The 65620-nt window shown below is 43.3% G+C and overlaps 3 protein-coding genes and 2 non-coding genes across 8 annotated transcripts; 1 reads left to right on the top strand and 4 right to left on the bottom strand.

Annotated features, from left to right (window-relative positions):
* Positions 1-4962: 4962 nt before the first annotated feature.
* On the bottom strand, positions 4963-9637 carry RPSA (ribosomal protein SA). 2 transcript variants are annotated; one of them, XM_058833502.1, is made up of 7 exons: positions 9567-9637; positions 9151-9318; positions 8027-8145; positions 6553-6798; positions 5587-5715; positions 5202-5370; positions 4963-5104 (listed from the first exon to the last, which is right to left on the bottom strand). In XM_058833502.1, the coding sequence occupies exons 2-7, from the start codon at positions 9281-9283 to the stop codon at positions 5010-5012; spliced, it is 891 nt and encodes a 296-aa protein (XP_058689485.1). In that variant the 5' UTR covers positions 9284-9318; positions 9567-9637; the 3' UTR covers positions 4963-5009. The 2 variants fall into 2 exon arrangements, with proteins under 2 accessions (XP_058689485.1, XP_058689484.1); XM_058833501.1 differs by having other exon boundaries at positions 4963-5370.
* LOC131576801 (small nucleolar RNA SNORA62/SNORA6 family) lies at positions 6233-6391 on the bottom strand. The gene has a single exon (XR_009277079.1). It is a non-coding gene; the product is annotated as a small nucleolar RNA SNORA62/SNORA6 family (small nucleolar RNA).
* LOC131576800 (small nucleolar RNA SNORA62/SNORA6 family) lies at positions 7309-7466 on the bottom strand. The gene has a single exon (XR_009277078.1). It is a non-coding gene; the product is annotated as a small nucleolar RNA SNORA62/SNORA6 family (small nucleolar RNA).
* Positions 9638-12639: 3002 nt separating the features above from the next.
* SLC25A38 (solute carrier family 25 member 38) lies at positions 12640-23546 on the bottom strand. 3 transcript variants are annotated; one of them, XM_058833497.1, is made up of 7 exons: positions 23391-23546; positions 21325-21446; positions 20648-20732; positions 19957-20136; positions 19346-19514; positions 18570-18736; positions 12640-17666 (listed from the first exon to the last, which is right to left on the bottom strand). In XM_058833497.1, exons 1-7 carry the CDS (start codon positions 23463-23465, stop codon positions 17544-17546), a joined length of 921 nt encoding a protein of 306 aa, XP_058689480.1. In that variant the 5' UTR covers positions 23466-23546; the 3' UTR covers positions 12640-17543. The 3 variants fall into 3 exon arrangements, with proteins under 3 accessions (XP_058689480.1, XP_058689481.1, XP_058689483.1); XM_058833498.1 differs by lacking the exon at positions 23391-23546 and adding an exon at positions 22427-22596; XM_058833500.1 differs by lacking the exon at positions 23391-23546 and adding an exon at positions 22234-22331.
* A 20674-nt stretch (positions 23547-44220) lies between these two features.
* LOC131576145 (CX3C chemokine receptor 1-like) lies at positions 44221-56107 on the top strand. Its single transcript, XM_058832523.1, has 3 exons — positions 44221-44382; positions 45625-45699; positions 54495-56107. Exon 3 carries the CDS (start codon positions 54509-54511, stop codon positions 55568-55570), a length of 1062 nt encoding a protein of 353 aa, XP_058688506.1. The 5' UTR covers positions 44221-44382; positions 45625-45699; positions 54495-54508; the 3' UTR covers positions 55571-56107.
* Positions 56108-65620: the final 9513 nt, after the last annotated feature.

The raw sequence follows: 65620 nt of genomic DNA, 5'->3' as shown, positions 1-65620 counted from the left end.
ACTTGCTCCCTTAGGGAAATTAAAATCAAGATCAAGGTTTGCAGCTGAGCATGAAGGCAACAAGTTTAACACTCAGACACTTGTAGAAAAATAGTTGTGTTTTGGCGGTTTGGGTTTTTTTAGGTGTCTTATGGTCCCGGCGAGACGGCACCATTTTGATACAGGGAAGTCAAAGAGCCAGGTGAGGGGCAGCTCAGTAGCTTCCCTCGCCGGGTGTCCGCTCTGTCCAGCCCTCCGGCCACGCCGCCGAAAAGCGGAGAAAGCTGGAGCCACAGCCCCATCTACTGGGCACTGGGCAGCCAGCCCGCACTCGTGTTTCGCAGTTGTGCAAGGCGCCGTCACCATCCTCCTGTCACCTGCCCGGTGGGAGAGGTTCTGGGTGTTAGCCTGCTCCCGGAAAGCCACTTCTGTCACCATGCCGGTGTCTGAGTGGAAAAGGCTTGTAGCGTCTTCCTGACCTAGTTCAGACCCAAAAGGCAAACCTCCTTCAACTCTGAGTATCCCCTGGGCTCTCTGGAGGTAAGGTGGCAAACACTTTGGAATTAGTTCCTTGGGCAGTGCTAACAAATTCAGCATTCCAGGCGAGAACCTGAGCCTCACAGCAGCTTTCCAGTCGGTACGGCTGCACCCTGACATTCCCAGCTGAAGCTCAGGAAGAAGCAGTGCCAGCATGCCCTGGTATGGTGAAAGCTTGCCCCTGTCTTTGGCACAACTGTACCCCGTGGCTGAGCAGCTGAGTTTTGAACTGTGCCACAGCTATCATGCTGAGCTCCCTGCTTTATAAAACCCTAAACATGACCCTGACCCACATATGCAGTGGGAATGTCCCAATATAGTCCCACTGAACAGTCAAAATGTTGTTTCAGTCCTCAGCATCCCACTCTGGCTCATGCAACAGACCCTGCTTCCCCCTTTTGAGCTGCTAAAATCCAAGCCCCATACTAAGGGTTGTAGGCACAGGCTGTCCCTGTGCACTGTGGTACTCCTTGTCCTGCTCAAAAGTCACCAGCAAGACTGTACCAAAGTGAAGAGTGAGCTGTGTGACTCAACCCCAGGAACCCTTCTGCATGTGGTGAAATGGCATTTAGCATGAAGAGAAAGATTTTCTATCTAAGCAGGTTTCTCTGGCCTTCAAAGCATGGTTAGGGAGCCATCATTTCAAATTATGCATCCTGCATCCCTTCAGAATTTATTTTATTCATGCTTGAACAGAATAAAAACAATCTTGTAGCCAGTGAAACAAACACTGATAGAAATATTTAGGACTCTGTCACATGAGAAGGCATACCAGGTAAACTCAAGTCTTTATTAACACTTTATGAACCCTTTATGAGGGTTTAAGCAGCAGCCCAGAAAAGATGCATTCTTTCAGTTATAGAGAAATCAAAAAGTATCTTAATTATGTAGTTTTGTTCATCAGTGACTACTTAGTGTATAAGTGAACAATGTATGAATGAAAATTACATGTTTCCAAAGTTGGACAGCAGAAAAATGGCAGTGAATATTCTTAAAATCACAAGTATTCAAGTATTAAAAAACAAACAAAACAAACAAAAACAAACAAACAAAAAAAAAACCAAAAAACAAACAGGTTCAGAAATCAGTGTCCCATAAAGCAAGAAACTGAGAAAATCAGTGTTGTGACATAGCAAGATTGTACCCATACCCAAGGTGTTTATCACAGTCTCCCTTTTTGCAGGGCTGATGATCAATGATGTTCTTCATTTCAGTGCTACACACAACTGTAACACTGCTCTACCTTTACCTGTCATAGAGACTCAATGCAGATCAGATTTTCACTGACTCTGAAGCTTTGTGGTTTTCACAAGGTTTAAGCTGCAAGGGCTGGGAGCTGGTAGTGCCAGCACTGGCTAGAGGAAAGAAACCGCCTGAAATGCTGGCTGATGTCTCTCTGGAAGCTGCAGGGCAGTGGGGACAAACTCCAGCAACACCTTGGTCCTACAGCAATGATGACATAAATCTAGAATGTTTTGTTTTTTTCTCCCTCTGCCAGAACACATAATCAAGATGCCATGCTTCATCTGTCCTAAGGTACAAGATACACAGTTTTGGAGAGTGCTGCATTTATGACAATTGCAGATTTACCACAAGCTTTGTTCTGTGTAGAGTCTATCTGCATCAAGATGCTAGTAATAAAAAAAAAATTAAAAAAAATGTTACAAGATCCACTCTAACTGCATTTTCAGTCCTGGGTGGGGAAGAATCCTCCTAAGAGGAACAATGAGGTAAATTCATCACACAAACCTCAGTTTTCTTTGCATGCTTACTTAGCCAGTACACTGATTTTAATAAACAGCCTCACAAGATGAGTATGCCATACCCCTGAATGTCAGCATCAAACATCCTATAGCTATTTTCACAGTTTCACAAAGCCAAACAGACTACACATGCAAAGAGTGGAACATTTTTGTAGCCTGGATTTAAGCAGAGGTGATCTCTTCAGCTGTGAATAAAAGCCTTTGCTTCCTGCAAAAGGAAAACCTTGGTGCAAATAATCTGACAATACATGGATACTAATAATATCATGATTATTTGGGCAAAGAAGTGACTGGAGTGGAAAAGGAACATCTGTGAATGGTGGCATATAAATTAGGGAGGGAACTGGAAAGCCTGTATGTATGAGACATTCATGGATCTCACAGTAACATGTTGGCAAGTACTGCAACAGTTCATTTCTCCAGAGGGGTTCTATGATGCCCAGCAATCCCACCCAGCTCCTGTTGAGACCAACTCTGGAAAAAGGCTATCCTAAGAAGCTCACCTTAGCCTCAATTAAGGTTGATTTAAGTTCCGTCAACTCTAATCAAATACAAAGAAGGTCACAGAGAAAGGAAACATTACCATGACCCCCTCAATGGAAACTGCCACTATACAGAGACCTCTGCCTAAGCCATTTTGGGTCAAATCAGATCAATCCAGAACAGTTACAAGTTCTTCGATGTTCTTACTCAACACCACTGCACATGCCAAAAAAAAAAAAAAAAAAAAAGCACTAATGAGCAAGCCAGTGTTTCAAAGATTTGCTCTTACCTGCTCTTCCTATTTCTCTACACTACCTCAACAGATTACATCTGCCAGATACGTGCCACAGGGGAAGCTCTGGCAGACATAGGATCTTCTACTACATCTCTGCTGCTGTCTCCACTCCAGTGGTGAGACTTTTCCTACCCTGTGCCTCTGGCATGCTGAGGATCATAGCCTTCCTGCAATGAGTCCTCTGCTGCCACAGCCAAGGCTGCCTCCTTTTCTAAAGGACTGCTATTCATCCCCTCTGCAGTGCTGCAGGCAAACGAGCCCTCCCACTCTACCCATTACCCCAACAAGGTGAATCCACATGCAGAGATCTGTCTCCTGACGGGGCTGTGCAGATCCACCTGTCACTGCCAGTCATCGGCTCTAAGAATGACAGTCATTCAAAGTGATAATTTAGGAAATACTTAAATGAAAACAAGCACATTCCAGTAACACACCAGGAATATTTCAGCAGCAAGTACTCAGAACCAATTGATTTAAAACAGCACCATCACCCACACAGGACCTGATGACTTCACTCATTAATAGGAACATATTGGCGTGAAAGAAGTTACACAACAGATAAAGAAAAGGGACAAGGGGGAAGCAACAACAGTAAGAGCAGAAATTCCACGTACCAAAGGGTAAGACAGTGCTCTGAGTCTGGAAATTTTTAATGTGGCAGAGTGAAAACCAAGTCCAGGCCAACAAATCTTTTGAGGCAATATCAGATCTGGGGACCTAATCAGCCGGTGCTGTACAGGCTGTTCTTAATCCAGCTCCAACATCCATACATAGTCCCAAAATGACCAGGCTCTTAACACACCTTGACAAACAAGTGACATACCTCAGGTGGCAGGAAGGAATCTCCCCCTGCTGGGTTCTGGGAAGTACTGGAGGATGTGCCACAAGTGCACCTCCTAGGAACATAGTGAACAAACAGAACAGGGAGGGCTCTTTCAGGACTAAATGGTGCTCACCTACCTCTCAGCTAAATGCTGTTCATTATTAACAAAACCTTTAGGCACCTTGCATGTAATAGGTAAAGACAAGAGGAAGAAAGATCAGCCTCCTTTGGACAGATACCATGCAGTAATATGCATAACTTGCTTTAGGTTTTTTTACTGCTAATATGCACTATTATTACAGCGAAATGAAATGAGCACATGTGCCAAGAGAAAACATTTACAGGTTGATCGGCAGTGGTGAAGATACAAGAAGGAGCATCTGCAACCACACCAATATGGAAAAAACTATCCAATTTGAACAATCTTCACCTCCAACAAACAAAACCCCATTTCTCTTGGTGAAAGGTCTACCTCCCATTATTGCTAGTAATCACAGCAATATAATTCTCAAGAACATAAGCATATGAATTAAGATGGTGTTTTTTTCCTGAAGATTACTGCAGTATTTTTGAAGAAATAATTGGCAATATCGATGCTAAAAGCTGGGATTCCATCAGAAGAGTAGCTCCCACTGAAGGGCTCTGCTCACCACACTGTGCAGTCAGGCCACCTCCCACACCTGGTCACCAGAACCTTCCTTGCCCTGCAAACTTGGGAAATCCCAGGCAGAACAATAAGAACAGCCCATTTGGGTGGACCCAGATGGGCTGCTATAAAAAGAAGAAAAACACGAAAGCAAACGGCTCTGCCCCATGCCACCACCTCCTCTCCCATGAGCACACACGGCTGTCTCCATATCAGGGCGGAGCCAGGGAAGACTGGAACGTGAGACCAGCCCCAGAGACTGAGAAAGAGAGGAGGGGCAGCCCAGCAAACTGCTACAGGCAGGGACAGAGCCCACAGCCCACAGTTCCATTTAACAGGGTGTGTAACACCCACCACTCTTGCCTGAGGAGTCTGCCCCACCCCATGCTACCCACATGTCACCAGCCAACTTCACAAATGCAGTACCAGCACAGCATGTACTAAACCAGCCTTTATTTCTCTCTCAGTACAGCAGGGCTGAAGTTAAGACCATTCTGTGGCAGTGCCAACCCACTCAGTAGCCTGGGCCGTGGGAGCTGCTGACCAGTCCTCAGTAGCAGGCTGGGCACTCCAGTCCTCTGCAATCACAAATACAAGAACACTTAGTGCTCCCCAGCTCCTTCCACCCACAACACCACCTCCCACTCCTTCCCACAGACACCTCCCCAAACTGACCTGTGGGGAACTGCTGGATGGGCACAGACGGGACCTGCACCCCCTCAGACCAATCTGCAACCTCAGGCTGAGGAGGAGCAGTGAATTCAGGTGCTGGGGCAGTCCATTCAGTCTGGAATTCTTCCTTTGTAACTGCTTTCTCGGCAGCTGCCTGCTCCTCCTTTTCAATCTGCAATGGAAGATCCCAGCCTGAGTCTCCCAGGAACACACCCCAGAACACAACCCTTACTATCACATATCAGACAACAGGCACCAACTGGCAATACAATTAGCCAACCACCACAGTAGAGTGTGAAGTGTCATCATTATATTGGCAAATCCTGCCCTTAACAGCAGACACACGGGACATCCCAGAGAGACACACTCCCTGACACAAGGCTCCTACCTCCTCAGGATCCCTGTAGAAGTACAAGTCAGGCATGACTTCCCACGGGTGCTCACGGGAGATGGTGCCACGCATGCGCAGGACCTCCCGAGCCAGCATCCACCACATCAGGCCCACTGAGTGGGCTCCCTGGAACAGAAGGAAGTAGGTAAGAGTTGCTGTAAAGCTAAACCTTTGCAGAATGAGCAAAATAACGTATTTGTGCCCCATCCAAGGCTCATGCTTGGTGAAAGACATTACTTGCCAATGCCAGACTTAAGTACTTGAACTTGAAAAAAGGGCAACTTTTCAAGTTCCCAGTGACATTTTCAGGTCTCTGCAGAAATCATGATGCCATTACAAGATGGCCTGAAGTAACTCTCCTGTTACTGAGTTTCATGTTGCTCACCTATGTGAATCTCATCCAAAAGACAAGGATGATATTCACCATATTCAAGAATGAAGAAATTGAAAACTTGACAAAATAAACAAAGCTTATGCACATCCTCACATGTGTCTTATACTAGTTTTTGTGACTGACATCTAGATAGAGATCAAAGATAGCTTCTCATCTTTCTAGACTTTACCTTTTAGGTGATTTCTGGCAAGGTAATGTTTTCAGAGCAGTTTCCTCATCAGTTCACTTTATCTTTCATTCATATTCATGATCTGTAGCAAGAATGACTATCAAACTCCACTCATTGGGCCACAAAGACCCTCATGGTGTCAGCGAAAAATCTTGCCAGGTTACTATAGCACACGACCTACACTTGAGAGTTCCTTGGCCAGAAACCAGCCTCAGCTCCAAGCTCCAACTGTGTGCAGTTAATTTTCTCCTCCCCACCCACCTGCAGGAGACATAAATTAGCTCATCCTCCGCGATACAAGTGAGATATCAGCCAACCCTCCCTTGCAGAAAGCATCCATCTTGGAAGCCCAGGGCAGGCACTGGAGGAAGCTGCCTGGAATGCCACAGGGAAGCGATACCTTGTTATTGCAGGGAATAGCGATATCCACGTAGCGCAGCGGGGAGTCGGTGTTGCACAGGGCAATGGTGGGGATGTTGACGTAGGATGCCTCTGTCAGCGGCTGGTGATCAGCCCGGGGGTCGGTAACCACCAGGAGCCGTGGCTCACGGAAAGCTGCTTGGATCTGGTTTGTGAAGGTGCCAGGGGTGAAACGCCCGGCAATAGGAGTAGCCCCAGTGGCAGCAGCAAACTTCAGAACCGCACGCTGCAAAAGGGACACGGCAAAGGTGAAACAGGAGAAGAGCATTTCAACCAAATCAGAGAAGTGCATTTCAGCCAGGTCACCCTGGCATTGTCAGTGAATGTGTACGAAATTTAACTGAACTGTATTTTTCCATTCCTGTGAAATCAGGGCTCACCACCTCAGAGGGAAACAAAATAAAAATGTTACTGAAAAGAGCTACACCATGAGTTTAAAAGACCCTATCCACCAGCAAAGCAGTAAGCTGGAATATAGAAAAAAGTCCTCTCTTCCCCTCAAGTGACTGGCAGTCTCTACTCCAAACTCTCATAATCAAATCATGGGAAATTAAACAAAAAGCTTATGAAAAAAACAAAGCACATTTTCTTCCATTATTTCTACATCTTTTCATTATCCAGGAACTTCAAGGAACTACACAAAAGCTCAGTAATAAATACACACAAATTGTAGCTGTGTCCATTGAAATTGCAGTTGGCAGCTCTTATTCAATTTCAACAGCTTCCAGCTTCTCAGACATGTGGCAGGGCCTACTATCAAACTCCAATCCTAGAGGGAGCCCCTCTCCTGGCGTTAGCGAAAACCCTGCCATCCTTTGCTGTCGCACACTTCCGACACTTGAGAGCTCATTGGCCAGAAACTGACCTCAGCATCAAGCTTTAACAGTGTGCATATCAAGCCCATGGGAAACCAAGCCTTCTCTTCAAAAACCTACCCCCTGAATCTCCCTAAACATTTGTGGCCCCACCTGCAGTTACCTAAACAAACTAACCTCACAAATTCCAGTGACTAATTAAAGGTTATCACCTTCTATAACAGAATCTTTTTGCTAAAAATTTAGAGTCAAAATTACAAATATACCAGTTACTATACCTTGCTCAATTGCAAGAAAATTTCTTCGACAGCTTTCGTATCAGATGCTTACTGTTCCCAGAAAATCAGTGCTAATTTTACACAGTAGCTCTGGGAGGAAGAGATCACCAGGGGACTGACCACTTATATGACAGAAATCCAAGAGGAAGAGGATAAGGAAGAAAAACAAGCTATCAAACACCCTGAAATGGGGAGTGGGTTTCAATTCATCTGTTTTAAGCTGCCAAGTACAAAACAAAAACAGTGTTTACAGAAAGCATTCCTGTAGTTGAAACTGGTGAAACAGGCTGTTATCATCAAGTTGCTACTGGCAGGCAAGGGAATCCTGCTCCAAAGACTCCAGGCTTCCTGATGTCCATACCTGTCCAGTGTTCCTGGAAGAAATGACGCTCACATCAGCTGGATTCTCAATGGCAACAATGGCACGAGCTGCCAGGAGCAGCTTTTCCCAAGTCCTCTTCAGATTGATGATGTAAATACCTGTTGGCAACAAAAGGCTTTAGAGCAACCAGCAAATACAAGATCATCTAACAGGATAGCGCTCCTCTGCCATTAAACCTGTCACATGGTTGACATGGCTGTGGCTACTCCAAAATTCACAGAATCATCAAGGTTGGGAGAGACGTCCAAGATCATCCCATCCAACTGTTCACCCAGCACTGCCGCTGTAACCACTAAGCCTTAACACCAAGCATCATGTCCAGGTCCCCCTTAAAGGCAACTGGGCAACCTATTCCACTATCCGAACACCCAAGCAGTGAATTTTTTTTTTCTACAATTTAATCTGAATTTTCCTTGTCTCATCTTAAGGCCATTTCCTTGGACCTTAAGCTGGCAGGCAGAAGAGGGTGGCCCCTCCTTTAAGGTAGCTGTAGAGAGCAGTGAGATCCCCTCTGAGCCCCTTCTTCCCAAGACTAAACAAATACAGCTCCTTCAGTAATTTTTCATGATATTTTCTAGACCTTTCAAAAACTTTGCTGCCCTTCTCTGTACATGCTCCAGCACCTCAATGTCCTTTATTAAATTATGACATCCTGGTCTCATTCTAGCTAGTGGAAAGCTACTCCAAAGAAAATTCACCCCATATGGTTTTAATGTCACACGCTTCCAGCATCTATTATCAAAAACCTAGGTCTGGTATGAGTTTTAATCTTTTAACACAGAGTAGCTTAGACTGAAGACCAATACAAACAAGGAGAAATAATTACTGACATTCTAAAACCATTTTATTAGTATAGCCAGGAACTAGCAAAATTACCCAAACCATCTGTGATTGGCTTACCAAATACCAAGATCGCCAAGAACTAGTACAATTGTTCCAAAATCAGTATTTTATTCTCCCTCTCTAAGTTAGGTCTGTTTGATATGCAAAGGCCATAGAAAAACCATCCTAGAGAGATCAAGCACTAGCACTTTCCTGCTTTTCCCAGCTGTGCCCACAAGATCTTGGCTGCCCAACCCGGGCCACACATCCCGCCTGTTTACCATCGCTCTTCCTTTTGTAGATGTACTGCTCCATCTGGAAGTCGAGGTTGGTACCTCCCAGGTGGGTCCCGGCAGCGAGGAATTTGAGGACATCCTCCTCCTTCATCTGCAGGACATCGAGGCCTCCGGACATTGTGGGGTTTCCCTTTGGAAGCAACGACAGGGAACCTGCGGGCACAGGGACCCGGCTCAGCCCGGCGGGGACGCGCCACGAGGTCCAGCCGCCCCGGCCGCCATCTTGGGCCGCCTCCCGCGCTACACCCGGCAGGCCTCGGCCTTCCGGGACCGCGGCCTGGCCAGGCCCGCCCCGGCCGCCGGCAGCGCGGCGGGATGCACAGTGCTCCCCGGTGTTATCACAGGGCGGAGAACGCGCCCCCCGCTGCCCCCGCGCCCCCCGCCCGGCAGCCCCGACTCACGCTGACAACGCCGTGTGGAGGCCCGGGCGGCGCGGAGCCGAAAGAGAACTTCCCCCCGCCTGACATCTATATATAGCCTCGCCAGCCAATGGGGCGCCTCGGGGGCGGGGCTTCTCTGCGGCGGGGGCGGGGCCGCGCTCCGGCGGCGCCTCCCCGGGATCCCCAGGCCGGGCGCGATCCGGGCTCCGCCCGCTCCTGCGGGCCCTTCCCGGCGCTGGTTCTGAACGAAATTCGTGGGAGTTGTGGGATTACGAATGCAGAGAAGGGGGAAAAAAACCTGATGAAGGGTCTGCAGTGTGAGTCCTATGAGGAGCGGCTGAGGCACCAGAGGTATTTAGCTCAGAGAAGAGGAGGCTCAGGACGGACTTTATCGCTCTCTACAATTCCCTGAAAGAGCGTGTGGCCAGGTGGGGGTCGGATTCCTCTCCTAAGCAACCAGACAGGACAAGAGGGCTTAGCCCCGTCTTACACCAGGGGAGGTTTAGGTTGGACATTAGGAGGGATTTCTTCCCAGAAGGAGTGATTGCATTGGAATGGGCTTCCCAGGGAGGTGGTGGAGTCACCGTCCCGAGAGGTGTTTAAGGACAGAGTGGATGTCGCACTCAGTGCCATGGTCTGGTTGACAGGGTGGTGTTGGGTCATGGCTTGGACTCCATGATCTCAGAGGTCTTTTCTCAGCCGAACTGATTCTGTGGCTCCGTCATTCAGGGGCCGCTTCAGAGCGTCCTGTGGCTGCTGCTCCAACATCAAGGCTGGTTTTGGGGGTTCCCAAGTGAAAAGGAAGCAAAGATTTATTTTAAACGTTTCACAATTCCATTTTCCTGCTGAAAGTGAAATATATCCTCTCAGGGGGCTGATAATTATTTGATTAATTACATCTAGCCTCTAAACTGCCTGCTGTGGTGGGAAAACTTGTAAGGAGCTGTAGCATCTTCCCTACTCTCACATTGCCCCTCCCTGCAAGGGCACTGCTCCGGCACCACGCGGGAGAGCTTGGGCAGCCACGGGTGTCCCTGTCCTTTGCAGAAATGACAGGAAAAACAGGTGAAATTGACACTGGACTTACACATCCTTGTTCTGCAGCAGACATTCTTGTGTTACTTGCCCCTTTTTTTGTGTGTGTTGCTGGGTTTGGGTTTTTTTGTTGTTTGCTTTTAAGAAACAACAGAAAGTGATGAGATTTAAGAATCTTCATCAACTTTCTTATATTCCTTGTACTATTCTGGAAGCAGATACAGGCCTGAGAATGGATTTTCTTGGGAAAAAAAAGAAATGTTACTTTGCTATGGTTGCTGTCGTCAAGATCTGGATACATTTCTGGACAGACTTCTGCCCTGTCCCCTCACTACTGCCAGTGCCTTGGTCATCTTCATACCTTTCTAACAACAGTGTTCCTTTAGTTTTCTCTCTTCTATTTTAACCTCATATAACCACATCAATGTGACTGGGCCTGGACTCTCCTGACAGCCCCTTTTTGATGTCTAAGCCCTGAGTTACTCTGGGGGAGCATTGTTTAAAGTAGGTTACAACATCATCTCATGTATGTTCTTTGTCTCCCGAGAAATGTTATGCTTATGTCATGCTTATCTTAATGTCATGCTTATGTTAATTACATGGTGTTAATTAGCAAGATTACCAGATCAGCTTTAGACTATTCTGTAAGAGAGTAATTCAAACATTTGTCACATGGTGGTGACAAAGTAGGTAAAATGAAACTCAGCAACAGATTAGTGAACTCTCAACAAGAGCATGAACTATTATTGCCTCAGAGATTATGGACATCTGTGGCACTTTGATAAGTGCATGGTGGGCAGTGAGAGCTGACCTGAGAGAGCTATGTACAGCCTAAGGAGACAGGAGCAGTGTGAATATTAGCCTGGGAAGGCAGAGGAGAGATGATGATGATGTCACCGTGGTGAGTGCAGTGGATGTAGTCTGGATTTAGCTTTTCTGTACACAACTGAATTCAAACAGTATTAAAAGTGTATTTGAACATAATAATTGGAAATTAAGTAATGAATATTGCAGTAAATACACTGTTATCAAAAGAATGCCACTGGTAAGAATTATAGAATCATCTGGCATCTCCAATACTTAGTTCTTCTTGTTACATTTGGCCCTTTGTGGTAGACCATGAGGCCCACAGCCCATGAGAGGGCTTGGAAAAGTCATGATAAAGCTTGACAGTAAAGTGTTTCAAATTATTTCCTTAACTAACCTAAAAGCTTGTCTTCATTTTATATCTGTGTGCTAACACAGTTTGAAATAAATCTGTTACTACTGGACATGTGCCTCAGGTGAAAGTCTGTCTTATCGTCGATCTTATCACCAAGGTTTCTCTGGTCTAAAGTTCACTCTGAACTCTGTTACACAACTACATGCAGAGCCTCGGGCAGTCTCTGGGAACAGCCTTGCTCTGCAGCAAGCAAAGCCAGGGAAAGGGGCTGTGAGCCACTGGTCCTCCTGCAGTGCCGAGGAGACTCGGGGCCTGCAGAAAGCATCACAGAGCTACCACCTAGCCTTGGGATGCTGCATTGAGGACCTCGAGCAGGTGCCTGGGGTGGTCACAAAGCCCCAGAAAAAGCATCTCCCAGAGAGCCAGCCCAGGCTGCAGCAGAGAGCAGCAGCCCTTGCCAGAAGCCTCTGATCAGAGGGCTGTACCAGGACGCCCCTGTGCGGGGAGAGAGGGCTCCTCACAGTGCTGCAGAGGAGGTGTCCTGTGCTGCCAGAACAGCTCCTGAATATGAAGGGCTTGGGTTGTGTGTCTGGGGAAGACCTTTCAGGTAGTATCTTCTCCACCAAACACGACAGCGGGTGTCACCCAAGAGATGGTGTGGCACCCTTGCAGAAGGCAAAGAATGATGAAGATCAACCCACCTTCAGTGAAACTTCACTAATGTTACTGTGCTTCCCTGTAAATTCCATTTCGGCTTGTGTTTCAAATGTTTGTTATTATTTCATACGTGTTTTGGGAAAACATACTTTGGCAAATCTCTTCCTTCTTATTTCTAGTTCTACAAAGTTAGAATTGCCTAACACGTGTCACAAAACTTGCAGAAATATAATTTTAACCTCTTGCTGGGATTTTTATTAAAACTCCTTAATGCATTATGATAAAAACTCCTAAAGCATTTTACGTTGATAAAATCACAAATTAAGAAACTGCAATGAGGAAAATCAGCTTGCTATTTTGAAATAAGCACCAAAGCCAGAAGGGATAAGTATATTCAAGAAACCCACATGGAGCTCACAAAAGCACGCATATATATGTGTCTGTGTGGGATGAGGAATCTCTTCTGCTCAATTCTGGCGTCAGTGCTTGTGTGGCACAAAACTCATTAAGAACTGAAAAAGCACGCAAAATGTTTTCCCATTGTTAATGAGGAAGGGAGACCTGTAATTCAGTGTTTTGTTACAGCCACAGTGCCTTTAGATTTTCAATCTTCCCCACCTGCCACCCAGAAGGGCTAGGGAGCTTGTCTGCTATCTCTTCTCACAGCTGGGGCAGCTATCAGCAGCATGGACAGCAACACCCACTACACAAGAGATGATTCTTCAAGGCAGCAGGAGAGCTCTGGGGAGCCCTGTGTGCAGGAGCAGGCACTATCCCAGGCCTAACTTGCTATCAGGAACCTGCACGAGCAATTCAGGTTCAGCTGCCACAAGGCTGCACCTCAGCACTGTCTGGTAGGTCTGTTATACACAGATAACCCTCCATGAAAATTCCTCCATGTGAGAATGTATCATCTAAGCAAAAAAAGAGAAGAGGCTTGGGATCTTCACATCTGGAAGATGCACATCTCAGCATCAACAACATTTTGCTTAGCACAACCTGCTTGCTACCAAATCCCAGGACCATACTGCGACAGCAAGAGATCCCAGCAATCCAGCATCCCCTTGCATTATACCTTGCAGGAGACAATTGTGTCCCAGTTACAATTTCTGGTCCCCTGCTGAGATCAGATTGCCTGAGTAGCAAAAACCTGATCAGCAGGAGACTGAAAACAGAGAGCTTAAAACTTCATTGACCTGAAGGCAGGTATTTAACCAACTAGTACAGGATTCAACAGCCATCTGTCCTTACACACAGCAGGCAGGCAGAGGAAGCTGTGTAAAACACAATATTCCCCAGTGCTATGTGTTTTTTCCTTTTAAGCAAAGTTGATTTAGGTTGTACACAACCTGTGCATATTATACACCATCAAAAAAGAGAATATTCCGTCCCTTTTATGGGCTCTGAACACATGTAACCGTCCTGTCTTCTTCGGAAACTCCTTTTGCCTTCTTAAGCCTTTATTCCATCCAATCCCTTGTGCATTTCATCGGTTTGGGGCTTGTTTGTTTGGGTTTTTTTAAAGAAACGCTGAAGAGATTACATCCTTCATTTTAGCAACCAGTTTTTAATAGAAACGTATAATACACCTTTTCAAATAAATATTTTATATAGACACATAAGCACTCACAAAGCTCAAAGCTATGCAATGTTCAAAAGCTCCAGTTCTGTTTAAGACACTGAGAGAAAAAAAAAAAACACCCAAACAAATCATCACACAGGAAGAGTGGAAACATAAAGTTTCTAAAGCATGAATAATCAGACTATTTCTCTTGTCTCCTTACAATTCACTTACATACTGCCTGCCTCAACATGCCAGCCAACTGTGTTCTTAGCCACAGCTGCAGGGATAAGCAACAACAGTGCACAATCACTAAAAGAGCATTGACAGCAACAGAGGTCAATCCAAGAGGGATCCAACTGTGATCTCAAAGCGCACAGAGGGAGCACACCAATGCCTCTGGAATCCAAGCAAAGATGGCTTTGGAAATGATTATCTGGCAAGATTGTTTGTGTTGAATTGCTGGCATGATGCAGGTAGGTGATTAAGCAACTCTGTCCAGATCTTTTATTTGATTTAGTTCACCTTTAGGCTGAATGGTGACAATTTGTTGTTAAGTAGAAGCATTAAACCTCAAGGGGAATATATCTAAACTTCAAGTTCATGCACTTGATTGTCTTGACTTGCTCTAGCTATCAAGGAGTAACTTCAATAAATCGCTTCAGAAACAGAATGTTTTTGAAGAGGGGAAAAGGGTGAAGGACAGTAAAGATCAGAGCTAAGAAACAGTCTTATGCCTGACCATGTGATAAAGCTTTCAGAACAGGGTGAGGCAGAACTTCAGGCTTTCCCTTCTCCCATATATGACACCTGACAAAATAAATAACAAAGAGAAACATGGAACAAGCTTGCACCACAGAATTCATTCTTCACAAGTCACCAGTAGATAAGCTTTTGGATTTGCAGCACTAATGGTAGATGAAACACAGTGCAGTTTAGATTCTCTCTTTCTTAAACTCAGAGGAGCCCAGGTTAATCCACAAGCCAAAAGCCATGCAGTTTTTCACTCCAATAACAAAGGACCAAAGCCAAATGGAAAAACTTTCCCAAAGAAAAAGCTTTAGGCTTAATTCCAGATTTCAAACAAACAAACAAACAACTCCACAGTAGACCTTAAAACATTAGCACATAGGAATAAATTCTCTACTTATTCCTTTGTTACTTGACCAGGTAGGAGTACATGGACATAAAAGCTACCAAAGTGTTCCTGAAATTCAGGTTTCAGTGAGGACCTTACTGAAGTCCAGATTACCTCACATTCTTTGCTTGCCTGCCTCATTTTAAGAGTTTAAGTTTCTGTCTGTACAAGTTGCACATTGCTTTGCCACCATTAAATCCAGAACAAAGTATGTGTGAAGCACCTTGCAGGTGTCCACACACACTGCCCTTGGCTACCACAGCCCAGGATGATCAACAGATCCAACTCACATGCCAGATTTATAAAGCCCCAAATAAACTCAGGATCCCAGCACAACATTGGTTTGATTCCATACATAGGGGAATAAAGAACAAATGAGGTAACTCATCTAATTGCCACCTTATTCTGCCAGGTCAGCAATCCTAGACTTGGTTCTCCAGCTCTGTGCCAATAGTGCTCAGGATAGCAAACAAGCAGGATGTGCAGTTACCATGGTTTCATGCACTCTCAAGTTCTGCTCTCTAAGGGCAGAAGGAACAGCAAAAGAAAGGAACAGGTGTTCAGGTTTAGGACTTAGCAAATAATGTGCCACATGCCTAACTTGATGCAGGGCTCTATTGCTAGCATGTAGACATGTTCACACAGAACCCTCCACCACCATTCTTGGGGACTCCTGCACTGCAGAGCACCAGCCTCCCCCTCACAGATGGGCTGAGTCTGAAAACAAGCAGCACTTTCCAAGCCTCCAGCCTGTCCTCTTACATTTCATTCAACTTTTACATCAGTCATCAAGCCTTCCTGGAGTTGAAATCTGGTAAAGAGCACCTTTAACAACCCAAATCTCCTCTGCTCTTGTGCTCAGGAAGTTGCCTGGGCAGGCAGTGATTGTCCAAAATACACACTAAAATTTATGATCAACAGGTAGGTAGCACTGGTTGTTCACACAGCTACAGCGTCCTATCTTCGTATTTAGAGACAGGTGCTCTGGTTCTAAAGTGAATTGCAATATCCCTAAATATTTAAGAAAATAAAAGCCAAAGTTAAGTTTTCTGCAAGGCACACTACAGAACAGGATGCACACTTCCATGCCAGCTTCATGGCTATGCTAACAGAGCTGCAAGGGACCAAACCCATCACAGAGGCACAAGTGAAAAGGGGAGCAGGCTGTACCTGGTACACACTGTGGGGTCTGATTAACACAGTAGGAAAGAGTAAGAAGGCACAGAGGATGAAAAGTGTATTTAAACTCAGGCATACTCAAACATGACTACCTGATAAGAGAAAAGAATCAGCCAGGAAAATGTGAAGTCTGTGTAGAGCCCTAAGGGAATTAAAGGTCACTACCAAGCACCCATAGGGCTCAAACTTCAGAGAAAGCTTACAGAAATAGCAAGCTTTTCTTTCCAAATCAAAACATACTCCACATGCAATCAGCGATGCTTTAGGGGAAATCTGAAGTGCCAGTATCTGTATCTGTTTCCATTATACATTTATGCATTATGAGCCATGGCCCTAAAAGCTACATCTAAGGACCAGTTCACACTGAGTGTTGATCAGGGATTAACAAATAAGGAATAGGAAGCAAGTAAGTCTCTATGACCACTGCATAAAAAACCCCAACAAAACCCACTTGAGTGCTCCTTCTATAGTTAGACCAGCAGCATTTTTTTTTTTTTTTTTCTTCAGAGAACAAGTAGAACTTTGGTAGCAATCAATTCTAAAGTGCCTTATGCTTCTTAATTCCTGTGCAAACTCTGCTGTAGAGGAAGAAGGACATCTCAAGAGTGTTAAGATGCTCTATCACATAATAACATGTAACACAGCAAGGCAGTTCCAGTTACGTTCTCTGCTATCACTCACAGTCCAAAAGTGGTGGCAGAGACCAAGTTTGTAGCTTTTCCTCTGCACTTCATTTCTCTTCCACCCGCTCCTGCAATATAAGCATTACGAGACGCATCCAGTTTCCCACCAGGGCCTAGTGTTCTCCTATGAGAATAAAGCATATGAGGAAGGAGGATCTACATCAGATGGTGGTCACTGTGGCCTTTCTGACCACAACAGCAAGAAACAGGCTGGCAGTTTCTGCCATCACCATTTTCTCCTCAAACACTTGTGCTTTAATACTATCCCATTGCATAAAGGTGGTGAGGACAGAGTTATTTTCAAAAGGGGCTTCTCAGCATAGTAACCAGGCTGTGAAAACCCTGCCATTTCCCATGGCACTCTGCTAGTGCAGTCCATCTGGAATGCATTGATCGAACAATGCCAAGATCCAATCCTTCCTTTCCTCTACTTCCCAAAAGGCCTAATCCCCTGTCTCAGAAGAGCTTTCTTCCTCCTGGCTGAGGAAGGCTTATTCCTCTGTGGAACTGGGAACTTCTCAGTGCCAGTTGATCACAGCAAGCGGGAGAAGGAGTGAAGTTGGTCCTTTCTCATGCAGCTCATTCAGGACTTCAAGCCCATTTTTTCCATCATCTGTTCATACACAGTCCATGCCATTGCTGCCATCAGGGTGCGCCTGAGGACTCGGGGCACACCGCCTCGGAAAAAGCCAACCAGCCCGAAATCCTGTAACAGGAAATAAACAGCAATTCATCCCAGTCTGCCTAGAGGGTTTTAATTTCTCATCATTTATTGCACAGAACAGCACAAGATGTATTTCAGCTCAGACCCAGATCAGTCTCTGAAAGACCAGGGCTGAAACAGCATTTAGTGTTTAGGAAGAACCTGTAGCACTGTACTACTGCAGGGCTAACCAGGAAAGCAAGAAGAGCAGTGAGTGGAAAAAGGAAGGCCAGGATGGAGACAACAGATGGGGAAAGCCACACTCAAGTCCAACAAAGAGAAGGCAAGGGTGTAATCATTTCAAGACAGTACAGGAAAATGACTAGTCTTTGTTTTAAAGCTTCATCTTTACAAAAGCTTCTTAGCTATTCTGTAAAAACATGACATTTCTAAGTACTGAAGTAAAAAAAAAAAAAAAATTAAATTTTTAAAATTAAAAAAAGATAATTTTGAGAAAAAAAGGTACATAAAAATGCATGGACAAATAAACAGATTACTGCTTAGGAACGGAGTTCAATATGGAAAACAAAGAATCTGCCAAGATCTGCCCTTCTGACAGCAGGAAGGGAATGGTGGGCTTTGACTACTTCTCCATCCCATTCTTGGGATAGACCTGAGCCTTAATTTACCTTCTGATGTCTAAAGAGCAAAGAATTATTTTGTAGATGGTTTGTATCTGAAACCAGCATTTTGCACTGCACACTATAGTCTTGGTCTACCACACCATGATCCCCTTCATCATCTTGAAAATGCCAACACTGAATTGTCCAACTGCAAGAGCAGATGAAGTATTGACACTTGTTCACCTCCTTTAAAAGGCAACAACTTCCCCACCACAGCTGTGCTCTGAGGAAGGGGATCAGAATTGAGGATGTGGTTGTGCATATCAGAAGGGATTCACCTCACCTTGTAGATAAAGGCAATGGCCTGGCTTGTCCTGTGGTACTTTTGGGGTGACAGCTGCATGTGTGTCTTGATGACATCAGCAGGTTGTGTTGCCAGAGAGGCCAAGATTCCCGCAAAGATCCCACAGCCAAAATTCAGCAAGGGCATGAGCACTGGATCCAGCTGGTCTACAACAGAGCAAAAGGAACACACTCAGATACCATTTAGGCCAGGAACACTCATGCTGCGTGACAAAGTGAAAGTTATTGAATTATTAAATCAACATCAGAGCCTAGAGAAGTTAAAATGCATGCAGCTAGAGAAACCTTTCAAGGGGAAAAGTGGCTACTAGTCAAAAGTTAGTACTCTTGAAAAGCCTCACTTGGGGCAACTTGCTGGGCAATTAAATTTGACAGAAAATCAGAAAAGAAAACATTGTACAAATGTTGCCCCAGTGAGTTCTAATATCAGAGAAGCCCAAGTTTTGTGGAAACTGAGCAGTATGCATGACAAGCAGAAGCAGCAAGCAGTGCTTAAGACAACTGCTCACTAACCAACTTACACATCAGTCTTCATGAATCAATTAATTTAGGGCCAGTCTCCATTTCTGCACTGACCTCAGCTGTAAGCCTACAGTTCTCCACAGATAAATGTGAGTGCGTGACCCAAAGCCCTACAGGAGACTAATTTAACTTCTGAGGTGGAAAGCAACAAGCAGAGCATGCAGGCTGTCAGCTGCAGGGCAAGATGTGAGAAGAGACACATATTCCACTCCAGCCTCCAACGTTCAGCCTCACCCTGAGGTGTGAGGTTTTTGGTCTGTGTGTAGAACATCAGGTAGATGCCAGAGAAGGGCGCATCCCGCAGCACCGTTGCCGTGAGCCCACTGAACATGCCACGAACCCCTTCAGTCTGATAGATACTCTTCAGGGCTCCATACACACTCCCATAGCCAAATCTTCCACTCTGCAAGAGCAGACAAAGGTCAGTCATACACATGCCAGCCACAGGTTGAGGAGCCCTATACACACCCTGAGAATATAATATCCAAACAAATGGTAGTGTCAACTTAATGTGATTCCCAAGATGGCAATACAGAGGACAATCCAAGGCAAAAACTGGGTTTCACCTACCCTCAGCCTTTAAAAGAATCCTTCAGGAAGGCAACATATGAAAGATGCTACACAAACATCATATACAACTGAAACTTATAAACCTTAGAGTGAATTCTATTTCATCTTCTTGCCTAAATACCATTTCCTGCACAATGTGTGAACTGAGATGAAATCAGGACTACGTTCCTGGCTGTACCCAAGTGGCAGCAACCTTCTCCAGGCAGAAGGATTTATTTTGCATCACAAGGAAGGTGTATGCCACCATTAACAGGGGACTAATTGGAAAGTCATACCTCATATCGGGTCTTCACTACAGTCACTGGCAACATGCAAATCCCAGAAACTGCACGAGCAGTGGCACCCAGAAAGACAGACTCCAGGGCTGTGGGCGAACGGTCCACAAAAACCTTTTGCTTCATCATGTACAAAGTACTGAAGTAAATCCCAACCCCAGGAATACATCTTGCAAAGGACTTCAGGAGAAACAGAAGCAGATGAAGAAAGAAAAAGCTTACATAAGACAAAATATACTACAGAACATTTCTGAAACTGTTCAATTTGACAGGAAGCTTTGTAGAAGACAAAAATATCACTAAAATTAACATGCCCAGGAAAGAAGTTAAGGTAGAAATAATCTGTGGCACTGACAGAAAAATGATTCAAATAATGCCATGATTTAATGCATTCCTCAATGGCAGTTTTCTAGGAACAAGACATTCTAAACCAAAATGAAGTTCCTTCAGTTGTCATGCCACATTTGCAAAAGCATTCAAGTATTCAGCTGCTCAGGACTGCCACAACCAAATCAGTGAACAACATCAACTCCTCAAAATAGGATTTAATCTAAATCATGTGATTTTACTAATAATTGTGCAAGAGCTGGCTACTTAAATTCAGGCAGACATAATTAGCAATAAACAGTTTAAAAATCAAAGTTGATTTATGTACATATTTTTACTAGTCAGAGTTAAACCAGCCACTTACTGGAGAGACACCTTTCCAGAGCCCCAGAATACTCTCAGTACGAACAACCCTAAAGAGCAGCGTTACCATCCCAGCACGACCAGACCTGAAAGAAAGACAAGACAGGAACTGAAGAAATTACCTGCTCCTGCTCCTTGGCAGATGTACTCCACACCCACCCTTTTCACTCATATCTCTGTGCATTAACTCAGCACCTCCAAGGTGCTCATCCTTATCAGTCTGCTATTGTTGGTCACACCTTCCAGGGCCTCTCCATCACCTTCTGTATCTCACAGCTTGTAACCCATTAGCATTTTTAGTTGCTCATTCCCTTTGTAAGCAGCAGCAGACTGTAGGTTGACTAGACCAAGCTGCACACATGAAAAATTCTCTGACAACCATCCAGAATTTTTTTCAGGCAGAGGTTGGTAGCCACTCCAGCAACACCAGTCTCTCAGATGAGAACAAATGTTGAGGTTACAAGTTATTCCAGTAGCATTCACAACCACAAACATTTTAGCTCTTCTGGAGCAAAATAACAATCCTTCTCCATAATATAAAAACATACCTCCTATTTTAGAAAGACTGATTTCCCAAATTACAACTCTGAACTCCAAGCCCCAGCCAGCAAATAAGGCAGAAGCCTATGGCAGAGCACCTCCAAACCCCCCCACGCTGACACATCCCCCTCCTCTCACCCATTCACAGCAGGCTGCAGAGTTTGCAGGCGGGTTTTCAGCAGGTCAAGGGGCTGGAAGAGGAGCGTGGAACAAGTGCCACTGATGGAGCCGCACACAAAGGCCTTTAGGACTGGATGCATCTGGAAGAGGAAAAACAGAACTTTAAATGGCTATTTAATTAAGAATGGTATAAAATGAAATATTTCAGCTGATGGGTCACGTGTTACAGGAAGGAAGGTGAGCTGAACCCAGATGCTAAGGACAGCTGCTTAGGGCACAGGAAGCTTTTCCAGACTTTTTGTGAGGCTGATCAGGTTTTATTTGTGGTTTTTGGTCCCTCTGCTTTTTCTGGGAGATTGTTCCAGAATCTCCTCGAAATTCGGTGGTTGGTAAGAGTTTTCTGAACATCAAATGTACTAGCAGCCATTTGGTTACCCTTTGCCATGACAAAGAAAATAGGTGTTTTCTTTCCCACCACCTACCTGTACCTTTGCCGCAATCCCACCCAGATCCACTGGCAGCACTTCTAACCCTTTGCTCCCCCCTGCACACCACGGTCCTGCCAGGGCCACGGGCGAGGATCGCTGCCCACAGGCAAACCTGGCCCAAACGCGCTCCAAGCCCTGCAGGGCCTGCTCAGCTGAGGCTGCCTTTCCTATCCACAGCGGCTGCCGCTGCCGGCACTTCTCGGGGAACAACAAGGCAGGAGGCACAAAGCCCACGGCAGGGTGAAGATTTTCTAGCATTTCAAGATTTTTTGTTTATTATTATTATTATAAACACATAACGGCGTTTGCTAATGGAGAACGAGTTTCTGCGCTCCTCGGTGCAGCAGAATCACGACAGATTAGAAAGCACGGACAGATTAGAAGCAGTGTGAGGCACACTCTAAGCCAGCAGTGCTCCCCCCAGTACGCCCGGACCCACCGTCACGGGGCTGCACTTGTCCCCCCGTCCCCCCGCTGCCCCAAGGCCGCGGAACACGACGCAGCAGCGCAAGGGGCGCGGAGGGCGCGGCGAGCCCCCCTCCCCTCCCACCGGGGCGCTGCTCCCGGCCTCTCCTCGGCACAGCGAGCGAGGAGGGCCCGGCCCGGCCCGGTCCGCTCCTACGCGGTCGTACCTCCGCCTCTCGGCCCGGCATCCCAACGCCGCCCGCAGCCCCAGAACTCGGCGGGCGGGGCGAGGCCCAGCCCCGGGCCAGCCCCGCTGCAGAGCGCCGCCCCGCCCGGCTCCCGTAACTCTTCGCCCGCCGAGGCAGACAGAGGCCGGGGCCGAGCCGCGGCCACCGCCCCCAGCCGGCTCCTCTCCAGCCTTCTCTGCCCCCGGATCGCGTGTTTGTCACGGCTTTTGGACATTCTACATAGAACCGTAGAACGTTAAGGGGATAAAATGGATCTTTGAAGTTCATCTAGGTCCAGCCCCTCTGCTACGGGGAGGGACAGCTACCGCTAGCCCGGATTGCTCAAGGCTCTATCCAGTGTGGCTTTAACCACTGCCAGGGGTGGAGCATCGACAGCTTCTATGGACAACCCGTTCCAGTGTCCCGCCACCCTCACAGAAAAAAAAAATCTTCCTAATATCTAACCTTAATTTCCTCTTTTCAGTTTATGCTCACTGCTCCCTGTCCTATCACTGCAGTTCCTGATGAAGAGTCACTCTCTTCACTTCCCTGTAGGCCCCCTCCAGGTATTGGAAGGCTGCTGTGGGATCTCCACACAACCTATTCTTCTTCAGGCTGAAAAGCCTCAATGCTTTCAGCCAGTCTTCATAGAGCAGGTGCTCCAGTCCCCTGATCAGCTTTGTGGCCTCATCTGGACTTTCTCCAACAGTTCCATGGCCTGAAGTTTGGCTCACCAGAATTGTACCCAGTTCCAGCAAGCATACTCTGTATTCCAGCCCTGAATGCTGTATCCAGCACTGCGCCTCAGCATGCTCCGTCAGACATGGGCCATGGGAAGGGTCAGTTCATAACTCACAGCTTTCATGTCTTCCCTCAGTTCACACCTCCCACTTCCCCACAAAGCCAGCTTCCTATGGATACCCTGTTGTTCAGAAACCTGAGATGCACACTGACACATCCTTACCTCTATCGCTAGTGTTTCCACTTGCTCATCCACATCCTGGGCCCAGAGCAGAGGAAGGCTGGCTTTCCAGAGCATTAAGGAAGTGAGGCACCAAAATTAAGTGTTTCAATACTAGACCTGTGCTAGCCCTGAGACAGTGACTTCACTGTGCCTGCAGAGCCAGACACTGCTTATCAACAACAAAACTGGAGGAGCTGGGCGGAGCAAGTTATGGCTTCTGCAAGCTGCTTTTCTAAGAATTGCCTTCTTGCTGTACCTTGGCCAAGTGAGGAATGACACGTCCAGAACGTCATGCTCCAGGTGTTCCTAGAAGGAAAACCCTGTGTGCAGCAGTAGCCATTATGCACAAACCATTTCCTCTCCTGTGCTCGCTTTGCCTCGTGGCAGCCCCTGAAGAAAGAGAGAACATACTAAGAAGATTTAACACACAGGCTAGCAAAAGTACTTCATTACATACTCCTCTTTGGCAAGCTCATCTCTTGTTAATCAGTTCCCTCCTTGGGTGCCTTTTATTTCATTAACTGACTTTGCCTGCTGACCCATGGAAAAGAGGCACAGCTCGTCCCCTTCCGTCCTGGTGCTTCTTTCCCTGCCTCATATCTTGCTCCACTGTGCACCAGCACAGGGGCAATGCGCATCATCACAGGCTGCATGGGAATCTCTGCTCCACTGCCTGGAGCTCCTCCTTCCCTTCCATCTTCACTGACTGTGGACTCTGCAGGGCATTTCTCTCACATATTCTCACTCTCTCACAGCTGCTGTTGCACAGAGGCACTACCAGTATCACCAATGGGCTCAGCTTCGGCCGGTGGCAGGGCCATCTTGGAACTGGCTGGAACTGGCTGGAACTGGCTCCTACCACCACAGGGGCAGGTTCTGACATCTTGTCACATAAGGCAGCCCTGCAGCCCCTTTGCTACCAAAAAGTTTCCATGTAAAGCTAGTGCATCATCATCTGTTATACAATTGATTATGTAAGGAAGCTGTCTGGGATATACGTGTCATTTTGAAGAGCCCCTTTGGCTATTTCTTTTGCTGTGTTTCTGGCTGTTCTGATGGGGCTGGGTAAGTAGATTGTTTAGAGGAGGAAGTTTAACTCTAGTAAGGCAAACAAACTCAAGTGATGCATTTGAAATGTTTCTATATGGAGCTGGGGATGGTGTGGCTAGATCCTCTCCCTCCATATATTTGGGTGGAGCAACAATCAAACAATCAACAAACAATTTTTGTAGTTTTCCGAAGTAAAAAGGGCTGCAACAATATTGACCAAATGGTATGCATCCCAATAAGGAATTCGTCCAGCATGAAACCCTGACAGCAACAGCAGTCTCCAGGTTCTTATCTTGCTGTAGAAGCGTTTTCCTCCTTAAAATAAGCCTCATGATGAATGAGGAGGTGAAACAGCACCGCGGATCACACACACATCTCTGCAGGGATGTGCCTCAGTTCTGCAGGAATGCCCAGCAGAGGGAGCCGCGTCCCTTCATGTCGCTGTCCCTGTGCTCTCATAGCCTGTCTTTATTTAGGAGATGAAAGATGAGAGGCACGGAACTGCTAAATTCCCATTTGGTGAACACATCTTTTTCCACATTGAATAATTCCTGGTTGTATTCTTTGCCACTTTAGAACCAACAGAGTTATGAGTGCCATTTTAACTCTGCAGAAGGGCAGTGCCAGCAACTGCCAGTAACACTGCCTGTAACAGAAGAGTTTGTTTCTGGTTTTAATTCCTAGTTTCAGGCATTGTAAGAGTTAATACCCAGCAGAGCTTGGCTGTCATGGCTTGACTCACACATAAAACTTTGCCCTAATGTCACACTGCCCACCACTGCCAAGGAAAGCCATCCACTGCCACATATGCAATAGTTGCAGATTTTCTTGGTTCACAGAAATTTATCCCTCTGCCTTTGGAGAGATGATGAATGAGGGAGGGTGGACATCCAACGGGTTTGAGAAAGACAACAGACCATTCCACATGGGGATCTCTAGTAGCACATCTGTGGACTGGTGCCCAATGAGGTGCTGTTTGTCCAAAAATGAACAAAAAGGTGATGTGACTAGACTGCATTTTGGTAATGGCACCAAGCTATAGTGAGGAGCAGCATTATTTAAACAGATAACACACTTAAATTGAAGTTATAAACTTCAGATGTTGCCTGTTGCTCAGTAGTGCTACTCTTTCCCATGTATCATGTGTTGTGGGGAATATTGGAGATGGCTCTGGGGTGGAAACTGTGTTGTGTCTGTATGAGGTCTCAGTAGATATGTGGTGGAGTTGATGGGAATTCAGAGCTGTTCCAGGCTTTATTTTAGTATTAGTCTGTGAGAGCATCCTGCAGCGTGTGTGTTCTAGGAAGAAAAGTACTTTGCAGTGTTAGGATTACAGTTGGGCTCAATGATCTTAAATGCCTTTTCCAACCAAAATGGCTATGATTCTGTGATCATTTCCCTTAGGTTTTCCTGTCTATGCTTGTGTGGGTACGGGGGGAAGGTGCCTTCCAAGGAAAAATGAAATATTAAAGCAAAGATGGGGCCCTTTGCTATTGCTGGCTATTGGCAGCATTGGACCATCCCCCTCAGTCATCTTCACCAAAAGTTTGTGGAGCAGAGGAGAAACACCGCTACATTCTCTCTCCAAGACACTGGAACTGCAGAGCAGGGAGAGCAGGTGGGATAGGTCACGCAGGTGGGAGAGGTGGGAGACAGGAACACCTCAAAGACATGGAGGAAATTGCAGATCTCTTCCACTGAAGAATGTAACTGCACAAAATTTTGTGATCACACAGAAGATAAAGATGACGTTTCCGTTCTGTAGGTGTTAACTGCAGAGGCTGAACTCACGGGCTTCGAGTCTCATACATCTTTAATGCAACACAGGTCACACAGAGAAAAAGCTATTTTAGGACAATGCACTGCTACAGTAAGGACATTAACTGGCAATTTGGCATTGCAGCATAAGCTGGGATGAATGTTGCTGACCTATACATGAAAAGGTATGCCTGCTTCCTAAAAATGCATGATATAAAGACAGTTTTCATGCACTCTTTCAGACACAGGGTTGGGTTAGACCAAGGCTCTTTTCACTGCTCCGCCTAGGGTTAGAGTTACGCCAAGGGTTGGGGTTATGCCAAGGGTTAGGGTTCAGAAAACCAGAAAGCCTAGAGCTCCAGGGACTATACAGCTATAACAGATGTGCCAAACTGAAAAGAAAACTGCCACAAAATAGCTCTCTCTCTAAATTTTTGCCCAGCACCTGACTCAGCCCAAGGCTCTTTTTGCCTGCTCCAATTACGGTGACAGTTGCACCTGGGCTTAGGGTTGCGCCTACGATTACGGTTCAGAAAATCACAAATCCCAGAGCTCCAGGGACTGTGCAGCTACAGTAGAAGTGACAAAACGAAATACAAGACTGCCACAATTAGTAGTTCTATATATCTTTTTGCTGGGCACCAGGCTCAGCCCGAGGGTCTGTTCAGAGCTCAACCTAAGGATACAGTTACACCTAGGCTTAGTGTTGTGCTTAGGGTTAGGGTTCAGAAAACCAAAAAGCCCAGAACTCCAGTGTCTGTGCAGGACAATAGACCTGCCAAACTGAAATGAAAACTGCCACAAAATAGCTCTCTCCATAACTATTTCCTGGGCACCTGACTCAGCCCAGCGCTCTTTTCACTGGCCCACCTAGGTTTAAGGTTACACCTAGGGTTAGGGTTCAGAAAACCACAAAGACCAGAACTCTGGGGACTGTGCAGTTACAATAAACCTGCCAAACGGAAAAGAAAACTGCCACAAAATAGCACTATCCATAAGTGGTTTTTTGTACCCTACTCTGACCAAGTCTCTTTTTACTGCTCCACCAAGAGTTAGGGTTACGCCTAGGGTTAGGGTTCACAAAACCACAAAGCCCAGAACTCTGGGGACTGTGCAGCTACAATAGACCTGCCAAACTGAAAAGAAAACTGCAACAAAACAGCTCTCTCCAGAATTTTTTCTTGCCACCTTACTCAGATCAATGCTGTATTCACTGCTTCACCTAGGGTTACACCTAGGCTTAGGGCTACGCCTAGGGTTAGGGTTCAGAAAACCACAAAGTCCAGAACTCTGGGGACTGTGCAGCTACAATAGACCTGCCAAACTGAAAAGAAAACTGCCACAAAATAGCACTATCCATAAGTGGTTTTTTGTACCCTACTCTGACCAAGTCTCTTTTTACTGCTCCACCAAGAGTTAGGGTTACGCCTAGGGTTAGGGTTCACAAAACCACAAAGTCCAGAACTCTGGGGACTGTGCAGCTACAATAGACCTGCCAAACTGAAAAGAAGACTTCAACAAAATAGCTCTCTCCATAAATTTTTGTTTGGCACCTGACTCATCCCAAAGCTCTTTTCACTGCTCCACCTAGGGTTAGGGTTATGCCTAGGGTTAAGGTTCAGAAAACCACAAAGACCAGAGCTGCAGGGACTGTGCAGCTACAATAGACCTGCCAAACTGAAAACTGCCATAAAATAGGTCTCTCTGTAACTTTTCGTTTGGCACCTTACTCTGACCTAGGCTCTTTTCACTGCTCCACCTAAGGTTAGGATTATACCTAGGGTTAGGGTTCAGAAAACTACAAAGCCTAGAGCTCCATGCTCACTGCAGGTAGAAGTGCCATTCAAAGTGGATCAAAAACCTGTCTTAACTGGGCTCCTTCCTTACCTTTCTGCTTGGCACCAGACTCAGCCCAAGATGCCTTTAACCGCTCCACCTAGGGTTAGGGTTACTCCTAAGGCTAGTGTTCAGAAAACTACAAAGATCAGAGCTCCAAGCACACTGCCCTAGTACTGAGCAAGGATTAGATGTGTTACATGGTGAGGTCGCAATTAGTGTTGTTATTATCAGGCTTACATCTCCAGACACTGAATTGGGTGATTCAGCCCTTCAGAGAGAAGTGCAGGATTTCCACTTTTAGAATCACAGTGCCTTGGAGAACACTATCCAACACTTTTAATAAGGTTGTATAATGACAATTTTCAGTTTAAAGTTATATCCAAAGCTCCCCAGTGCAAAGCCACCATTTCTTTTTAAATTTATCTCCCTTTAGTTGTGAATACTGTGACTGCTAGTTGCAATGGCGTGGGCATGTTATACAGAGTGAGTAGCTCATGAGTACATGTTACAGAAACAAATAATCAGATATGAAATTTTAATATTGCCAGGTGTGTTTTTATTGATATATGCCTGGGTGCATGATATATTTATACTTTGATGGGCATTCTTCAGGGTTCAAAACTTTTTCATGTTTTTGAAGGTTCAACTGAAGCTTCCTTCACCAGTCTCAAAGTTTAAATTAATTTTTACTTTGTTTGAGTTTCAAGATATTTTGTAAATGGCTTATAAATTGAAGAAAATTAAGGAAAAAGAGATCGAGTTGATGAAATTAAACACAAAAAAACTCTGATTCATCATGATGTTTTCAAAAATGTTGTGCACCTTATCTAGGTCACAGGATCATAAAATCTATAAGAGAAGAAAAGACCGTCAAGATCACCAAGTACAGTCATCAGCCTTGCGCTGCTACCGTATTCATCTTTAAACCATGTCCTTAAGTGCCATAGCTAGTCATTCTTTGAACACTTCCAAGGATGGTGACTCTACCACTAGCCTGGGCAGTTTGTTCCAATGCTTTCCATGATTTTTTTCCCATTAATATTCAATCTAAACCTCCCCTGGCACAACTTGAGGCCATCTCCTCTTGTCCTCTCACTTCCTACCTGGGACAAGAGACCGACTCCCACCAGTCTACCTTCTAAGTACTTGTGGAGCATGATAAGGTCCCCTCTTAGCCTCTCTGGGCTAAACAACCCCAGCTCCCTCAGGCTCTCTTCAGAGGACTTGTGTTCCAGAATGTCCCCAAGCTCCATTGCCCTTCTCTGGACATGCTCTAGCACCTTAATATCATCCTTGTGGCGAGGGGCCCAGGACTGAACATGGCACTCAAGGTGAGACCTCACCAGAGCCAAATATGGGGGGGCAATCACTGCTCTGGTCCTGCTGGCCCCACTATTGCTGATACAGGCCAAGATGCCATTGGCCTTCTTGGCCACATGGGCACACTGTTGTTTTTCAGTGTGAACTGCTTTGGCATACTGTGAGTCAAAAATATAATTTCCTCTGTCTTGACTACTTTTTAGATATCAGCATTATTTTACTCTTTACAGCAATAAGTGTTTATTTTCATTTATTAGGTAGATTTTGCATTTGATCACCAGACAAGAAATCTGAGATTATACATCTATAAAATATAAAAGCAAAAGAACCAGAAAACCATTATTTCACTAGGATTTTGTGGGAAACTTTGTTTTGAAAGGGTGTTTATTTGCTGTTGTTGGTATTTTTTATTATTATTTTTTTTTAATTTTCAAAGATTAATAATATACAGAGAATTTGAGAAATTAATTTTACAATAAACGAAACTAATTAAGAAGATTATGTGGATCACCAAAAGTCAAATGCTTCCAAATATCATAACATTAGTACCGAGTTTTTTGAAATAAGCATTATAATGTCTGGATTATTCTTCTAATTAGATGGAATTGGATGGTTTTGGATGGGGTGCAGCTAACTGTCTTCGCAGTGCAATTAATTAATTAATTAATCTCCATTTTCTGAAGACCTGAGGTAGCAAAGGGTTTTTAGCTCTCTGTTAATTTTGTGAAATTATGACAAAGCCTGGAATTTTCTTGTAGCCGTGGATTAAATATATTCTTTGCTTCTAGAAATATATTCTTTGTTTATTTTTACATAAATTATGTATGTTTCCAGTTTCAGCAATAATCTAACTAACAACCTGTATCAGTTTATTTAATTTATTTCTGATTCATAATGTGGTTAATAGTGAAATATAAATTTTCATTTAGACACGCAACTGGAGATTTATTTAATTTTTATTTCTGAAACTGAAAACTGACATCAGTTTTTGGGTTGTGATCAAAGCGGTGGAATACAAATTCTTATGTGCTACAGATGCAATTATTGACTATATAAAAGATGAATTCTGAACTTACATATATAGTGGAATTGCACTTAAAATATTATTTGCAGCACATAAGAGTGCTTTTGTCCTTTTCTTAGGTGAAAAAAACTAAAAAAAAGTTTACAACAAACATACTGTTAACAAAAAAAACCCAAATTCCAGCCCTATTGAGTAGGAAAAAAAGCAGTATCAGAATGTATATCTTAACTGGACTGTCATCAGGAAGTATATCTTAACTAGTAATTATATCCTGCTCTGAACTGAGGTGTTTATGACATCTACTTAACTATAAAGACTCTGTTTTTGTAGACACCTTGAGTGAGTTTTCCTGGTTGCAGTTTCTCGTGTGTGATGAAATAAATCTGACAGTTACCACTGAAAAACTGGCAAACAGCTTAGGAGAGGGACACAGGCTTCCATCATCTGGGACAGAAGAGAAAAGGATCTATGATTTTAAGTGTAGATAAATGAAACAACAATTAAAAAGTTACTGTAATACCATACAGAATAAAGATGACTGTGATGAATTTTGAATGAGCGAGGACTGATTACTGCTCCATAAATATCAGCATAAGACTCTTAGCCAAGTTTAACCATTGTTTCCATTATCGACTTCTATGTTTTTTATGCTATTCCTCTAAGTATATGAAATACTTCAGTGTTCGTATCATCAAAATGATACCAAGTATTCCAAGTTTTCCAAATTTAAGTCACTGCTATACATCACCAGCCCAGAGCAGCTCATTCAATAATGACATCAAACTTGTCCAAAAACTGATCAGTTAGATAATCCTTCATATATTTTCCTGGTGCATATCAGTAAGTAGTCTGTAGAAAATTTACTTCATCTAATGGAGATTATTTACTTTGTAATGTGCATTTACCCTGCTGAATCTTACATAGCAAGAAAAAAAAACACAGGGATTTTTATTTCACAAGAGTTTAAGTTGTAAAATCAATGACAAGAAAATAATTTATTAATTATTTTTAATTGGAGTAAATTTTTTCTTCTCTGTCTTTATTTCTATATATATATATAAAGGAAAAATTTAAAGAAGAAAAAGAAAGTATTTTGCAGGACAGAGACATTTAAAACAATTATTTTTTTGAGGTCTTTTTGATGGTGTGAATATCAAGAAAAATTATGGCCTCAGTAAAACTGATGTGTGCTCTGCCACTGACTCCAGCATTACTGAGATTTAACCTACAGAATAAAAGAATAAATTAAAGATTTTCTTTGGGAGCTAAAATATGATCTACTTTTAAAGATTAATAAAAATATGTAGAGTGCATAATACAGTCCAAACCAATATTTGTCAAATATTTACATGGCCTTTTAGTCCCTGGTAGCAAAAACATGAAGGAGGGTCTCCAAAGTATTAAATTCCTGAAGAAGCAAAATTGATTGCTACAGTTCCCATGCTGAGGAATGAACCTGCTCACAGGAAGTTTTAAGAAAATAATTTAAGGCATGAATTTCAGCTGGGAGATGGGGACATGCAACAGAATTGCACAGCAACATACAAGCTTGCAAACAACATAAAAAGAGGCCAGTCCCCAAAAAGGAGTATAACATGGCTAAGAAACAAAGCAGGAAATTTTAATTGTTGAATAAGAGTGATGGACTGAAATCAACTTTCCTTCTTTGTGATTTCTAGGTCAGGAAAATCATAGGTCTCTGTGTTTTCTTATAATGTCATTACTGGAGCTCTTTTCCTCTCCCTAAGAGGAAAATATCTTTATCAGCTCTTCTCTGCAGCAGAATATGTCTAATTCCAGCATTAGATAACAAGAATCATTATTGTTCAGGAGTTACCAAGCTCTCCACAGAAGCCAGAGTAGTTTTTCTGATGGTATATCAGTATATACTAACCTCATGTAAGATTGCTTAGTCAACCGCCCTTCCCAATCACTGGAACACAGACACAGATTTGAAGAAGTCAAGCCTTTTGTTTGCACTGAATGTTCAGACCTAGTTCTCAAATCTTTAAATCTCTTTAAACTCAATTTTCTCCTCCTGTCAATGTTCTATGAGCTATTATTTTATTTTCTGAGCAGCAGGGATGGACAAGAAAGGTATTATGAAGAATTTTAGAAGGCAAACTTTAATTTTTTTGTCACTATATTGCTAGCTGTCCAATAAGTGCCTTTCTTAATTTGAAATTACATTTAGAATGCGTATAACTGTTTTCTTAGCCCTTTATGAAAATGAAATTTATATGTCTGAAAATGCATACAGAAAATGCTTGAGATCAAGGTAATAGTGAGTTTGGGTATAGCATAAATAGATTTTTAGGGGATCTGTATTTTTGCAGAGCCACTTCCTAATTTCTGAACACATCACTTTTAGTGTGCAGCTATAAATACAGTAGGCTATAGGCTGTCAGAGAATTGCAGAGAAGATTCAAGGACTGTAGGATGCCCATCTATATTGCCCCTCAGCCTACTAGAAAAGGCTTCCAGCTGAGGAACTCTAATTGACTGGCTGAGTAGTTCCACTCTGAAAAAAAAAATTGAATGTATTAGCTTAAGTTAACAAAAATGAAGGACCTAGAAATGCTAATGTGGTCACTCCTAGGAGATGGTTTTCACTTTTCAAGTAGGTGCTAGGAGCCTACTAAAAGGGGCTCTACTTCCTTCACATACGCAGATTTGGGGGAAAAATATCATCGGTAAACCAAGATACAAATATTAGACCATCTGAAAATGGTACAGAGCTACAGTTTTCAATCTATTTTGAAGGCTTAGTAATAATACAAGTAACTGTGCTTTCTTCAATTAATTCCAGTGTTCTTTGAATTTGTTTAAATCAGCTTTCTGGAGAAAGCAGCTAGGTAAATTGACAAATAGTTGAGGGGTGGGGTAAGGAACGTGCCTTCAAAGAAAAATAGCACAGCATTTCAGGGTGGAAGCAACACTCATTTTTATTAGGATGTCAACCACTAATCCTGTTTTCCATGTGTATGAAATAGATAAGTTATTTCTCAAAATGAAGGCAGAAGTATTCCATTTAAACAATTGCCTTTTTATAAAGGTGTTTACATGGCAAGACACTTGTCTTTTCTACTGTGGCCAACTATATGTAAAATACTCATGTAGGTCATTTCAGTTCATCCAGCTGAAGTTCTGTGTTGAAAGGAATAATTTAAATACTTACTAAGGTAGAAGGAGAGAGGGAGAGAGTGTGAACGTATTTTTAAGGAACTTAAAAATCCTTAGTGTGCATAAGAAGAGGTAATATTTCCTTCTCACTCTTCCCTCTCATGACAGTACCTTTTCCAACATTTTTGTGATGCTTTATGCATGGAAAATTTGAAATGATAGGACAGAGGCTACAACACAGAGTTAGCAGCCTTTCAATCTTCATTACTTTTAAGCAAGATTTTGGTTTTTTTATCTGAAAAGCATGTTGTTTTCTGTGTTATTTTTTTTTCTGGGGGAAGATAAAAATGTATTCTTATACAATGATTATATGAAAACTGAAACCTGGCAGGTAGCTTTCAGGCTAAATGGGGGAAGACTTCAGGAATTAAAAAATCATTCAGAACTGCATTGATTTCTTGAACCTTTGCCCTTAATTCTAACACCTGACTACGTACATTCTTAAAGTACTTTAGGGCTTTGTATACAGTCCTCAACAGGTTTCAGAAATTTGAAGACAAAAAGAAAAATAAACCACAAAAATTTACACACCATATTCCCTAAGTTTTTCAACTTAAACACTTTGTTGAAAGAACTCTGAATAACCTCAAAAAAGCCCCTGAAGATTTTAAAATTCAAATTTCAACCCAAATTCTGCTTATTATGGCTAAAAATAAAGCAACCAAATAAATCCAATTTGTGTTTTTTAATCATTCCTTAGCTTATTATTATTGCCCTAGAAAAGATAAATTCACTTTCATTTGTTGCAGCTACAAATAAAGGAAGTAAAAGAGCAAGGTAAACAAAAGGATAGAAAAAAACCCTTCTGGAAAAATAAATAAAAAAGTAAGCTGAGCAAACTAAACCTGAAAAAGTTTCCTACTGCAGGGGTTTGGGGGTTTTATCTGTTTGGTTTTTAAGGCTTTGTGGGATTTTTTTATTTTTTTTTTTTAAGTATTAGCACTGGAAGCCAATGGAGAATTTCATTTAAGCCTCTCAATTACTCTTTGAGAATAATAACTGAACATGACATCAGTGAGAGAACGAGCTTATTTATACTCCTTTGGGATAATTTTAAACCAGAAAGTGCTGCATAATATTCTGGCTTTTAGTTTGCAGGAAATGGTAAGAACTGCATTTTCCTGTCAGGCAAATGGTGTTCTGCAAGGGGGCACAGGGAAAGGAGAGCGGGATGCTGTGCAGAGCCATTTTGAATCACAGGAGGGGAGAACTGATGACAAATGGCATAAAGGTAGAACAAAAAGAGGAATATAGACAGGAAGGAAATGATGCCTCTGTGGACGTTAGGAACTCAGCTTTTGTGCAGCACTGAACAGATCTGATGGATTTCCTCATGGCATGCTGCACAGATCCCATCCATGCAGAGGTCCAGACTCCTTCCCATACCTTTGATGCTGTTTAGGTTTTGCTAATTTTTTCTTTTATTTCTCTGTATATTTCACATATATTTATACCTTTGTAGCCTATTGTATTAGTGACTCGTTTTCCCAGTACTTTTCTATGGCCTTTCCCTAGGCAGATAGACAAAACAAATTCCAGAGCCCAAGCCCTGGGAGATACAAAGCTCCTTGCTGTCTTGGTTCTTCCTGGGAACCAAGGCCGAGAACAACTCTTCGAGATACATTCTCATGGACAAAGTGCAGCTGGTGCTGAAGGGGGGCTCCAGAGAAGGGGCTTGACCTGGGGGGAGAATTGCATCACCACTTGTCCTCCTAATTGGTGTTTTTTATCAATTATGCTGATTTCCTAAAACCTATAAAAACGTACTCACCCCTGGGTGGGGCAGGGGGGCTTTTGTGGACATCTGTCCATAACTGCCTCTGAAAGCCTTAAAATAAAGATCCCCTTTTATATTACCCCCTTACTAAAATTCTCTCAAGTTTCATTTCCAGGTTGGGAAAAAGGCAACACCTTCCCATATCATCTTGGATAAAACCCAAAACTATCTCTCTTATTTAACAGGCTGGAATGCTATCTCTGTCTTAACATCCAGGAGTGTGCAGTGCAGGATGAAACCAGGCACTTCCTTACAGCAGCTGCTCATGCTCATACCCGAAGATTTTCAGCCCCAGTAGAGCAGACATATCTGGCCCAGGGCCACCAACAGCTTGAATACAATGATTTCTCAAAGGCTTCCTGTACATTGAAGCCTTTGAGAAATCATTGAATTGAAGCTTATTTCAAAAGCTGTTGCAAACCCAGGGGTTCAGGTAATCTGTTCTGTCCATAGAGCAAATGTACATTAATTTGAAGTATACAGTTGTCTGATCAGCCGTGGCAGGTATAAAAAAATAAGCAAGCTAAATTATAATTTAAATTATAAATTATTGGTAAATGCAATGCTTCTTTAGAGGAAAATAAAACCTCCAAGATAAAACACGAACAGAATATTCAGTAGGTACATAAATACAAAGGAAAAACTATGAGGGCTCTGAAAAAAAATGAATGCTGAGTCAAAATGCATAAAAATCCAGAGAATTTATTCATAAAGAATTTGAATTCAAACACTACTCCCTGATGAAAGCTTCAGCAGTGTCTGAAAAAACTTCAGATAAAATCAACAAGGCAACAGCTTGAATTCATGGTGCAAGTTTTAGAAGATTAGAAGTATTTCTATTTTCATTTTTTTTCCTTCCCTGTACACTTATTGAAGTGGTATCTGTACAAAGATAAGTGCATTTGATTTTATACCCACATAGCTTGTATAGGTGGTCATTTTCCTATTCCCTAAATGTGCTGCAATGACATAAACAGGACTGAACAATAAAAAAATATTAAGTTTCTTGAGAAAAACTATTTTGTCTTTGTGCATTCCACCATCTTACATCAACTTAAAAAATGTTTTTCTGAAAAAAGCTTCAGAGGAACTTCTGAAGTTCTGTGGAGGAATCAGAGCTATTGTTCTGGAACTTGTGTATCCTAGCCATTTATTTTTTTCCTTTTCTTTTCTCTATGATAGGTAAAAAAGCCAAATTTTTTCACTTTGGATTTTGAAAGATTCATATAGTGCATCAAGGTCATTCCTTGACCTTGATCTATCATTGATAGCATTTATATAAGAAAAACCTTTAAAATAGACATATTTTTCAATTTTAGTTGCACATGGCATTCCAGTGCAGATGGAACCACCTACATTAAAAAGCAAACTAAAGCAAAGCAAACCAAAAACTTTACTCACAATCTATTTTGTTTTGGGATTTTATCAAAATAAAGCATTCTTTGATTCACAATGTTAGAACAGTTTTTTTCTTTCAGTATATCTTCAATAAATCACAAGTAAATGTTCAGACATCCTTCAGAAAGTATTCATGAGTGTTTATCAGGTTGTTAAAACATATATTTATTCCTTAAAATGCATGAATTAAAAGCACCTAAGGGTTTCATTAAGAAGTTCATGATTACTCACTTAAAATTTCTCATTCTATTTTCATCTTGTAATAAATATATCTGAATAGATCACATGGGGGTATAGTGCCAATTTAGCAGACAATAAGATATTTAGGAACGGTGGTCACGTGTCTAATAATACATCACAAAGTTAAAACATAATTATCTTTAATATACAACTGCTACATGACTTGGTTCTGACCTTCAGTGAGTACTGGTGACATACTTCAAATGTTTTAAATGGTTTATTACACTATGCCTTGCTTTCTCTTGCTTGTAACAAATCACTTGCCACACTGCAAACCTGTGCAGCAGTTGGATGGGTATGTTTAAGGACCATGTTTTTGAACTAGACCTGCAAAAAGTGGGGTGTTTGAGGACATGTTAGCTCATGGTGTTTCTAGATCCCTCAGATAACAGTGTGAAGTGGGACCTAGCAGATTGTTGTCTCATCTCAGCTCTGAGCTGCAGGGCTGCCACTTTAGCACAGGGAATGATAGTCTCTAGTCCCAAAAGAGTATTCTTGAGTAAGAAACTAGTCCATATATGGCTTTTTCTGGCATTATGCTGAATCCTCTTTCTGAAGGCAGCATGGAGAAAAACTGGTCAAAATCTCTGGTCCTCAGGCCACTTGTTCAGGCCAGTGCATGCAATCTGGGGATGAGGATGGGACTGACTTGGTGCCTTCTGGAAGAGCCGTGCCAGCCAGCAGCACAGCTCTGCCTCTTTCTGCTGTGGTAACATCCAGCTACACTTGGAGGTCAGAACCAGGAAAAACTTTAAGGAGAGGAAAAAGAAAGGTTAATGAAGGGTATTTGTGTCCCACTCTTCTCATAGCTGAAGGATGCTCCTCCTCAGGGTTGGGCCCACATTAGCATATACAAAACTCCCCAAGCACAACTCTCCAAGTTACTTGTATCATGTCCAGGATAATCCAGTTTTATTTTCAGCATCTTGAAAATACTTATTATATATACATAGATATGTATACCAGTTATGAAGCAGCATGAAAATTATTGTCTCCAGCAAAAGAGGATCCAGAAAGGATCATGACAGAAAAAAAATAAATTACTTTAGGTATTCTGTCCAGATGTAAATATTGTTTGGGAAATTGAAAGATAATTATAACCTTAGTCTGAAAACGTCAAGTTTAACTGTAATGTGTGGGCTGATGCTCATATTTGGTTAAAATACCTTAAATGTTAATGTCCCTTAAAGGCAGCAAGTAATACTGGGCAAAGCAAAGCTGCTACTGTAGTGAGTCATTTTGACACATGACTTCTGAGCACTGTGCTTCTAGGTAAATCTGTGTTTCTGCTGACTTGGCTGAAATGCCAAAATGTGCAGAGACAGCTCACAGAAATCCCCGCCTCCAAATAGCACTGATTTGGGTTCCTACAGCCTCTGCTGACGTGTGTGTGTGCTGGGGCCTCATTCTGACCCCACACTGCTCTTGTTCAGTGGCCACCAGCTGTCCCTGCAGGTCTGCTGTGCTTTCCAGCAGTCAGTGCAGCCAGTGTAACGCTGGTGTCAGCAGCTGGGTCAGACTTACCACGTCAGATGAGCTCTATGCAAGAGAAAATACCACCAAGCAAACAGCAGTGTCTGCTGTGTCACCCCAGCAAACAGATTTTCCTCACCATGCTCCTATTGATTTATCAAAATCTGGATATGATCTAGTATCAATATTCAACAATGAAGGACAAAGACTCTCTGATTGTTTTAATTAGAAAGTGTATGTTTAATCAGCACTGGACCCATGCTGGGTCATCCCTAATATGCACACAGCCCTGAGTACAGATGATTACAGGTTTTTTTTACAAAAGTATTGAAAACAAATATATATTCATAACTCAGTAACCACCCACTCTCTGCTTCTCATGCTAATGAGGAAAAAGGCAATTAAGCATGCATGGTTTGTTCTTTGAAATAAGTCAGCGGTCTTTTTATGAGTAGGGGTCCTGAAAGGGAGAAAGGAATGCATCTCTTCTTTGTTTTGACTTTCCTACCTTTCAGGGCAAGATGACAAATGGGCCAGATGGGTATCTGTCTGGGCTCTTAGTTTCTTGTTTTAGTGAGCTTTTTTGATTTACTATTGTCTTTATCAGGTTTTCTATTTTCTTTCTTAAGCCAAACTGAGTCAGCATCTATACCTTCTAGCCTTGATAAGACCTCTCCATTTGCCCTTGGTTTCAGCATGGTCCCTCTGTTTTAGTTAGAAATTCCAGTAATGCCAGGTCCCAATTAAAACCCCGACTTTTCTAAAATCCAAAACTTTTTAAGGTTTGTGTTTCACAATATCCAGGCAGACTTCCCACTAACATTAAGGAATGTGCAATATGCATGCAGGTTTGTATTGCCAGGGCATTCATCCCTTTCTTCACTTGGCAGGCTTGGAAGATTTGCAGTCTCTGTGATCTTCTACATGCCTGAGTTCAGAGAAGGTGTGAATGCATGTGCAGAATGTGAGGATAGATAGATGGAAGGAAGAACACGGCCCTGGCCTAAGATAGACTGCCAGGACATGGCAAAATATTGATTGTACTTGGTGTTTGAGTCAGCACCAGCCTTGGCTGCAGCACTCAGCAAGGTAAAGAGATCTGTGGAGCAAGGAATATTTGCAAACCAGCTGCCAAGAGGCAGTGCCTTTCCTTATGCAACAAGGACTAGAGGAAATGGGTCTTGCTCCCTAATGCTCAGGTATTCAACTGGGCTAAGAGCAAAGAGCAATGCTGGGTGGTTTCCTTGGGTCTTGTCCATGCTCACTGCAAGGCAGGCAGCATTTCCACTCTCCTCTTTCCCAGTGTCTGCACTGTCTGTCTCTGTTCCCATGCACATCTTGCACCACCATCCCTGCACAGCTCGGTGTCCCCAGCACCACAGTGCCCCGACGTGTGCTCAGCTGCAGCCCTGAAGAGAGAGGGGTGGAGGAGGAGGGAAGGAGGGAGGAAAGGCATTGCTTTATTCACCATTTTTAACAGCAGCTTGCTAGAGTGTGGCTCTGCAGCCATTCCTTCTGCCTGGATGAGCCTGTGAAGGAAGGGATGTGATTGCCCGGCCAAAGGCTTCTTCCCGTCTTTCTTGGGTCTTGTAACTCAGGCACACCCTGCAACTCGCAGGGACATCACCTATCCCAGGGAGGAGGACACCTCTGCAGGAGACCTGGCTGAGCCTCTGCCACCTCTCCAGGGCAGGACAGCACCATATATGTGTGACAGCTGGAGCTCAGGAACACAATGGCATCACCAAGGCATGAGTGAGCCTAAACACTAAACTGTTCCAATGCTCTTATCCCTTCCATGATATTTCTAATGTGGGAATAAATGTTTATCTTTATTTTTGATATCTGTTTGAGCCATGCAAACTGTGCAAACCTTCAGCTTTCTGTGGCTCTTCCCTTCACCAGCCCTCAGGACGAAACATCTTCATCCCTAGACATAACTTCTCCCTTACTCTGGCTAATTTCTGCATCCCCACCTTTTTAATGCAGAATAAATGCATCTCCCACTGGTGGCTGGAAAGAGCTCAGTTGTTTTCTTGCATCTCTGCAGAATAGTGAAATGAAGGCATGAGGCTCTCTGCTGGGTTTTCTCTCAAAAGTGAGGCACAGAAATGATTTCTGCGATTTTTGTGTGTGTCTGTGTTTGAGCAGCTAGTGCACACATCTGCACCAAAAGCTGCCGAGTGGGCTCTGCTGCAGGACAGCGTGAGAGGAGCAGAATGCCGGTGTGGCAGGGATGCACCTCCAGAGGGGCCTTTACCCAGCTGACAGAAAATGTATCAGGATTTTGGAGAAATTAAGACGAAAAAGTGTCCAGCAGAGGTCAGTGCAATCATGGCTATGGTGTGTGTCATGCTGCTGAGCCACTAAGGGCAGCTCTGCATCGCAGGGCTCCTGTGGGATGGGGCAGGTACACCCAGGCCACTACTGTTCCCCATTGGCCCTGCAGAGGGGACTCCAGTGAAACTCTTGAGAACAAAGAGAGCCTCTTTTTGTAGAAAATCACCAGCATCAGGCTTTCCTCCATGGCAAAGAGTGTACTGGGGAGAACAGCATTTTGATCCTTCAGGCTAGACATTTCTTTACCAAGTGCTTTAGTCCACAAAACTTGAACTTGCCAGTGATGCTGTGAAAAACCCTGCCTCCCCGAGCTGACCTGGCAGCCTGGCCACAGAGCAGATGGAGATATCAGTGGTGTTGAAATACCTCTGGTCTCCCCAGATATTGAAAGAAATTAGTTTCCAAATTTGGAAGGCCACTCAGAGGGAGATGGAATAAAAAGTACAGGGTGTTTGCCCCTCTTTACCCACAGTGTCTCTGCGCATACATCCTTTACCCTTGATTTCTTCCTGTAAAATCATTGTGTCCCTGCCAGTTGATAAAGCAGCACACTGTGCTTAGCCCTTCCCAGGAAAAGTCTCTCTGGTTACAAGGGATGCAATGTCTTTTTTGTTTTAGCTTGGAGAAACAAGAGATGTTTTCCATCGTGTATGGACCAGAATGAAGCTGCTTTGCAGCAGCTTCCTCAGCATTTTTTATTCCTGAGCTGTCTTCAATACCAGTGTGAAGAGAGGTTGAAGATGGAGAGCAGAGATACGGTTGATGTGGTAGTTGTCTTTCAGGTGGTATTGGTTTCATATTTTCAACTGTCTATGTTGCACTACAAGTGCACACCATGATTATGAGTAGCACTCTTATGTCAGCTTATCGCTCACATCAGAATCCAGCAGAAAGCCTTTTCTGTCTTCTGGGGTCACCTGCTGAGGATCTCTGTGAGTCAGCTTGGTTTGGTTTCTCTTTAATTGAAGTCTCCAGATAAAACCTGTGTGGATAAAATTTGGCAAACCTAATTTCTTTTTTAGGGTAACAGCTTGCTCTGTGCTTGGTTCCAGTAAATTCTGCGCAGCACAGGAGGAAGAGGTTGATGACTACCTTCAGGAAAACCCGGTTGCTAGGAGGTTCTTTCTACCTGGAGGTAAGCAATGCCTGGGGACAGCCTCTCTGGTTGTTATGTATGGGAAGTCCTGACCCCCCTTCTCAAGGATTTTGCCTGCAAAGAGCTACATCAGAGGTACTGTGCTGAGTATTGGTGGCCCAGGAGTGGATGCCCACCAGGGTGAGGGTGGCCATGTCTGTCTGGGTTCTGCCCATGTTTTACAGGTCAGCAGCAAACTAGCTTGGCATGTGCAGGTCCCAGAGGGGAAGCTTCTACTGGTCTATCTGTGCCTTCTTTGTAAGGCTGAGGGAGGTGGGGATGGAGGGACACAGCCCGTCATCATCCCCATGAGGACATGGGAGACAAATTTGGATTTGGATGTCCTCTAAACAACAGCACATCTGCAGACAGGGCAGTACTGCTCTGATTGTATCGGACTATCACTGGCATTGAGGAAGCTTTCATTCAACTTTTTGAATCTCATGGTTCTCGTACAATGAGAATATTTCCTTAGTACCATCTACCAGAAATTATCTTTCTGCAAGTTAAAAATTAACAATTTTGGCAGTCATATGATCCTACTTTCAGAGTGTGGGGAGAAACCAGCCTTTTGATATTGTCCTGAAAACAGTGCCGAGTGCTTTACATCTGTTTTTAAAGAATGGGTAGGATGGGTCTACTGGTACTTGTCAGAGAAAAAGGTGAGTTTTGAAAATCCACTGCTCTGGCACTTTATAATTCCCTACCCTTTAAACTTTATTTCCAGCAGGGTATCTTTGCTGTCCCTGGCTAACACCTATCCAGGAGTCAGTTCTCTGATTATTTCCACAGGTCCCTGTCCCACCTGGCTGACATCACTTGCATAATTTGGCTGATGTTGCAGGCCCATGGTTTGACCTTAATTACATTGCTGTGTACCTTTTGGGGATGTTACATTTGCTAGATAAAGCATAACACAGTAAAAAACACAAAATGTAATTGGCAGAAATACCAGAACTGAACTTATATGAAGATGTCCTTGCAACTTGCTAACCAACCCACAAGCAACATCTCAGGCAACCTGGAAGATACTCTCCACCCCTAAAATCCCACCAAGGTCAGCCTGCCTGAAAACAGCACAGCTCTGCCTTTGGGGAGAAGGTGTTTTAATCTCCCTTGACATTTGAGGCAGGGGCAGTATCTGGGAGTGTTTCCAGGACCACATTCCTTGTATTTGTATTCCTTGGTATTGTCCTTGCTATTGGTACAGCAGCCAACTGGACGTGGTGTCTGTTTCTCACAACACATCCCACTGCACAGCCTCCTGCCTGGTTCCAGCCCAGAGGGAACTTCCCTTGGTGCCTCAGTGGTGCCTGGCAATGTGCTTTGCAGCATCCCAGTTGTGCTGCACTCATAGTGCAACCCTGAGCAGGATGCTCAGGTCAGGGGCCAAGAAGGGCCCTTGAGTAATGAAAATCCCAATATTTTAAACCCTCAGACACCCCTGTTTCTGGGCTGTAGAGAGACATTATGCTTAAAATCTTGTTGACAAAGAGGGGGCACAGTGTATGGGTAGGGCCAAGAATTTATTGTGAGTGCAATGGCATTCTCAAGGCTCCTATTGCTATCAGTTTAAATCTGCTAAATGTTTTCAACACACATAGTTTCTATCATTTTCCTGGCATTATGCTCACTCTTTCCCTTCTCCTTTGGGTCCTAAAGCTGATGTTTGTGGTGAAGTGTCACAGTGAGCTGTCAGCACCTCCCGTTCTTCCCTTGGATGAGTGCAATGTTTACCCTGATTTTCCTTCTGTCTTCTTCTAGGATTTACTTTGGATTGTTTTTCTATGTTTTCCAACATGCTTCTATACCTTTTCTCTTCACTGGTCTATACACAACCTGCAATAGGCAGTGCCCCTTATGTATGTTAGGTACTAATTTTGTTCTCTCTGTTACCACTAAACCCAGTTTTCCCAGCTCCAGATCTGCATTTTTTTTAACTGACCATCAGTGAGTTCTGTAGAGCTGTGGGGCTTCTCAGTGCCAGCCTGTGCCCCATCTTGGACCATCCTATACCTGTACTCCTCTGTGATGCTTCCTGCATCCCCACAGCTCAAGGCCCCTGCTATTGTACCAAACTTGTATTTCTACACACTGTACTGTGTCTGAGTGAAAAATGTCTCATTCTGCATAGAATGAGGGGAACTAAGGGGGTGACAGCTTTGACATGCTGTCATGGCACCTCAGGCATTTCTGTCTCTGTGCAAATCCTGTCCCCTATAACTATTTCTGTCCCTCTGAGTGGCTGTATCCTACTTCACAGTTTCACAAGAAGCCAGCAGGACCCAAGCACAGCGCATCAGCACATACTTTCTCAACTCAACCCAAAGCTCAGCCCCCAGGAAGCCAACACGTTCATGTAGGCATAAGCATTAGAGAAGAGGAAACATACAGTTAAATCCAAACAGGCTCAGCTTGAAGAAAACATCGGTTTTCAATGCAACTATGAATTAAGGTAAGAGAAAATTATATATTCCCTATATTTTGGCAGAGCAAGATTAGATGAAGTGGTGTCTCATGAACTTAAGGAAATTCTTCATTGCTTAGTGCTTGGAACCTAAATGATATTTAATTTGGGTAAAGATGATGTGTATACTGTTTACAAATTGTGAAAGTAAAAAGGGAAGCTCTTTTGTTAACAAAGTGAACCAGAACAGATAAATTTTACTTGGTCACTAATTATTGGTGGCATCTTGTGGTAAGAGGAATATATTGCTGGACAGCAATCCTCAAGGTTAGTAAATGCTGATATATGACTAGTGTGCAACATGAACCTAGAAGAACAGACCAAGAAGATACAGCCCTCCTACTTCATTAGAAGTTTTTTGTTTGATGTCTGCAGAGATTTCACAACTCACCAGCATTGCTTGCTTCTAGTTTTAGTCAGTGAACCAATATCCAAAACATCACTGAATGAAAGACAGCCCAAAGTAGAAAATCTGGTAGAGCCAATGGAAGCTGTCTGATACAGACAGACCAGCAAGAGAGTAATGGAAATTAAAGATTTTTGAAAACCCTTACCTTTCTGTAGAACATACTTGATTTTTCTGTGACTCAGCTTTCCACAGGAAAGATGTTACGTGAACATGTCTGCTGGTTTGTGTGAGACATTTGGGTATCACAGTGGTGGCAACCTGCTAAGCACTTGTGTGACATAAACACAGATCCACAACAGTGTCTCCCAAAATCTGGTCTGTTGGGGCGAGCCCTGTGTGCAGGCAGTGCAGCCAGAGGCAGGGAGCTGGATGACAGGACAAAAGAAGGCAGCTGCAATGAATCAAAGGAGTTTGGGAAGTGCAGAAAGAGTCAAAAAGGGAGAAGAAAAGGCAAAAATTTGACAAAAGACAACATATAATAAATTGAGAGTAAATCCCATAGAAAGCTTGATATTCCCAGGGAGGAGCTGGCAGGACATAAATCTCATCCATACACAATCAAAAAAGTTTAATGTTCTCTGCTCTCTGAAGTGATGGACAAGATGATTTAAAAGATCTCCCACTGCTAGAGAGTCTTCCCTGATTTTTCAGGGATGCTGAGACAATGTCAAATTATTATTTACAGAAAGGGGGTGGGGGCAGGAAGCAAACAGATGCCACAATACAGTGAGAGGACAGAGCCAACAGTAACCATAAAAAAGTACAAGCAGTGTTCATAGTGCTCAGCTACAAATAATTGTCTGGTTTTTCTGTCCCTTCAGCAGAAAATACAAAAGAAATTTGAATGCTGCTTCAGAAGAGAAGGCCTGGGAAAAAGAAATACTGAGGGAGAGCAGGTAAGAGAAAACACTGGCAAAATGGTCAGCTATACATTCTAAAAAATAGATACAGAGTGCCTGAGCAACCATGCAAGCAGAAAGGGTAATTAGGGGAGATAACAGGCTAGATAAAATACCTGTGAAATAAATTTTCCAAGAAAAACCTGATCCTGACAGTCACCATCCTGTCACCATTGTCAGATGACAACCCCAAACACCCAGTTCCCTGGGGAGTAGCTCTTGGAAGGGCACTTGCTCCCTCAGCTCTGCCACTGCTTCCCCAGAAGCTAAGTTAAAGTGCTCCCCAGCCTCTGTGAGGACCAAAATAAATACTGCTCTACAACAATACTCACCATTTACCTAATTTCCTATCCTCTGGCTGATCTCTGAGAGCAGGGCACTGCTGGAAAACCATCTCAGGCTGCAGAAGCTCTGCAGAGGTCCTTTGCTCTGGTTATAGGATCAAGACCACCCTGAGAGACATGGATGCAAATTTCAGAATCATTTCAGTGATTTTTGAACTTCACTTTTAAAATGCAGGGGAGAGTCTGAGTCATTCTGTCAGGTCATCTTTCCTAAATGCATGAAGTAATTTCTTAAACAGCTTCATGTGTTCAATAGACTTGGTCATGCCCTGAAACATGAACCTATTCCCTGCCCCATAAAGTGTGCAGACACCAAGGCTCCTGCATGTCCACCCTGTCAGCCTCAGAGGGGCTTTGTACTCCCCAGTTCTGAGGGAAGGAGCTGAAACCACTAAAACTTCAGCTTTTGCTATAAATACACCAGCAACCTCGAGGGTGAGCTGCCGGGGGTTTGGCAGGTCTTTCCTTGGCCCGAGCAAACCACACACTGCTGTGGTGCAGCTGTCCCTCCCAACTGGCTCACAGCAAGTCTTCCTGGAGGGGCAATGAAACCAGCAAATGGAGGATGTTGCTGAGGGCAGGATGTGCCCAGGACATCTGGGTTCAGTCCTCTGTGCCTATTGTGCTGTGGTGGTAGCACAAACAGCCTGAGTGAGGCCACCAGCCTGGCCAGTGCACTGAGGGAGCAAGGGCAAGATCTCGTAAAAAATAATACCTTGGTTGCTGCTCTGAAAGACAGGTGATGAAACCCCTGGCATTGGCAGAAACGTCCAGCAGAAAGTCCATGTTTTTGTGTTTTCTTTATAAATCATGAATACACCTCATTTTGATGTGATGTGTTTTGATCTGTGATTGGTACTTGCTGTTACCTCCAGGTGTGCATGGAACAGCATTGAGAAATTACTTTCCAAAGTTATTATAATGCCCTACGCAAAGGTGAGAGGGACCCTAGGGATTTTGGACTCTACATTATCTCCTCCTGCCTTCCATGATCAAAGTCTGATCTTTTCAAATGTATTTTTTCACCAAAAAACATTGGTTTGAGTTTGTAGGTTTGCATGCTTCTCATCTTCAGCTAGTGGTGTCTGCTTCTAATTTAGTTTGCGATATTGGTGTAAAAACTGTAGAATTGGATCAGGGAAGTGGATTTTTTTTTTTTAATATCTTTGACCTAAATACCGTTTTAAAGGGATCCAAGGTCTCCGCAATATTCAGTCATATTCTTATCAGCTGTGGTTTTATCGGCTTCTATTTCTGAGTCATTTGCTTATGACACTTTAAGTGGCCTAATTCTTTGAAAGCTTCAGCATCATGTTTCTGCACCTTCAACTTCACCCTTCATTGGAAAATTCAATAACAAAGCATCACATTGCTTTAAAAAAACTTATCCTCAAATTACTGAGGGAAGCCTCCAGTAATTAAATTAAATCGCCCAAATTGAAAAGCATTTATTGGGCTTGCAGAATTCTGATGGGCCAAAACAGTTGATCCAGTCCAGTTGATCTGAGAATAAATGACAGAAAAAAGGACAAAAGAAAGGAATTTCTTCACGATAAAGTCATTGAGGAGGAGCTGGAGGGGCAGCGAGCATATGGCATTACTCCACACACTCTACACTTCCCAGAAGCTAGGGAGGAATTAAAAAAAACTGGTTAGGTAGGAAAACACACAGGTTTCAACAGAGTGGATATTTGATAACAGGATCTCCAGACTATGCTGCTTTCTTTCACAATCATCATGACAGACTCACTGCTAACCCAACACCAGCAGCTGCTCCATGGTTTTCACAGGATCCTGCTTTCTCCCAAGGGTCACATCCCAGGATTTGAGCTAACTAGTGCTGGGCAAAGGACAGTTTTGCTTTTTTGGTCATTTAATAGCAAAAGAGAGTCATGGTTGTTCAGAGAATTGTGCCCCAACGTGGTCTGCCTCCCTGCCTATCAAGGGCTGTAGGGTATAACCCAGCACCCTCCCGCTGAGCTTCTCCACAATGTCTGGCTTAAATCCATTTCCTAGATTGATACCTCCTCTTGAAGTGAAGACCCTCAGACACACAAAAATGTCTTTTTCATGCCTGAAGTCTGTTCTAGTCTTTATCCTTTCACTGTTAAAAATGTTCATCATATTCCTGTCCTGCATGTTTCTGGTTTGAATTTCCCTGCATCACTTTGACAGATAGCTAATCCCAGTCAAATAATTAGCAAGATTATTAACACAAACAAAAGTGAAATCAGGTGTTACCAAATTATGCCTGCAGCCCCTCTATCAATCTCTGCAATGGTAAAGTCATCCCTCTTTTGTTCCTTCCCATCTGGAAGTTCTTTTAGCACCCAATGGTTGCATCATCTTTTCTTGCAGTTAGGTTTCCTTCAGATATGCCCCTGCTGTTGAGATGTGGCCCCTGTTGTTTAACCCCCAAGCATGTCACTGGTTACATCTGGCTGCATTAGGGCCAGTGTGAATCATCTGGAAAGTGCCAGATTACTCAGACTGTCTGAATCACTCTCCAGGCCTGTAGCCCTTTTATCACGTGCCCCTGCCAGCTCTCATTGCCAATGTGCTTTCAGAGCAATGATGAAAACACCAAAATTTTTTGCTTTCAACTTGTCATTTTACACAGCAATATTACAATTACATTTTACAAGCAATATTTCCAGTTCAGCAAGGCTTCCTCCATGGATGTTTGTCTTTTGAGATCTGATGTCTAACCAGTCAAAATCATATTGCAATGCTTTATTTGTCTTGATTTGGGCTGGAGACATGTGTTAACCAAATAAGCATGCAGTGCAAATCAGAGCTCCAACTCACCCACACAGCCTCCTTTTTCAACCTTGCAATTCTATCAGATGCCCAAACTAAAGCTCCTCTTCTATAAAGCCACACAGATTGGCCTTAGATGCATTCTGCCACTTAACAATTTAAATTCCTTTTTACTGATTTGAAGGTCAGGTTAGATTAGCCCTTTCATTTTGCTTCCCACTTTCAGAGGTCTGCACATAGAGGTGGAATAGTGAGAACATCTCCCCACTTCAGGACTGAATGAAAGGCTGAAATTTAAGGTTTGAAGGAACTTCAAATGTAGAAATTTTGAAGTAGCTTCAAAAGTGGGATGGGCTTGCTTTTGACCCTGGCTATTTAACATGATCCCAAGCAGCTCCAGAGGCCATTGCCTATGAATGGAACCACCCTGCTCTGAAAAATAAACTAGAGTAAATTACAGGAACTAGCAGAGCATAGGACTAGCAACTGGGCTCCATTTCTGGTTAGGATATTAAGTAAGTTTTGGGTGGTGTATGATCTAAACCATGGGTAGAGGTGTCTGTAGCATTCTAATGGTTCTGTGGTAGCTGCTTGGTCAGGCTGGTTAAGTTTTGCCTGGAGTGCTATCTCCTCCTAGTTCTCAACCAGTTCTGGTTATTCTCCTTTAGTCTCGTTCCTTTGTGTGTTAGAAGTGCCACCTCAGCTGCAACATTTCACCTGGAGGTGCCTGAGGTCATCCCTCTGTTCTTGTTGAGAATCACCAGCTAGTAAGAAGCAGGTGGGTGTAGTTGCAAATGCAAAAACGCAAGAGCATGTATATTTGGGTGGGGTGATGGCAGCTCAGATCTAAGGGTGAGAAAGGGATATACATACACCTGTAGGGTTTTGCAGCGGTTCTCACCAAGTTTACAGCTTCCCAGGGCCAGCTGATTCATCAGGCCATTCAGTGTGTGCTGAAAACATGTTTTGCCAGCATGAGAAAAGCGTGTAAGCATCACTCAGAAATGCTGACTAGAGTGAGAAAAATCTTTCTGAGGCTGAAATACTTTTATTGGGATATTGTGCAAATCTGAAGCGTGACCCTCTGGCAGAGGTCTGGTTTTGGTCATTTTTTAAATTTCTTTTAATTTAGTGGTAGAAGCAGCATGACAGGGAGGCAAATTGCTTGCAGATCTCCCTCCTTTTGGCAGTAAAGCCTGTAACATGGCACTTGGCTGAGGTGCCAGGGATGACACCTGGAAAGATCAGATAAATAAAGAGGATTTGCTCTTGTGTCACCCAGCCTGATGCCAGTGTTGTTTGAAGATTGAAATGCAACTTCTGTTCCTTTGAGGAGTTTGCAGACCTCTCACAATTTCACTTCCCTGTGTATTATGTGGGGTGCACATGGTGGTTGGGAATAGCTGGGTTGAGAAACAGGGGTCTTGGTCTTGCAGACTACGGTCCTTGAGATAGCTATAAACATGATTAAGAGCAGAAGTGTTTGTGAAGAGTAGGGTGTAAAATCGATGGGGAAATCCAGAGAGAGGGAAAAGTGGTCGAGCAGTTCCATGAGAAGCAGAAGTGAATCTACTATTTCTTGTAGTCAGCAAGGGAAAATATCTGGTGGAGAAACCTCAAAGACTTGCAGTCCTCCTGTGTCCTCTGCACTCTTCAATTCACTCTGTCCCTTGGGGTAAACATTTATTGTAAGCATAAAAGAGAAAATTGGGTTGAAGCTGATGGTGAGAAACCTGTAGCATGTGCTGCAGTGGACTTTGAGACGCAGACAGAGAATACCTGACAGGAAAGTATGGAGGAGGGTCAGATCTAAGTTTCTCTCTTTAAGGTGCAATATAATTTCAACACATTATCCCTATCTGGCATGGGCTGGGTTTTTGGAGCTCTTTGAAATTTGCAGCCCACCTACTGAGTATCATCAGTTTAAACTGAGCAAAGTGGTATCAGAGGAGCTAAAAATTCAAACAGTATTTGCAGCATTGCCTGTGCAGGTGGTGGAAGGATATGAGTGACTGCTGATATATGAAACCCAGTAGCTAGACAGTGAACAAGCCACAGACTGCCAGCAGATTCAAACACCAGTGGTAAGTGCATTCCTTCCTTGCCCTTGGAAATGCAATACAGAATCTTACCCTCCTTGTTGTTGTAACACAGACCCCACATGCACCCATCTAAGGGTAAAGGAAATAATTTGCTACTGTAGAAATAAATGATCCTCATCAGTGACTTATAGGAGATTACTTGGCTGAAAAGGTATTTCTGGAAATATTCCAGCACAAGCAAGTACTTTACTAAGGCCAGGAGTTTCTGCTGCACTTCTGTGTAAATGTTCTCCTTCTGCTTCCAGAAGAAGGCAGCCATTCCCACACCCAGGTTTCTCTCCAGGCAATGCCAGTTCAGAAGTCTGTGCAGAAGTCTGCCAGACCTGAGGGCTAACCCCTGGTGGGAGCTGCATTTCCTTATATGTGTGACATCCTGTGTCCAACAGAGCACAATGACTTCTATGGATACATATGGAAACTCTCCAGATGGACAAGCTGCCTTTCTAGATATGAATTAAGGGAAAAAGCTTGTTAAAAACCAGCATAGCTAGAGGTTCTTAGTGAGGAGAGTAAAGCAATGTGCATTTTCTCTCTCTCCAGAGCAGGGATTTCACACAGCACAGACAGTCAAGGCAAGCACCACAAAACAGCCTTCTCTGGATGACGGCACAATTAGCAAAGGTGTTAAGGGGATACGAGCAAGCTTCCATCAGTTTTTTCCTCTTTGTCTGATGAGACTTTTGGCTGTCACACCAGGAATTACATGTCTGAAACAAGAGCTGACATGGCAGAGAAGAAGCTGGGACACTTTGCAGAAACAGCATGATCTATGTCTGGCATTGCCACAGAGTCACAAGGATAGGACAGGACCTCTGGAGGTCTCTTGTCGAAACCCATGAACAGAGCAGGGCCAGCTGAGTTTCAAGTATCTCGAGGGATTAGATCCCACAACCTCCTGGGAGCCCTGTCCTGGTGTTCGACCACCATCATGACAAAAATTTGTTTTCAATACATTAGGCAGTGATTTCCCATTGCTATTGCTATATATTCCCCCAAGGAAAGTTGTCTGCTTCACCTTTACACCTTCTCCCAAAATCCCTCTTGAGACATCTCTTGTTGAGGCTGACCAAACCCAGTGTCTTCTCATAGGCCAGGTGCTCCTGCCCCAGTCAGTCACTTGTGCAGCCCTCAGCTACTGCTGCATCAGTGAAGAACCAGCTGAGCCCACAGAGAAAGGCGGAGGCTCCGGCGCTGCACAGATGGGTGCAGTAACAGCTCAGTTGCAAAGGAGCTGGGGGGACTGACAGAATGACATATATTCAGGACAGGAGACTTGGTGTATCCTGATGCTTTTGCTGCATACATTTAGTCTCAGAAAGAAAGAAAGAAATTGGGATGGGACAGCAGAAAATGATAGGTTATTGAGATTATATGTCTCCTGCTCACATCTGTGTCACTCAACAGGGCAGATAAAGAGATGGCAACTCTTTATTTACCTCACCAGTAGAAAGTATCTTGTTTGCAATTGATGTCAGCTTCTGCCCCAGCACATAAGTTTTTCCTGTTTGTACCCTTAACTCTGCTGGTGTCAGATACCTCCTTTCCAGAAGCTGGAGAATTGAACTGGCCTGACAGGCAGGGGCTGAACAGACTGAAGGCAGACTTAGCTCCCAGTTCAAGTGGACTGATACTGCAAGAGCCGCTCTGCCCATGGGTGTGCCTGCCTGCTGCAAACAGCTTTCCCCATACTGTGCCCATGCCCCAGAGCTACCAGTGCTGAGGCAGCCTTTTCTAGCCCACTTTTCCTGTGGAAACCACAAAGATGTTTTCTAGAGTCTGCAGGCACTAATCATTAGGGTTTGAACATTCAGATTAAAAAAATACTTTTAAAATTGAGAGCCTGCATTTCCAACTAGTACAAAAAAGTACCCTCTTTAAGATATTGCTACAAAATAATAGGCCAGAACTTCACAGCCTACACCAAAAAATGATGCTCTGGCAATGAGGCATTAGGAGAAAACATTGGTATGGTCACAGTAGCTGCTCATGGGGAATATTGTTGTAGCTACCACCATGTCATAGAAAACTGTCTCACACCTGAGGACATCTTCATTTCATGTTTAATCTTGAATGGCTTATTTGAAACAGAAGGTATAAAAACTACTGCTGTTGGTGAAATGTGGGTCTGCAGGCTGGGATTCCAATCACTTAGCTCTAAGTGTCAGGAGTCAGAATAGCTACACACCATCGGCACCTACCACTGAGCACTGAGAAGTGTATCCATGCTCACCTTATATTTGGGAAAAGAAGTTTTCAGCAGTCTGGAAAGCAGTCTGTCCTCTCTTAAAGCAAATTTGGCCTAACCTGCATTGGATGAGATGCACCCTCTTAGTCGACTGCCTACATGATGTGCTGACTACATTTCCCACAGGAGATGTAACAGGAGGTGTAAACATCTCTGTTAGAGACAGCCTATGGTCGCTGAACCGAGTCCCTTCTGTACAGGCAGCGAGGGATCCCTGTAAGAAGATGGTGACACTGTGGCCAAGAGGCAGCAATTAGTGGCAGTTTGGTTATCACTGACATTTTATCTCAGTCTTGGCTTTAACAGGCTGATTTGGCCATGTTATCATACTTGGGAGATGTTATCATCTCCCTGGGCTTCTGTGCAGTGTATCACACTCACTTTCTTTCATCTCCTACAGTGAGAGCAGGTAATGGATACTTACAAGCTCTTTACCCAGCCAGGAAGCAGACTGAATACAGCAATCTCTGCACTCCTATAGGATTTTTGATTCCTTGCAAACTGAAATCTTTGCAGAGACTTGGACACCACATCCCAAAGTAGAGCAGATGAATTGACAGATGCTCTGGGTTTTTGGGTGTGCAGACCAGTGAGCCCAGAGGTCACACACCTGCACCCCATCCTCTCTTTGGATTCAGCCAAGGTGAATTCCTGGCTCCAGCCTCACAGCCAGAGCAGGAGCAGTCATGAGATGCTTTGTTGCTTGAGGAAAAGGGTCAATATATTTTCTTTTGATCATAGGATGATTTTTAGAAAAGCCTCATCAAAGATACACTTTCTGCCCACAATGTCCCAGCGCAGACTTGCTCCCCTCTTATCAAGAAGCATCACCTCAGGCCTGGCCAAACTGGGTGTCTTGCCACCTTTCCAGCCCAGGGTTAGTGAGAGGTGGAGATGGGGCTTTTGGGGTGTTGACCAAATCCTCTCAACATCTATTTGTGAACTATCATTTCCTGCCAAGCACTGCCCACAGACTGACAGAGCGCCTGCACTGCTCGTGGTGCTGCCATGCACCACATGCACAGCTCAGCCAGATCTCAGCTTGCTGCTGCTCCTGCTGCACTTCTGTAAGTAGAGGTTTATGTGACAGCCCTTGAAATTCTCATTATTTTTTTTTCTTATCCTAAAGAGTTAATTTTCAGTGAAGTACATGTAACAGCAGGGTCTGGGCTCTTGTCATAACGTAAGTACCACTATCAGCTCCACAGTAATACAACCCTCACTAAAATAAATAGTCACAAAATCCTAAAACATGCTTGGTGCTATCCCTCAGTACTTTACCACAGCACATATAAGATCACTCTAATGTTATTTTCTTTACTCTTTCCATTTTGCCTCTAGCCAGAAAATTCAGCATGACAGAAGCATACGCAGAAACCACAGCTGAATACGCTTATGATGAACACGCTTTCTCCTGCAACAAAACCGACATCCGAGAGTTTGGGAAAATATTTCTGCCGATATTTTACCTTGTGGTGTTTGCTCTTGGCCTCACAGGGAATCTAATGGTGGTTTTTGCCATTGTGAAAGGCAATAAAAAAAGCATCACCGACATCTATCTCCTGAACTTGGCTGTCTCTGACCTTCTCTTTGTGATCTCCCTCCCGTTCTGGGCGTCCAACACGGTCCGTGGGTGGACCCTTGGGACTATGACATGTACAGCTGTTTCCTCACTGTATTACATTGGTTTCTTTGGGGGCATGTTCTTTATCACTGTTATCAGCGTTGACAGGTACTTGGCCATTGTCCGGGCAACTTATTCTCTGAAATCCAGAACAGTAAGGCACGGCTTTCTTGTAACCTGCGGAGTGTGGGCAATAGCAGTTTTAGTGTCAGTGCCACATTTTGTGTTCTCCCAGCTGGTAGAAAATGACTGCATTCCTGTCTTCCCAGAGAAGCTGGAGAACATCTGGCCAGTGTTGTGCAATATGGAGCTGAACACCATCGGCTTTTTCATCCCAGTCTGTATCATATTCTATTGCTACTGTGGGATCATCAAAACCCTCCTGTCCTGCAAAAACCAGAAAAAGGCACGAGCCATAAAACTGATCTTGCTTGTGGTGGTGGTGTTTTTTCTGTTTTGGTCCCCCTACAATGTATTGATTTTTCTAGATACTTTAAATCACTATGAGTTATTCACAAATTGCAACCAAATTAAGTCATTGGACTATGCAATGCACCTGACTGAAACCATTGCATTCAGTCACTGTTGTCTCAATCCTTTTATCTATGCCTTTGCTGGGGAAAGATTCAGGAAATACCTTTATCATGTCTGCTTGAAGTACTGTCCATTCCAGTGTTTCTGTGGGCCCTGCAGTCACTACCAGGTCCCTCATTCAGTTAGTTATGCAGAAAGTGTGGGGAACAGCAACATAACCCTGAACACCAGCGACCAGGATGGCTCTGTCTTTGTCTAAAAGGGTCTAGAAAGAGAAATGTATCAATATGTGTCTCCTGCAGGGATAGCAACCACTGAGGGGTTGCATTTACCCTTATGAAGAGCCTTAATGGCTGCACTGAATTACTGACATGCCTCAGTTAGTTATGCATTAAATATTATAAAACAGTAAAGATTTAAAAAACAAAAGCAATACAATATGTCAGTGTTGGACATGGAATGGAATCAAGAGCAAGGAAGAGGGAAAGTAGAAACAAAAGGAACACTGTGCCTAGAAAAGGAGCTGGAGAAGAATTTAATGATAGGAAACCTTTTAAACAGTTACATCACTGGAACTTGTGTGTATTTCAGTACATGTGCATGTGATACTAATGTAAATAGACCTAAACTCATTTTTTTAAGGGAAATCCTTTTAATGAATGGTGACTGACTTTTAGGAAAAATTTTACTGTCTTTGATAGTAAATGGGTGTATTTTTGATGCTATATCTCCATAAGGAAGTGATTTTGTGGTTATTGATTGTAACAAATGTTTTAACTGTTCTTTCGTAAGTAATAAAATCCCACTGTTTAAAATAAAAAGGAGTTATTTCTGAACATGTGTTTAGTATCACCTATTTGCTCTCTGTGTTTATAGCATGCAATAATCAGAGCAAGGATCTCTAATCCATTCAGTAGGATTAGAGATGTACCAGTGGGTGCATCTCCCAATTTCCATGGGCTTGGCCTCAGCCAAATGCCAGAGCTCAGTGGAGCTCTTCACTCAGCAATCCCCAAGGACTCTGACCAGTGGACATCAGCACCTTCTGGAACAATGGGAACTAGAAGTATGGGTTTGGATATCCCTGTGCTTGGTCCAAATACAGTCCAATCAAGCTGAGCATGGTAAGTCCCTGCCTCGCAGCCATGCCCTGCTTGCCACATGTTGTAAACACGGTGTCTACACTGTCACAGACAATGGCTTTGGGGACAAAATAACCACATTCCCATGCTGCTTACTACAACCTTCCTCAAGCTTTGGGGCCTTTCCCACCACGGCTGATTTCCACAGGGAAAACTGCAGCTGTACCCAGACTTAATGCATCCCAGAGGACACATATGCACTCCACAGCCTCCAAACATCCTTTCTACTCATGCAGTAACAATGCATTGGGGATGCAACATGTCCATCAGACATGTCCTTTACCTGGGCATCCCTGTCATCATCTGCTGCAAAAGCAAAAGAGAATTTGTTGGCACTGTGGACTAGAGTTAGGTGAGTGGATAAAGGACTGTTGCCAATAATGAAGCTGAGATCACCTTACAAGGAAAAATAAAGGACCGGTCTCACAAAACAACTCCATGACATTGGAGCCCTGTTTCTGTACACTGATGGAGCTGGTAATATGTCAAATCTGAAGAAACACTCACCTCTGAACTAAGACAAAAAAAGTTGTTTCAGGCTGTCACAGGGAGGAGTAGGGCCTTTCTTTGTGGACCTTAGTACCACCTTGTTTCCTAGAAAGTGTGGAGAGTGTGTGTCCATTGAGCAATTTGCCAATGGCAATAATTATACAAATATTCCATTTTTTGCTACTGAAGACTCATCACAATCTACAGTAAAAAAAACTCAACCAAACCACATTTTCATAAACTCTTTGTATTTGGTGGAAATATATTCTCTATGCTCAATTTTGTAATTTTCAGCTGTAAGTGCACTTCCAGACTCCACACTTGCTGTCTAAGATTAAGTGTAGCATGAGTGCCACTTGAAATTAAATTATTTTTCGAAATGCAGCCTGCCTAATCAAGTACAACTTTGTTTATCCCTACCCCCAAGAAAGTGGTATTTTAAGAAATGGTATTTTTACAATGTTTTTTAAAGAAATGTCAAGATGTGCAGAAAGAAAGAGGAAGGCTCTGAGACTAAACAAGAAGTTATCTGCATGAAGTCAGCCTGAAGACGGTGGATTGCCAAACTGAGCAATGCAATCGTGCTTGGTTTATTTAACTTCCTTTTGATTTTCCAGACAATGGTGAGCTACTGAGTGGGAAGAGTAAAAGGCACCTTTAAATATGATCCATGTGCTGTCTTCAGAATGAAAGGTGGAAGTCCAGAGCTTGATGCCATCTCTCCAGGAAAGGAGACGTTTTTGCTTCTTTGACCCAGAGGTTCCCCAGCAATCCTACCCATCACCAGCGCAAAGCATCCCTCTCCTTCCAGATGCATCTCTCTCTGGCAGGGCAAACTTGCTACCGTGAGTCAGACTGCCTCGATAGCCCTGGGTCCTCTGCAAGCTGCAAAAAACCTTCACTTCCAAGTCAAGGGCCCCTCCCAAAAACCTGCACTCCTGTCTTCTCTGCCACACAGTGCAATGGAACACTTCCAAGGATTGCCAGCATAACATTGTCAAGTTTTCCGCCATGTATTAGCAAGTTATTATGTTTGCCATTTATTTTTATGGTTTTATTGCTCAATATGTGAGCATTTGCATGAGATTAAAAACTTCAGGGCGTTCCTAGGCGACAAACCGCTCGTTTATGCAGGTTCCTCCTTACGGGAGCAGCAATAAATCTTTGAAAAACCAAGTGAAAACCAAAATCACCATTTTCACTTTGTTTGTATTCACAGGAAGAGTAGTCTTTTAATTGTTCCTTAAAAAACTTCAGCCTCCATGGGACATACCTGTGCTCTGAGAGCAGCAAGTAGCAAATTTTACCAGGGCTGGGCTCAGCTGCAAGCTGGCACAGGCATTGCTGCCCTTTGCTGCACTGCACCATTCAAGCCTGAAGGAAAGCCCATTGATGTCTCTAAGAACTGGATTTTCAATTAATTGTAGCCTTTATTTAAAGATACAACTTCTCTTTCAAAACCTCTGCAGCAGGAAACTGCCTGGTTAGTTTATGACCTGCAAAGCCTTTCTGTGTACAGCACTAATGATACATTTATCCTTAGATTGGATCTATACATCCCTGAGGACCAGCAACATCCAGTTCCTACTCACTACCCATGAGAAAGTAAACCACTCTCTCAGTATGGCATAAAACTTTTTCATCTGCCATAAATTAAGGACAGACTCTTGCTTACTTAGCAAGTCACAATTTACACATGGAAATGCACACACACTTGTTGTATCTACCCATTGAATAGTATTTAGTTGTGCAAAAAGGAGGTGAGGAAATCTCTGGCTTTTGGGGACGGGTGTTGGCCTTTGGGGTTTTGAGGGGTGATGAGCTATCTTTGCATCATAATTCTTCATTATTATCAACTTTTTTTTCCTGTTTGAGAATCACACTGACACTTACATAAATCTTTTCCCAGCTGGGTTAAGTTTGAGGAACTAGCAAAACCTGAATCCAAGTTTCCTTGGCAGGTTCATGACTATATTTCACGTTCTACTTAAAAATAGAATGAACAAGATGCATATTTATCTGAACTGCAGTGAGATACATGGACATGAATACTTTTTTAGGTGCCACTGTGAATGCATCTCATTCAAATTTTACAACACAGTTCCAAAACAATAGGATTTACTTTTGACTTCTTTTTTTCCTTTTTCTTCTTTTTATTTTTTTTTTTTTAGCCACTCTGGATTCTTGGTTTTTTTTAACAAAAAACTTGTACAAAAAGCTTCGAAGTGCAGCTGATCAAAGCATCACATTGGCCTAAGAAATTGCTCAGGAGTGAAAGGTGTCATTTTCAACACTGGCATCAGAAGGAGCCGGTCACTACCCACGTTTTCTTTGGATTCAGCATTTGGTGGGAGTGGATTTGAAGTCCTGGCCCAGGGTAGTCTGAAGTTTTAATGACATTCTTCATAAAGAAACTATCAATGAATTAATGAGTTATGGGTTAAGTTCTGTCATTTCCATTTTGTCTCAGTAACCTTTGTGAGGTCCCTCACTGAGATCTTGTGAGTCATACAAGGCCCTTGTCTTAGCAGGGCAACAAGGGAACAAGTCTGATCCATGCAAATCTCAAGCTTTGCTATCACTAAAAAAGAAATGAGAATCTTTCAAAGAAAATCCAAAGTTGCATTATCTCTACCCACTGTTGCTTTTTCTGGTCCCATCTGGTAATGTCTTTCCTCTGTAGTTATAGTCCAAGCATGGTGCACGTTTGCCAAAGGCCATTAACACACCACTTCTAAAATAGCCACTGAATGAAATATTTTCTGTATTAAGAAAGTCCTAGTCCTAGTCCTGCTCAAAGTTTTACTGTTTGCACTTCAGTTTCTTAACTCTGTAGGACACCTGAAACTCTAATGAAAACCTGTGTCATCCAGAGTTATTATTTTTAAATTCCAGTTCAGTAATCAAAGCAAAAATTGAGAACAATTTCTAACTACTAAAAATTGTTCTTACACTTAACCACATACACATAGTTTCTGTTGAAGTTAGCAATAATTCTGCTGCCACTTGTAAGCAGCACTTCCTAATTTTCTTGGTAGCAACTGTAAGAGCTTGGTTTTCACCATACACACCCAAACATCAAGATCTGTGTTTTACAGGGCCAGTGTTTAAAAGGTTGTTTTCAATATGGAAAAAAAAATAATTAAAAAATCCACCAACTGTTCCTGTCTGATTTTGCTTGTTACACTAATATGCAACACAAAAATGTTAATATATTGCATTTTTCATTCCTCTCCCTAAAGAAATACTGTGAAATAACTCCCATTGCATGAGGAAAGTGGTTTGCTTTTGAAGATCAGTTTGCATTTACCACATTTCTAGCTATGATATTTCAATCAGCAGGAAGGAGCATTTGAACTTTGTGTTCCTGAAGACAGAGGTTAGTGAATGGGATAGAGAATGCAAGCAAGGGCTCTGGCACTGCTGTTTCACTATACAGGGGATATAATCCACTTTCCAACTGCAGCTGCCACTGGAACAGTCTGTTTACCACCCACACAGATTTTAAGTCTGATAAATTGCATGCATTTATCACTGCATATCCAGCTGCAGCACAACACTCCCACAACACATAGGTCCAATACGCCAGGATCATGCAGGCAACCGAGCAGCATTTCTCCCGTGAGGAGCTCACATTTAGCCCATAAATTTGCTACATTAAAATTATCTCCAGCGTCACCGAGAGGCATAGAAATGTCAGCAGAGATTGCAGAGGCCCACACTTGCAGGGCAGGTCGGAGGACACCGACAAAGCGCCTGTGACAAGACGGGTCCCCCTGGTGTCAGACACGAGCTACTGTTCCCTTGAGGAATCTCCTGTGCCCCGGAGCAGGGCGGTTCCTTACACAAAAGAGCTGCTTGAAACCCTGAGCTGCTGCTTCAATTATTTTTCCAGCCTCCAAACAGGTAGGAGCGAACCAGAAGGAAATGGTAAATGTGAAACGCACCTGGAGCAGGTTGTTAAACCACCTTTTTCTACTCCTTTGCCCTTTGCCATCCACTTTGCCCCAGGCAATTGCTCTGAGCAACATCGATCCCAGTTTGGCCATAGCTGGAGCACAAGGCAATGTGGAGCTTTTCCCACTGGGAGGGCCTCAACCAGTAGTAATGACCTGTAAGCAACCAGGGATGGGGAACAGGGTAAGCGTGCTCAGGAATTGCTTCTTCAGCACTTCGTGGTGCAGATGAAGGACCTTCACCTCCCATCTTCTTTGCCCTGGAAGGATTGTGTCTGAGCAGGCTCAAGGCTGGGTGTGCCTGTTTTGGGAATGGCAGTATTAAAGCTGACCGAAGATTGCCAGGTCAAAACCCCTAAGTGGCTTCAGAGGCCCTCTGCAGTGAATCTCTGCTTTATTGTAGTGCCCCTTCCCCTTGGACTCCTGTGTTAGAAAATAGATATCCTCATACTGTGATCAGCTTTTTTTGTTTTGTTGTTCCTTGGGTTTTTTTAATTTGGTTGGGTTTTGTTTTGTTTTTGTTTTTTGTTTTTTTGCTTTTTTGCTTTTTTTTTTTTGTTTGGGTTTTTTGTTTCTTTGGTTTTTGTTGGGATTTTTTGTTTGTTTGTTTGCTGTTTTGTTTTGTTTTGTTTTTTTCCCAATGGAGCCCTCATTTGAATCTTTAAGGCTCACCCTCACTTGGTCTCTTGTTCAGTCCCTTTTTCTTGGTCCCACTGCTGAGCCTTGCTCTCCAGATCTTCCTGGGAGTTCAGGTTTCAGGAGGCTACAGGGAAGGGATGGACAAAATTCAAGTTAACAATAAAAACAACACACAATGCCCAGGCCAGGGTTTACAGTTCAAGTCAGATTCAGAAGGTTCAACTGTAGACAGTGGCATGCATCTTTTTGTACAAGGCTAACAGCACCTGGAGCCAAGTATTTCCAGTCATCACATCCTCTCACTATCCCTGCAATCACCCTTGTTCACACAGGACCCTCTGCCCTGAGCTCACGCTATCATTCCTTCTGCCCATAGCTTTCTTTGCATTTCCACCAGAAGGTGGCATTATTAAACTCATTTTCTAAAAAGTCATTCGTGGTTAAAGCTGAGCACCCCAGTCAAGCAAGTGGAGTCACCGATGAACAAGTACAGAGTGTAAAAAACATGCTTATGAAAAGTCAGAAAAAATTAGTAACTACGTTGTGCTGATGGAAGAAACATCAGTTTCTCCGATGTTTTATTTATTTGCTTGTTGAGTAAATGAAAGTCTGTGCATGTAAAATTAACCGCAGGCAGTTTCACCAACAATTCACAAAGCAAATCAGAATATCCCATGAATCATGAAGATGACAGAGATGCTCCAATGAAAACCTTTTGTTCTGCCTGTCACAGTTTTATTTTGGTGTCCTGAGTGGTTTTCCCTGCTACTAAAAATGAACTAAGCATTGTATACGTTGGCTGTACAGATTGTCTTGAGCAGGCCTTGCAGTGAAACAGCTTTTCCATGGGATAACAGAGTGCCTGGGCATTAGCAAACATGGAAAGATTAGTAATCAGCAAGACCAAGTGTTAGTTCTTTTTTATTCTTGGTCCTCTGCAAATACTTTAGTTTTTTAAACTAGCTTCCTTTATATTACATCTGCCCTGGGAACAACATGTCAGGAAAGACTTTGAAGATGTAGATGTTTAGGAGAAGGCCAGCCATCTAAGAAGCTTTTAAAGGCTACCAGCAGCTGAAGTGTTTGAGACTTGGGGACACCAACACACAGCACACAGAACACAAAGCCTTTACGCCACGTTGTCATCCTTCCTCTGTATCTAAACTCATCACAATAAACAACAAAATGGCCTGAGAACACTTCTGCTATTCACCCCTGTCTTGCCTTATTTTATTTTTTTTTCTTCAGAAAGACCAGCCTTTAAGAGGACCTCATAGTAATGATTAGGAGATGGCTTGGACATTTAGGAAAAAAAAAAATTAAAAAAATTAAATCTCAGGTACTAACTGCTCCTCAGAGTAGAAACAGCCCAAATTTCTTACCTACCTGCAGAAACAGCTTAGTAACATTTAAAAGATCACTGAACATGACAAAGAAAACTCCCTGCTGTGCCATTTCACATTTAAGAATAATAAAACTCGTTTTTTGCACCAGAGATTTTTATTTTAAGTAAAATAAAGCATACAAAATGACTATTCCTGTCATGTTTGAGGTGAGAAGTTTCAGTTCTTTTTTTTAAATGAGGAGTTCTGTCTGTAGCAGCTTTGCAAGTGCAGCATGTAGAAAGAAAGTGAATTAAGCAGAGGAAGAGGATGACTGACACCATTCACAATCACCAGTGGATACAAACAGTAAAATGCACAGGGCTGGTCTACTGAAAGAAAAAAAAATGGTGAGAGGAATTGGAGCTTAGCATTGAACAAGGAAAAGATGTTTTTGGCTTAAACAATTTCCTTGTCAGCACAAACATCTATCTTAGCCTGGGGGAATTCATGCATTCAAAATTATTGAAATAAATTGTGAGTGAATCACCTGAGAAACAAAAACAATGGTTGTCTCTAAAACTAGGAAATTATTCACTTCCTTTTTTAAGTTCTCTCTCAGATTGCTCTCAGTTTTGCTGCAAATTTGGAATACATAAAAAATTACAAAGAAAGGAACTGTACAATGAACTGGTACCACAAACACTTTGCTAACAAGGAAGGGTGGGAGCTACAGAAGTGCAAACTGTGATCCCAATTCACCTGAATTACAAAAGAAGAACCCCACAAGGCCAGACCATGCATGAAGGAGCTGGCCACCTGATGGAGAGGACAGTTTGATGAGAAAGGTAAATGTTTGTCCATCTGTGACTTTGGCAGCCTGAATCCTGCGCCAATCCACACAATCAATCAAAATGCTAATTCTTGCAATAGTTATCCTTTTTTATTTACTGTTGTCTGCTTCTCTCATGGGCCAGCCTCTTTCAAATGAGGAGTTGTCTGAATCCTCTGTCCCTGGCCAGACAGAATGGATGGTGCCCTGGCATATCAGTGGTAAGTATCTCACAGCCTAGTTAGTGGGTTAAGTAAATGTCTATCTCCAGTCCTTCCTTTGGCAAGACTCCCATGTCTCCTGTAAAATGGTGAATTAATGGTAAGACTTCCCATAAAAGATAGAATAATCTGAAATAATATTTTGGTGATAAGCAAATTTTTTTATGGTATGGGTTATTCCACATTTTGCTTTTATTAAGTTCTTTCCTGTTACATCAAATGTGCCCCCCCACCATCCCATATAAAGGTTAATCTCCTTCCAGTCAGGACAATAAAGTTTGGTCCACTCCTGTGCACTCGTGATTTATTTGGTAAGTGCCACATATCCTGATACCATTTAGTAAAGAGGTAAAATGACCTCTTCTCCTGCAAAACCTTTAGTTCCACAGCAACATCACTGAGAATGCTTCCCCCTTTCCCCATAATCTTGCCATCTCCTCCCATTCTTCTTTCCTTAGTCTCTGTTCTCCAAGAAGCATCTGAAAAAGACAGGCTGCCATGTGTTACAAGAGGACCTCAGAGCTCCCCTACTGGAGACTACAGTTATACTCAGGCCCTTCCACTCTTCTTTCTCTCCAGGTAATGGCAGGACCTGCACTCACAACACCTTTCCTCTATTTTCTGCATAGTCTCATTTGCTTAGAGATTTCTTTGTTTTTTCCTGTTTTCTCTCCAGTTTTCCTTGCAGGCTCTCCCAGGACTCTGTTCACTGGTATGCCATTAGAAGGTATTTTAGGATTCATTCACATCCTCTTGATTTTCACCAACTGGCAGATATATTTTTTAATCTTCATTTTCTGGAGTTCACACATCATAAGTTTTCGGCATCTGTAGCTGCAACCATTCTTCTCTTTTTTGTGGCTGAGCATTCCTCCTTCTGCAGAAACACTCTTGCTCAGTCCCCTTAAAAAGACAGCCCTTCCTATGTGGCAATTTACCATGAAGTGAGTTGGTATAATGGCAGCTGTATTTGATAGTTGGAAGCCTTCCAAAGAAGGACTGGGCAAAAGGCACTGTGCCAGGTAGGTGCTTTCCTCAGGCTACTGCCATATGGATAATTCCAAACTGGAATTCTCATGGCTGCAGACTTTTTCTCTGCTGACAGTATGCCTGAAAGATAAGAAACATATCTGAAGTGTGGCCTGTGTGCTAAGGACAGGTCTCAAAAGGCTGCTGGTGATGGTCAGCACATCTCGCAAAATGTTGCTGCTGATGGGAAATCATTCCTTAACTGAACAGGATTCTTACAGGGTTGAAGACATTTAAGATCTGGATTCAGTTCTATTCACCTCTTCGTCTGGAAATCAAGAAAAATCGCCACTGATGAAATTCAAAGAAGATACCTAGTTTGATAGAGCTGAAAATAATGAGTGGGACAAGATAAGAATGCAGATGCATGGTGGTCTATTGAGCAGAAAAAAATTTACATCCAGATCTAAAAAACATCAGTGCCTAAGAGAGCATTGTAAAAAGCAAGAGGTGTTTTTTCCTCAAAAGCATGTACTCAAAGAAAGATTTTCTGTCATACTTATTGTGGCTGAAGAGCCAACGTGTGGCCCTCGTGTAACATGTCAAAGAAGAGATTAATGAGGCCCTTACAGAGACAAAAGAACTAGAAGAGGAACAGCTTCTGGTTTCTATAAGCAGGGCTGATGAAACGGGTACAACAATGTTGTCTGCTTATCTGATATCCACATCCTTTAAGGAC

Source organism: Poecile atricapillus, chromosome 2 (assembly GCF_030490865.1).
Source record: "Poecile atricapillus isolate bPoeAtr1 chromosome 2, bPoeAtr1.hap1, whole genome shotgun sequence".
Taxonomy (NCBI): Eukaryota; Metazoa; Chordata; class Aves; order Passeriformes; family Paridae; genus Poecile; species Poecile atricapillus.
Note: the sequence above shows the minus strand (reverse complement) of the source record. Positions and strands in the feature narration are given on the sequence as shown.

Bases quoted from the DNA above. Each gene is read 5' to 3' on its own strand.
- RPSA (XM_058833501.1), bottom strand. From the start codon at position 9,283: ATGTCCGGAGGCCTCGATGTCCTGCAGATGAAGGAGGAGGATGTCCTC. The intron at 6,799-8,026 runs GTATGGACATCA...TCCCTTTTGCAG, and splicing joins CTTCCAGGAACACTGGACAG to CGTGCGGTTCTGAAGTTTGC. The intron at 5,716-6,552 runs GTATCGCTTCCC...CTTCTGTTCCAG, and splicing joins CTATTCCCTGCAATAACAAG to GGAGCCCACTCAGTGGGCCT.
- SLC25A38 (XM_058833497.1), bottom strand. From the start codon at position 23,465: ATGCTCTGGAAAGCCAGCCTTCCTCTGCTCTGGGCCCAGGATGTGGAT. The intron at 21,447-23,390 runs GTAAGGATGTGT...TTCCTCTTCCAG, and splicing joins TGGAAACACTAGCGATAGAG to ATGCATCCAGTCCTAAAGGC. The intron at 20,137-20,647 runs GTAAGTGGCTGG...TTTCTCCTGAAG, and splicing joins TCTGGAAAGGTGTCTCTCCA to TCCTTTGCAAGATGTATTCC.
- LOC131576145 (XM_058832523.1), top strand. From the start codon at position 54,509: ATGACAGAAGCATACGCAGAAACCACAGCTGAATACGCTTATGATGAA.